This window comes from Capricornis sumatraensis, chromosome 3 (assembly GCF_032405125.1).
Source record: "Capricornis sumatraensis isolate serow.1 chromosome 3, serow.2, whole genome shotgun sequence".
Lineage (NCBI taxonomy): Eukaryota > Metazoa > Chordata > Mammalia > Artiodactyla > Bovidae > Capricornis > Capricornis sumatraensis.
Window position 1 is genome coordinate 129,732,857 of NC_091071.1, and position 72,089 is coordinate 129,804,945.

General features: G+C 39.4%; 1 protein-coding gene across 1 annotated transcript; it reads left to right on the top strand.

Moving 5' to 3' along the window:
- The first annotated feature begins 27,974 nt into the window (after positions 1-27,974).
- CCDC150 (coiled-coil domain containing 150) lies at positions 27,975-53,445 on the top strand. The gene is made up of 11 exons (XM_068969018.1): positions 27,975-28,298; positions 35,635-35,763; positions 36,796-36,965; positions 38,021-38,114; positions 41,126-41,295; positions 42,200-42,326; positions 48,022-48,090; positions 48,180-48,341; positions 49,385-49,471; positions 52,927-53,046; positions 53,332-53,445. The coding sequence occupies exons 1-11, from the start codon at positions 27,975-27,977 to the stop codon at positions 53,443-53,445; spliced, it is 1,566 nt and encodes a 521-aa protein (XP_068825119.1).
- Positions 53,446-72,089: the final 18,644 nt, after the last annotated feature.

Sequence of the window (72,089 nt, forward strand, 5' to 3'; positions counted from 1 at the left end):
TGAAAAGTACCAGTATTTCTAACATTTTAAAATACTTTCTTTTCCATAAATTGTGAGAAAGAAACTTGTATTTTTTTTTTCCCCTGACAGTTCTATCTGTTGGGAAATCAGTAGTAAGTTAGATTTCTTAAAGCTGTTTGACAAGGTCATTGCCTTACAAATAAATGAAAAAGAAAGTGAAAGTGAAGCCGCTCAGTTGTGTTTGACTCTTTGTGACCCCATGGACTGTAGCCCGCCAGGTTCCTCCATCCTTTGGACTCTCCAGGCAAGAATACTCGAGTGGGTTGCTTCTTCATTCTCCAGGGGATCTTCCCTACCCAGGGGTTGAACCCAGGTCTTTCACATTGCAGGCATACCCTTTACCATCTGAGCGACCAGGGAAGTCATTACAAATAAACATTTAAGTCTTACAACATCTCCAGGTGAAGGAGACTTAAAGAGATTGTTCTGTTAAACAGCTAGTAAGTTTTCTGTGTGATTTTGAATTCTTCAGTTCAGTCGCTCAGTCGTGTCCAATTCTTTGTGACCCCATGAATCACAGCACGCCAGGCCTCCCTGTCCATCACCAACTCCTGGAGTTCACTCAAACTCATGTGCATCGAGTCAGTGATGCCATCCAGCCATCTCATCCTCTGTCGTCCCCTTCTCCTCCTGCCCCTAGTCCCTCCCAGCATCAGGGTCTTTTCCAATGAGTCAACTCTTCACATGAGGTGGCCAAAGTATTGGAGTTTCAGCCTCAGCATCAGTCCTTCCAATGAACACCCAGGACTGGTCTCCTTTAGGATGGATTAGTTGGATCTCCTTGCAGTCCAAAGAATTACCTATTTCTTCTATAGTTTGGAATTCAGCTTTCAGAATTCCAAGGAAGATGTGAAGTCTGTCTTAATCTGAGCTAAATTCTTTCAAGCTCTGTCATAAGCTGCTCATTATTTCAACTATGAAAAATTACAAAAACTAAATCTAAATCCTGTTAGTTTTCATGCCCCTGGAGCCAGACTATTTGTGTTTCAATTTTGGCTGTGACCTTGGGTGTGATCCTTAATGCTTCTGAACCTGAGTTTCTTAATCTGTCAAAATGGGGATAATACTATTATTAGGAGGTTGTTGAGATTAAGTAAGTTAATACATGTACAGCATGTAGCACACTGCTCACATTTATTGAATTCTTAGTATCTCAACTGTCCCTGGAAAAAGCCTGTTATGTTCCTTTCGGAGCAACAGGGTGCTTTGGCTCTAAATCTTGGTACTATCTCAGGCCAGCCCTCCCTCCCTCAAAATTAAAGATTCATCCTTGTCCTTTGCTAGTTGGCCAGACCTCACCTGGAATTATCTACCCACCAGGTTTGTGTCTCTCGGTGTGCATGGTTCTTTCATGCCTGTACTGCCAGTGAGCAGACCTGTGGCCTTATCCTTTTAGTGACTTTGACAAACCTTGCATGTAACTTTGTCAATGTTGATTCTTGCCTGCTTACCACACCTCTTGATTAAGGTCTCGCAGTAATTACCCATACCTCAATTCCAGCTTACATATCTCTGCATAGAATCTTCTCTAACCAGGCCTTGTTGCAGTTGGCTGTAATGAGTCTTGAGGAAAGAGGTAGAGATTTTACAACTTTTATTTTTTTAATCTGAGCAATATCATTAAACCTATTGCCATTCATTGCTGGCAGTATATTTTTGTTTTTTAAAAATTTACACTTAATCCTCAATAAAAACTACCCTCTAGCATAACCTCTTGGAGAAGGCAATAGCAACCCACTCCAGTACTCTTGCCTGGCAAATCCTGTGGACGGAGGAGCCTGGTAGGCTGCAGTCCACGGGGTCGCTAGGAGTCGGACACAACTGAGCGACTTCACTTTCACTTTTCATTTTCATGCATTGGAGAAGGAAATGGCAACCCACTCCAGTGTTCTTGCCTGGAGAATCCCAGGGATGGCAGAGCCTGGTGGGCTGCCGTCTCTGGGGTCGCACAGAGTCGGACACGACTGAAGCAACTTAGCAGTAGCAGCATGACCTCTTATTTTTAGAGATGTGCATATGAGTTTGTGTCTTATATGCCACACCATAGATTTAAATTCAGATCCAGTTTTAACCCATGGCTTCATTTACTGTGTGACCTGGACAGATTCTTAACCTCTGTGGCCCTCAGTACCAAGGGGATCTTCCCTGTGGAACTCCCCTGAGGGTTCCCACAGCCTACTGTGCATACTCATTAAAATAGTTACTGTTACTTCATAAATTAGAAATTGACCTGTTTCATGCCTCTGCTTTCATGCTGTTATAATGTAAGAATAGTTACTTATTTCTATACTCCCTTGCCTAGCATAGTGCCCATACATAATAGGTGTGTAAGTAACCTTGGTTGGGTAGAACACAAAGAGGGTCATGTGTATCACGCCAGGCTGTGAGACTCAAATGTGATATTGTGAGTGAAGTGCCAGTCACAGGGCCAACATACAGTATCCTTGTATAAATATCACGCTCGTTTTCTTTTCTCACACTTGCTTATGTTAGGTTTATGTTTGCCATTTCAGCCTTTAGTGACAGTGTAATTTTAAAAAATTTTTATTGAAGTATAGTTGATTTATAATGTTAATTTCTGCCATACAGTAAAGTGATTCGGTTTTACATATATATATTCTTTTTCATATTCTTTTCCAAATTACAGTTTATGACAGAATATTGAATATAGTTCCCTGTGCTATATAGGAGGACCTTGTTGTTTATCCATTCTATATATAATAGTGTGTATCAGCTAACCCCAAACTCCCACTCCATCCCTCACACTCTCCCTACTCCCCTTTGGCAACCACAAGTCCGTGAATGACGGTGTAATTTAAGTCCATTACCACAGGCCATCATGAAGGGAACCACAGTGAGAAAAGATCCAAATGTGGGAAGTTTACTGTTTCTGGGTTCAAATTAAATGACTAGTTTCCCCACTTTTTGTTGATATTTTAAACATACATTTTCAGATGATAGCACCAGAAGGAAATAGAATTATTTCATATACAACTAGGATTTTAATGACTTGAAATTAAACAATGTATTAAATATATTAGTTCTTAAAACTCGGATGACATTTAGTCAGTATACACTTGTGAGGGTGACAGAATCGGTTCCATCTGCATGGGCCCATGTCATACTGGTTGTTAATAGCATAAAATTCTTACTTAACCGTCTGCTTATAAAATAGCTTTGTTGTTGTTGTTCAGTCACTAAGTCATGTCTGTTTGTGACCCCATGAACTGCAGCACACCAGGCTTCCCTGTCCTTCACTGTCTCGCAAGAGTTTGCTCAACCTCATATCCACTGAGTTGATGCCATCCAACTATCCCATCCTCTGTAACCTCCTTGCCCTCCTGCCCTCAGTCTTTCCTGGTATCAGGGTCTTTTCCAATGAGTCGGGTCTTCACATCAGGTGGCCAAAGTATTGGAGCTTCGGCTTCAGGATCAGTCCTTCCAATGAGCATTCAGGGTTGATTTCCTTTAGAATTGACTGGTTGGATTTCCTTGCAGTCCAAGGGACTCTCAAGAGTCTTCTCCAACACCACAGTTCAAAGGCATCACTTCTTTGGCATTCAGCCTTTTTTTATTGTCCAGCTCTCACATCCATACATGACTATTGGAAAAACCATAGCTTTAACTATACAAACCTTTGTCGGCCAAGTGATTTCTCTTCTTTTTAATATAGTGTCTAGGTTGGTCATAGCTTTTCTTCCAAGGAGCAAGTGTCTTTTAATTTCATGGCTGTAGTCACCATCTGCAGTGATTTTGGAGCTCAAGAAAATAAAGTCTGTCACTGTTTCCATTGTTTCCCCATCTATTTGCCATGAAGTGAGAGGACCAGATGCCATGATCTTAATTTTCTGAATGTTGAGTTTTAAGCTAACTTGTTCACTCTCCTTTCACTTTCATTAAGCAGCTCTTTAGTTCCCCTTTGTTTTCTGCCATAAGGGTGGTGTTATCTGCATATCTGAGGTTATTGGTATTTCTCCCAGCAGTCTTGATTCCAGCTTGTGCTTCATCCAGCCTGGCATTTAGCATGATGTACTCTGCATATAAGTTAAATAAGCAGGGTGACAACATGCAGCCTTAACATATTCCTTTCCCAATTTTGAACCAGTCCATTGTTCATGTCCATTTCTAACTGTTGCTTCTTGACCTGCATGTAGGTTTCTTAGGAGGCAGGTGAGGTGGTCTGCTTTTCACATCTCTTTAAGAATTTTCCACAGTTTTTTGTGATCCACACAATTAAAGGTTTTAGCATAGTCAATGAAGTAGAAAGAAGTAGATGTTTTTCTGGAATTCTCTTGCTTTTTCTGTGATCTAATGAATGTTAGCAGTTCATTCTGGTTCCTTGTATATTGCTAAGATAATTTAAACAAAGGATAGTTTGAGTTCAGCATTCCACAACTCAGAATCTGAGATATTCACTCATTTAAATGGTCTCTTTCTAATTTCTGGTGTCCCATCAATTTTCTTAAGTATAGGGCCTGTTTAAATGGTAATTTAAATGACTACCTTAACATTTACCTTAAGTTAGCAAAAAAGGAGGACATTATTTCCAAAATTTACTTAAAAAATTAAAGAATTATTTATGCCTTTGCCTAAAAAAGGAAATTTTATTGAGGAAAATATTGCCATTATTTAAAAATTTTGTATAAGAGACCCAGACTCTCCAAGTTCTTTTATTTTTATTTTTTTATGATGTTTTTATTTATTTATTTTATTTTTTAATTAATTTTTTTTTAATTTAATTTTAAAATCTTTAATTCTTACATGTGTTCCCAAACATGAACTCCCCTCCCACCTCCCTCCCCATAACATCTCTGTGGGTCATCCCCATGCACCAGCCCCAAGCATGCTGTATCCTGCGTCAGACATAGACTGGCGATTCAATTCTTACATGATAGTATACATGATAGAATGCCATTCTCCCAAATCATCCCACCCTCTCCCTCTCCCTCTGAGTCCAAAAGTCTGTTATACACAGCTGTGTCTTTTTTCCTGTCTTGCATGCAGGGTCGTCATTGCTATCTTTCTAAATTCCATATATATGTGTTAGTATACTGTATTGGTGTTTTTCTTTCTGGCTTACTTCACTCTGTATAATCGGCTCCAGTTTCATCCATCTCATCAGAACTGATTCAAATGAATTCTTTTTAACGGCTGAGTAATACTCCATTGTGTACATGTACCAAAGCTTTCTTATCCATTCATTTGCTGATGGACATCTAGGTTGTTTCCATGTCCTGGCTATTATAAACAGTGCTGCGATGAACATTGGGGTACATGTGTCTCTTTCAGTTCTGGTTTCCTCGGTGTGTATGCCCAGCAGTGGGATTGCTGGGTCATAAGGTAGTTCTATTTGCAATTTTTTAAGGAATCTCCACACTGTTCTCCATAGTGGCTGTACTAGTTTGCATTCCCACCAACAGTGTAGGAGGGTTCCCTTTTCTCCACACCCTCTCCAGCATTTATTGCTTGCAGATTTTTGGATCGCAGCCATTCTGACTGGTGTGAAGTGGTACCTCATTGTGGTTTTGATTTGCATTTCTCTGATAATGAGTGATGTTGCATTCCTATACACTAATAATGAGAAAGTAGAAAAAGAAATTAAGGAAACAATTCCATTCACCATTGCAACGAAAAGAATAAAATACTTAGGAATATATCTACCCAAAGAAACTAAAGACCTATATATAGAAAACTATAAAACACTGATGAAAGAAATCAAAGAGGACACTAATAGATGGAGAAATATACCATGTTCATGGGTCGGAAGAATCAATATAGTGAAAATGAGTATACTACCCAAAGCAATTGACAAATTCAATGCAATCCCTATCAAGCTACCAGCCATATTTTTCACAGAACTAGAACAAATAATTTCAAGATTTGTATGGAAATACAAACAACCTCGAATTGCCAAAGCAATCTTGAGAAAGAAGAATGGAACTGGAGGAATCAACTTGCCTGACTTCAGGCTGTACTACAAAGCCACAGTCATCAAAACAGTATGGTACTGGCACAAAGACAGACATATAGATCAATGGAACAAAATAGAAAGCCCAGAGATAAATCCACACACATATGGACACCTTATCTTTGACAAAGGAGGCAAGAATATACAATGGATGAAAGACAATCTCTTTAACAAGTGGTGCTGGGAAAACTGGTCAACCACTTGTAAAAGAATGAAACTAGATCACTTTCTAACACCGCACACAAAAATAAACTCAAAATGGATTAAAGATCTAAATGTAAGACCAGAAACTATAAAACTCCTAGAGGAGAACATAGGCAAAACACTCTCCGACATAAATCACAGCAGGATCCTCTATGATCCACCTCCCAGAATTCTGGAAATAAAAGCAAAAATAAACAAATGAGATCTAATTAAAATTAAAAGCTTCTGCACAACAAAGGAAAATATACGCAAGGTGAAAAGACAGCCTTCTGAATGGGAGAAAATAATAGCAAATGAAGCAACTGACAAACAACTAATCTCAAAAATATACAAGCAACGTATGCAGCTCAATTCCAGAAAAATAAACGACCCAATCAAAAAATGGGCCAAAGAACTAAATAGACATTTCTCCAAAGAAGACATACGGATGGCTAACAAGTTCTTTTAAGAAAATAAAAGTCTTCAACATTCCAAGAACACAGAGTATTTTTGAGTGTTCTTATGTGTAATAGCATATTTTTGGTTAAATCTAGCTCTTGATTTTTTATAAGCTTTATGTATAGTTTGCAATGCTTTGGGCACCTTGATTTATAGAACTTGGAACTGAATTTGAAATTTTAAATAGTTAAGCTTTTATTTCATTAGTTATATGGTGTAGCTTTGTTTTTGTAGTGTTATCAGCCATCCTTGTAATATATTTTCTGCTGAAGACTTGATTAAAACATAGCCCCAAATGTTCATTTGTGGGATGATTTTACATTTTTTACATCATAGTTTCTAAAATGTTGTGTAAAAGGAGGACTGTATGTCTTCCATAGACAAAAACATTAATGTTATGATAATATATCATTACTGGCCTCCTGTTTATTACTAGCAGTCTACATTTCTGTTAGGTTACTTTGAAACCGATACTTAATTGGTCTTAATGCTTTAAAAAAAAAATTGCCTTGGTGGGAGCAACACACAGTGATTACAAGTGAAACTTTAGAAAACTGAAAGTGTGAATCTGTATAAGTATGAAATGAATACCTGATGTGGCAAATGCCTGGGTGGCCATGCTAGTTAGTAACCCACTGACCCCTAATGTTGGGTGCACATGTTTATGTCGGATGTGCATGATTTCATAGCAGAACTAGTCACTATAATTTCTCCATCTCTTTTTTTTAAGTCTAGATGTCTAAAATGGCTTGATTCTTCTAGTTAAGGCAACTACCAAGAAGACAATGCTTCAGACTAATGTGATCTCTTGTATGCTGTCATGAAAATATTTGAACAGAGGAAAAAATGAGTTACATGTTATATAGTAATCTAGTTTGGAATGTTTTTTTACTTTTATTTGGAAAATATTCACAATATTTAAGATGAAATAAAGTGCACCACAGATTGGCTGTGTTGAAGACAGTGAGCATCTCTTGTGTAAATTAATATCCCAACATATATGTTTTTGTCTTTAAAATTTGCCGAAAGTTGAATATAAATTCTTTGGCTTTAAATGCTAAAAAGGAGCCTTGTTCTGTTATTCACAGATTAAGCAAATATAAGCCAGAAATAATGATTTTGTCAGCATAGGATATTTACCAACATCAACAAGACTTTGAACTCAAAATTAACTGCAATTGATCCATAGTGCAGCTAGTTGGCCTCTGTGATTAAGAATTTGTGTTCTTAGTCACATTTGCTTTTGTGTGTATTATCCCTACCATGAACTTATAAAGGTGATTTTGACTTAATGGCAAATATCAGTATTTTCTGTTATTAAGATACAACAGTGAAACTGATTGTGGAAGGTGAAAATTTCCGTCTTCCAATCACTAGTAGTGTTCCTCAAGTATACCAGTAAGGTCCAAAATTTAATCAAGAGAATCTATTTTATACTTATTTCTTCTGAAAAGGTGAGCAAAAAGGCATAGGAAAAAAATAACTGTCATTATTAAAGGTTGTTTTAATGCTTAAATATGTGATTTCATGAAATATACAGGCTTCAGTAATATTTGTTATAGGTAACATTGTGTTGAGTACTTTGTCAAACAATGTTTCCAACAAGCATTTCTTTTGCTTTTTCAGTTTTTCTTTCCTAACTGCCTTCTAACTATGGTAACTGAAGTGTCTCCAGTTGTCCAAGTGGTTGTGACCATTTTCTTAAAGAGCTACAGTTATCCCTCAGTATCCATGGAGGATTAGTTCCAGGACCCCCACAGATACCAAAATCTGTGGATACTGGAGTCTCTTATATAAAATGATATATTTGCATATATTCTACGCACATCCTTCCATATCCTTTAAATCATCTCTAGATTGCATATAATATCTAGCACAATGTAATGTTATTGTAAGGAGTTGTTAGTTGCCCATATGTGGCAAATTCAAGTTTTGCTGTTTGAACTAGCTGGAAATTATTTTTTTCCTGAATATTTTCCATCCACAGTTGGTTGAACTAGTGGATATGGAACCCTATGGATACTGTAATCCTCAAACTGCATATCTGTAACCACTAATAAAACCATCTACATCTGGCTTAGATTGCAACTACAAAGGGGTAATTTATGTAACAAAAATAATGTTAGGAAACAAAAACAAACTCTGTGACTCTTCAGGCACTCATACTTCATTAGAATTTTCCCTATGTGTTGCCAGGCTTCCTGGGTAGCTCAAACAGTAAAGAATCTGCCTGCAATGTGGGAGACCTGGGTTTGATCCCTGGGTCAGGAAGATCCCCTGGAGAAGGACATGGCAACCCACTCCAGTATTCTTGTCTGGAGAATTCCACAGAGGAACCTGGTGGACTACAGGCCATGGGGCTGCAAAGAGTTGAACACAACTGAGCGACTAACACACACATAAGTGTTGCATATTACGCTATGATCAGCCGTCTAAAGAAGGACAAAGATGTAGCAGTAGCAAATAAATACGAATCCTGGATTCATTACTGTAGAAGTAGTAAGGGTATTATAAATGCTTGTTTAAGAAGAAAAATAATTATTCATTCTATGTCTAGAGATACTGATACCTATGTTTGTTTTATTAGCTTGCCCAACAACAGGTGGAAAATGTCTTGGGAAAAATTACTGACAGTAAAAATAAACTGGCCTATGAAAAGGGAAAACTTCAGGTATGAACTTTCATTTTCTGATTTTTTTTTCTCATTTTCTAATGCCAATTGTGAAGCTAAATATTGCTGAACTTTGAAGAGGACCTAGCTCGGTCATTTACCAGTTCTGTAACTTTGGACAAGTTTTTAAACCTCTGTAAACTTGGTCCCTTATTCACATCCAGCTGACCTCTATTTACACACTTATAATATAATGCTGAAACCTAAAAGTGTGATCCCAAGGTTCATTCTGTGACAATATGAAACTTTATTATAATTATTTTATGCATAGTCATTTGCTGCCAATGTAGAAAGCCTATGTTCTGTCTCTTTTTATTGAAGTTTTGTTGATTTCCAATGTTATGTTAGCTTTGAGTATACAGCAGTGATTCAGTATTTTTATAGATCATATTCTAAAGTTACTATAAAATATTGGCAATATTTCCTGTGCTGAACAACAGAGTCTTATAGCTTATTTTATCCATAGTCAAGAGTTTCAGTTTCAGCTCCTGCCCCACTGCTTTTACACACACTGGTTATGGTTACCCTCACTCTGTTCAGGCACAGGGCTGGGTTTGATCCAGCTCCATCTCCCCCAGTCGCTCACTCTCCTTGACAGTGCCAGCCTTTGCCCTAGTGGGGAGCTGCTCCAGAACAAGAGGGTCTGGAGCTGGTATCTGGTGTGGGCTCGGTCACCTGTTGGGGCCCCAGCCTAATTTCCATTGGTTTCCTCTGCCTTGTTCCTAGGAGTAAGCAAGCCTGTGTGTGCTCTTTAGGAGTGGGGTCTGTTCCTTACAACTCTCTGGTATGTCCCACTGATTTTCAAACCAGGTAATGGGACTCATCTTTCCAGTGTTGGTCCCCAGAACTGCGATTCCTAATATGTGGCATGAGCCCCAAAATCCCCAGGGAGGATCTCTGAACCTATGATATCGCTTTTTTTTCTGTGTCTCTACTAGGGGCACAAATCCTGACCTGATCATGTCTCCCTACCAAACTGTGTTTGTCTTTCTTTACAGCCTTGGTTGTAGACATCTTTCTCCAGGTTCATTTGTTTTTAATGAGAGCTGCTCCACATATAGATGTATTTTTGATTTATTTGTAAGGGTAGATGAGCTCAGTGTTGTCCTACTCCACCTTCTTGTTTTCTTTTTTGTTGAATTTTTCTAACATTCCTAAAAAGAAATAATCCTGGAAATTAGGTCTCAAGGCAGTGGAATTGACTTGAATGCATAAGATGATTCTTTAATTCCGTGTTCTTTAATTTTATTGTTCTTTAATTTAATGTGGGTTTTGCCTCTGTAGTATCCACAGAGCAGGAAACTTGCCACTAATATAACTAAGTCTGCCTTAAACCGACTTTGGTAGAAACACTGAAGTCTGAATTAATGGTTCTTAGCTTCAGCTACTGGAGAAGGCAATGGCACCCCACTCTAGTACTCTTGCCTGGAAAATCCTATGGACGGCAGAGCCTGGTGTTCTGCAGTCCATGGGGTTGCTAAGAGTCAGACACGACTGAGCGACTTCCCTTTTGCTTTTCACTTTCACGCATTGGAGAAGGGAATGGCGACCCACTCCAGTGTTCTTGCCAGGAGAATCCCAGGGACTGGGGAGCCTGGTGGGCTGCCGTCTATGGGGTTGCACAGAGTTGGACACGACTGAAGCGACTTAGCAGCAGCAGCTTCAGCTACACAGTAGACTCCTCTGGGGAATTTTAAAAACACCTCATGCTGGGAAGTGTATGATGTCTGCCATTTACTTTCAAATGAATCATTTAAAAAATATTAGTTTTTTAACATACATAGAAGTGATAGATGGATATATGATAAGCAAGTATAAGAATGTAATGGTTAAATTTGGATGGCAGTGTCTGTATGTTTAACCATTTTTGAAATAAAAGGGGAAAAATCCCCATGAAAAGGCTTGCACCCCAGAGCAATTAAATCAGAATCTCAAAGAGTACGTTATATAGGCTTTAATACTTTTTAAAACTCCCCAGTGATTCCATGGTGCAGCCATTGAGCACCACTGGACTGAATGCTATGAAGCAATGTCTGGTTAGGCTTGGCAGCTATAGAGCTGATAGAATAAGTAGTCTCACTAGAGGCTTGCCATGTACCTCAGCGTTAATCTTATCTATTCAAGGGACTTAGCCATCAGGTTAGCAGACATGATCCAGGACAGAAACAGCAGGAGAGCTGTTTGACCACTATTTGCATGCTTTTAATTAATATTTTCTGGAGGCAATGATGCATTTAAGTATAATCTATACTTGTGTAATCTTGCACAAGTCTTAAGTTTCTTGAGTTTCATCTTAACCTATGAAGTGAGCTGGGGAAGCACACCTCTTTTCTCTCACTAGAAAAGACTGTGTAACAGGCTGGATATATAGATTATTACAGGCACAAAAGAACTTTCTCCTTTGTGAAACTAATGGTCTCATAGAAACTATGGCCCATAATATTGACCTTCTTTTAGCTTTCCCAGGAGAAATGAAGTATATTTTTATGTGTGTGAGAAAAATCACAAACACTCATAGGCAACTTGAAGCCAAATTTTTTCTGGGCGTGGAATACATTTTAAGGTTTGTTAGTGAGTCTGATGTTACTTTTCTAACATTTTAAACCTCAGTTACACATTTGAGATTATCCTTACAATCTTAAGGAAAATACGTGCCTTTTTTCTGCCTGTATTCCTATAATAAGGGCCAAAGTGTTTTGATAGTCTTTGAAAGCTGAAACATTTTTGAAACTATTGATTCACTGGTGTTTTTATGTCAAGCTTTGTGTTGAAACACTGCAAAGATACTGATCTCGTCAGCCCAAGGGAAAGTGCTCTTATATAGCATATTGGTGGTGGTGGTGGTGTGGCTGTCATTACCCCTGAGCCACCAGGGAAGCCCATATAGCACATTACTCTTTTTAATTGAAATATAGTTAATTTACAATCTTGTGTTAGTTTCTGGTGTGCAGCAAAGTGATTCAGTTATATATTCTTTTTCATATTATTTTCCATTATACTTTATTACAAGATACTGAATATAGTTCCCTGTTCTGTACAGTGGGAGCTTGTTGTTTATCTGTTTTATACACAATAGCTTGAATTCTCCAATCCCAAACTCCTAATTTAGCTGCCTCCTTCACTGTCCCTTTTGGTAACCAGAAGTTTTTTTTTTTTTTTTATGTTTTCATGCCTGTGAGTCTTGTTTCTGTTTTGTAAATAAGCTCAGACAGTAGAGAATCTGCCTGCAATGTGGGATACCTGGGTTCGATCCCTGAGTTGGGAAGATCTCCTGGAGAAGGGGAAGGCTACCTACTCCAGTATTCTTGCATGGATCATTCCATGGACAAAGGAGTCTGGCAGGCTATAGTCCATGGGTTCTCAAAGAGTCGAACACAACTGAGTGACTTTCACTTTCATATCATATTTCAGATTCCACATATAAATATCTGCTATTTTTCTTTTTCTGTCTGACGTCATGTAGTTTGATAATCTCTAGGGTGATCCATGTTGCTACAAATGGTATTATTTTGCTCTTTTTATGACTGAGTAATATTCCTTTGTGTGTGTTTGTGTGTGTGTGTGTGTGTGTGTATGCATGCACCATATTCTTTATTCATCTGCTGATGGACATTTTGGTTGCTTTCATGTCTTGGCTATTGTAAATGATACATTATTCTTGCCAGGTAATCTAAAGAAAGAGCTGCACACTAAGCATAATCAAAATAGTCTGTTTTCTCTCAATTGGATTATAATTAATTAAAATATTATGTATCAACCATATTAGAAAAGAGATTGCATTTTTTAAACTAATAATGTAAATACTGGGTTTCAGGTGTTAATGTAGACTGTCAGAAACTGCTGCCTCACATTCAAACTTGATTTTGATTTGATATTTGGTGCTGTATACTATTACATTATCTAAATATGTCCAAATGTATTTATCCTTTATGTTGATGGATATTTAGGCAGTTTTCAATTGCTTACAAACAATGCTTGTATGATAAATTCTTATACATGTCTTTGTACACACATCCAAAGAGTCTCTAACTATAATTCTTAGGAGGATTGTAGCTTGCCAATGCAGGAGACATAAGAGACACCAGTTCAATCCCTGGGTCAGGAAGATCCCCTGGAGAAGGAAATGGCAATGCCCTCCAGTATTCTTGCCTGGAGAATCCGATGGACAGAGGAGCCTGGTGGGCTACAGTCCATAGGGTCACAAAGAGCCTGACACAACTGAAGTGACTTACCATGCATTCAGGGTGTGCATAAATTGAATTTTACTAGACTCTCTCAAATTTCTCCTGAAAGTTTAGAAAGCAGTCTGTATAAGAGAATGTAGAGACTGAGGAGCATAAAGATGGCGGAGGAATAGGACGGGAAGACCACTCTCTCCCTCACTAATTCCTCAAAAGAACATTTCAACGCTGAGCAAACTCCACAAAATAACCTCTGTAGGCTGGCAGAGGACAGCAGGCAACCAGAAAAGCAGACCATTGTCTTCAAAAACAGGTAGGGAAAAATATAAACGACGAAAAAGGAGACAAAGGAGGTGGGGAGGGAACTCCGTCCCGGGAAGGGAAGCCCGTCCCGGGAAGGGAAGCCCGTCCCGGGAAGGGAAGCCCGTCCCGGGAAGGGAATTTTAAGAAGAGAGGTTTCCAAACACCAGGAAACACTCTCCCTGCCGAGTCTGTGGCGAGTCTTGGAAACCCAGAGGGCAACGTAACAGGAAGGAAAAATAAAGAAATAATTAAAACCAAGAGATTACAAGCCCAACAGTAACTCCCCCAGCGGAAAAGCAGCACAGACGCCTGCATCCGCCATTGGGAAGTGGGGGCAGGGCAGGGACGCGCGGGAGGCGCGGGCTGCAGTGCTTTGTAAGAATCGGGCAGGAACGCCCCACGCGCAACCAGAACGATCTAACTTGCGCTAGCAAACCAGACTGTGGGATAGCTACAGCACGAAAAGCTCGAACATAAGACGCCGCCAGGACCGAGCACAGAACAAAGGACGGAACGGAAAAAGCCGGCTGCAGACCATCCCCCGCCGGGGACAGGCAGCCAGAGCCGTAAGGACTGGAAAGGGGCAATTGCAGACCCGGAGAGACTTTACTTACCTAACTGCAAGCGGGCTTCTTTGCTAAGACTTCTGGGGGTGCTGGACAGTCACAATCTGCCTCACGGGGGACGCCAGCGGTCCACCCAGAAAGTTGAGCAGCAGCGACAGAAAAGGTGACAAGCCGCGGCGATCACGCTCGCCAAACTCCTGAGCTACTCGGACCTGGGAAGGGCACAAAGCGCAGTCCCAGTCGAATCTGTGCCTCTGAGGGCTGCCTGAGCGCCGAACCTGAGCGGCTTGGACCGGGAAGTGCACGCAGCCTAGGGCCAGCCCCAGACGGTTCCCGGCTGTGCATCGTAGAGCCGGAGCGGTTTGTGCGCCGCGAGAAGGGACAGGTCAAGCGGGGCTGTGACACTGAGAGCACACGACAGCGCTATTAGTTTGCGGCATTCCCCCTCCCCACAGCGCGACTGAACTAGTGAGCCTGAAAAACCAGCAAACGGAAGAAGTTAAACAGAGGGAACCACCTTGGAAGTGATCCCACACGGCCCAAAACATCAGAGAAGAGCCAGATATATTTTTACTATTTTAAAAATCATTCCTTTTTTTTTTTTTTTCTTTCTTTTTTTTTTTTCTCTTTTTTTTTCCTAACCTTTTTTTTTTAATTGTTAAATCTTCTATTTCTACTCTAATTTTTATTACTATAACCTATTATTACTATTTTAAAAAAAAAAAAAAGACTTTTTTTTTTTTTTTAAGGCAAACACCATATATAGCCTTTGGATGGTTGTTGGTGGGGTTTTTGTTTGTTTGTTTGTTTTGTTTTTTTTGTTTGCTTGTTTTTTTTTTAATAATTCTTGGTTTTTTTTTCTTTCTTTCTTTCCTGCTTTTTCCTTCTGCTTCTTTTCTTTAATATTGTATTTTTGAAAATCCAACCTCTACTCTAGATTTTTAACCTTTGCTCTTAGGTTTTTGTTGTCAATTATGTTCATTTAAAAATCCAAACTTCACGACCCAAGTTTACCTGAGAGCGAGATTACTGGCTTGACCACTCTCTTCTCCTATAGACTCTCCTTTTTCTCCACCAGGTGGCCTCTGTCTCTTTTCTCCCCCATCTCTTCTCTATCCAACTCTGTGAATCTCTGTGTGTTCCAGACAGTGGAGAACACCTAAGGAACTGGTTACTGGCAGGATTTGTCTCTCTCCTTCTCATTCCTCTCTCTTATCCTCCTGGTCACCTCTGTCTACTTCCTCCCTCTCCTCTTCCCCGTATAACTCCGTAAATACCTGAGCGGGCCAGACTATAGAGCGCACATAAGGAAGTGACTACTGCCTAGCTTGCTCTCTCCTCTTTTGATCTCACCGCATCTCATTCCAGTTACCTCTAACTACCCCCTCCATCTTCTCTTCTCCTTGTAACTCAGTGAACCTCTCTGAGTGTCCCTCAATGTGGAGAAACTTTTCATCTTTAACCTAGATGTTTTATCATCGGTGCTGTATAGATGGAGAAGTCTAGAGGCTACTGTAAAAACTGAAGACCAGAAGCAGGAGGCTTAAATACAAAACCTGAAAACATTAGAGAACTCTTGAATTCAGGGAACATTAAGCAATAGGAGCTCATCAAATGCCTTCATACTTACACTGAAACCAAGCTCCACCCAAGGGCCAACAAGTTCCAAAACAAGACATATCACTCAAATTCTCCAGCAACACAGGAACACTCCCCTGAGCTTGAATATACAGGCAGCTCAAAATTATTCCAAAACCTTTGATGTCTCATAACCCATCACTGGTCACTCCACTGCACTCCAGAGAGAAGAAACCCAGCTCCACCCACCGGAACTCCAAGATAAGCCTCCCTAACCAGGAAACCTTGACAAGCCACTGATAGAACCCCACCCACAGTGAGGAAGCTCCATAATAAAGAGAACTCCACAAATCACCAGAATATAAAAAGACCACCCCAAACGCAGCAATATAACCAAGATGAAGAGACAGAGGAATACTCAGCAGGTAAAGGAACAGGAGAGTTGCCCACCAAACCAAACAAAAGAGGAAGAAGTAGGGAATCTACCTGAGAAGGAATTCCGAATATTGATAGTGAAAATGATCCAAAATCTTGAAATCAAAATGGAATCACAGATAAATAGCCTAGAGACAAGGATTGAGAAGATGCAAGAAAGGTTTAACAAGGACCTAGAAGAAATAAAAAAGAGTCAAAATATAATGAATAATGCAATAAATGAGATCAGAAACACTCTGGAGGCAACAAATAGTAGAATAACGGAGGCAGAAGATAGGATTAGTGAAATAGAAGATAGAATGGTAGAAATAAATGAATCAGAGAGGAAACAAGAAATACGAATTAAAAGAAACGAGGACAATCTCAGAGACCTCCAGGACAATATGAAACGCTCCAACATTCGAATTATAGGAGTCCCAGAAGAAGAAGACAGAAAGAAAGATCATGAGAAAATCCTTGAGGAGATAATAGTTGAAAACTTCCCTAAAATGGGGAAGGAAATAGTCACCCAAGTCCAAGAAACACAGAGAGTTCCAAATAGGATAAACCCAAGGCGAAACACCCCAAGACACATATTAATTAAATTAACAAAGGTCAAACACAAAGAACAAATATTAAAAGCAGCAAGGGAAAAACAACAAATAACACACAAGGGGATTCCCATAAGGATAACAGCTGATCTTTCAATAGAAACTCTTCAGGCCAGGAGGGAATGGCAAGACATACTTAAAGTGATGAAAGACAATAACCTACAGCCCAGATTACTGTACCCAGCAAGGATCTCATTCAAATACGAAGGAGAAATCAAAAGCTTTACAGACAAGCAAAAGCTGAGAGAATTCAGCACCACCAAACCAGCTCTCCAACAAATTCTAAAGGATATTCTCTAGACAGGAAACCGAAAAGGGTGTATAAACCCGAACCCAAAACAATAAAGTAAATGGTAACGGGATCATACTTATCAATAATTACCTTAAACGTAAATGGGTTGAACGCCCCAACCAAAAGGCAAAGACTGGCCGAATGGATACAAAAACAAGACCCCTCTATATGTTGCTTACAAGAGACCCACCTCAAAACAAGGGACACATATAGACTGAAAGTGAAGGGCTGGAATAAGATATACCACGCAAATAGAGACCAAAAGAAAGCAGGAGTGGCAATACTCATATCTGATAAAATAGACTTTAAAACAAAGGCTGTGAAAAGAGACAAAGAAGGCCACTACATAATGATCAAAGGATCAATCCAAGAAGAAGATATAACAATTATAAATATATATGCACCCAATATAGGAGCACCGCAATATGTAAGACAAATGCTAACAAGTATGAAAGGGGAAATCAACAATAACACAATAATAGTGGGAGACTTTAATACCCCACTCACACCTATGGACAGATCAACTAAACAGAAAATTAACAAAGAAACGCAAACTTTAAATGATACATTAGATCAATTAGACCTAATTGATATCTATAGGACATTTCACCCCAAAACAATGAATTACACCTTTTTTTCAAGTGCTCATGGAACCTTCTCCAGGATAGATCACATCCTGGGCCATAAATCTAAACTTGATAAATTCAAAAAAATCGAAATCATTCCAAGCATCTTTTCTGACCATAATGCATTAAGATTAGATCTCAATTACAGGAGAAAAACTACTAAAAATTCCAACATATGGAGGTTGAACAACACACTTCTGAATAACCAACAAATCACAGAAGAAATCAAAAAAGAAATCAAAATATGCATAGAAACTAATGAAAATGAAAACACAACAACCCAAAACCTGTGGGACACTATAAAAGCAGTGCTAAGAGGAAAGTTCATAGCAATACAGGCATACCTCAAGAAACAAGAAAAAAGTCAAATAAATAACCTAACTCTACAACTAAAGCAACTAGAAAAGGAAGAATTGGAGAACCCCAGAGTTAGTAGAAGGAAAGAAATCTTAAAAATTAGGGCAGAAATAAATGCTAAAGAAACAAAAGAGACCATAGCAAAAATCAACAAGGCCAAAAGCTGGTTCTTTGAAAGGATAAATAAAATTGACAAACCACTAGCCAGACTCATCAAGAAGCAAAGAGAGAAAAATCAAATCAATAAAATTAGAAATGAAAATGGAGAGATCACAACAGACGACACAGAAATACAAAAGATCATAAGAGACTACTATCAGCAGTTGTATGCCAATAAAATGGACAATGTGGAAGAAATGGACAAATTCTTAGAAAAGTACAATTTTCCAAAACTGAACCAGGAAGAAATAGAAAATCTTAACAGACCCATCACCAGCACGGAAATTGAAACTGTAATCAGAAATCTTCCAGCAAACAAAAGCCCAGGTCCAGACGGCTTCACAGCTGAATTCTACCAAAAATTTCGAGAAGAGCTAACACCTATCCTACTCAAACTCTTCCAGAAAATTGCAGAGGAAGGTAAACTTCCAAACTCATTCTATGAGGCCACCATCACCCTAATACCAAAACCTGACAAAGATGTCACAAAAAAAGAAAACTACAGGCCAATATCACTGATGAACATAGATGCAAAAATCCTCAACAAAATTCTAGCAATCAGAATCCAACAACATATTAAAAAGATCATACACCATGACCAAGTGGGCTTTATCCCAGGGATGCAAGGATTCTTCAATATCCGCAAATCAATCAATGTAATTCACCACATTAACAAATTGAAAAATAAAAACCATATGATTATCTCAATAGATGCAGAGAAGGCCTTTGACAAAATTCAACATCCATTTATGATAAAAACTCTCCAGAAAGCAGGAATAGAAGGAACATACCTCAACATAATAAAAGCTATATATGACAAACCCACAGCAAACATTATCCTTAATGGTGAAAAATTGAAAGCATTTCCCCTAAAGTCAGGAACAAGACAAGGGTGTCCACTTTCACCGCTACTATTCAACATAGTTCTGGAAGTTTTGGCCACAGCAATCAGAGCAGAAAAAGAAATAAAAGGAATCCAAATTGGAAAAGAAGAAGTAAAACTCTCACTGTTTGCAGATGACATGATCCTCTACATGGAAAACCCTAAAGACTCCACCAGAAAATTACTAGAGCTCATCAATGAATATAGTAAAGTTGCAGGATATAAAATCAACACACAGAAATCCCTTGCATTCCTATACACTAATAATGAGAAAGTAGAAAAAGAAATTAAGGAAACAATTCCATTCACCATTGCAACGAAAAGAATAAAATACTTAGGAATATATCTACCCAAAGAAACTAAAGACCTATATATAGAAAACTATAAAACACTGATGAAAGAAATCAAAGAGGACACTAATAGATGGAGAAATATACCATGTTCATGGATTGGAAGAATCAATATAGTGAAAATGAGTATACTACCCAAAGCAATTTACAAATTCAACGCAATCCCTATCAAGCTACCAGCCATATTTTTCACAGAACTAGAACAAATAATTTCAAGATTTGTATGGAAATACAAAAAACCTCGAATAGCCAAAGCAATCTTGAGAAAGAAGAATGGAACTGGAGGAATCAACTTGCCTGACTTCAGGCTGTACTACAAAGCCACAGTCATCAAAACAGTATGGTACTGGCACAAAGACAGACATATAGATCAATGGAACAAAATAGAAAGCCCAGAGATAAATCCACACACATATGGACACCTTATCTTTGACAAAGGAGGCAAGAATATACAATGGAGTAAAGACAATCTCTTTAACAAGTGGTGCTGGGAAAACTGGTCAACCACTTGTAAAAGAATGAAACTAGATCACTTTCTAACACCGCACACAAAAATAAACTCAAAATGGATTAAAGATCTAAATGTAAGACCAGAAACTATAAAACTCCTAGAGGAGAACATAGGCAAAACACTCTCAGACATAAATCACAGCAGGATCCTCTATGACCCACCTCCCAGAATTCTGGAAATAAAAGCAAAAATAAACAAATGGGATCTAATTAAAATTAAAAGCTTCTGCACAACAAAGGAAACTATAAGCAAGGTGAAAAGACAGCCTTCTGAATGGGAGAAAATAATAGCAAATGAAGCAACTGACAAACAACTAATCTCAAAAATATACAAGCAACGTATGCAGCTCAATTCCAGAAAAATAAACGACCCAATCAAAAAATGGGCCAAAGAACTAAATAGACATTTCTCCAAAGAAGACATACGGATGGCTAACAAACACATGAAAAGATGCTCAACATCACTCATTATCAGAGAAATGCAAATCAAAACCACAATGAGGTACCACTTCACACCAGTCAGAATGGCTGCGATCCAAAAATCTGCAAGCAACAAATGCTGGAGAGGGTGTGGAGAAAAGGGAACCCTCCTACACTGTTGGTGGGAATGCAAACTAGTACAGCCACTATGGAGAACAGTGTGGAGATTCCTTAAAAAATTGCAAATAGAACTACCTTATGACCCAGCAATCCCACTGCTGGGTATACACACCGAGGAAACCAGAATTGAAAGAGACACATGTACCCCAATGTTCATCGCAGCACTGTTTATAATAGCCAGGACATGGAAACAACCTAGATGTCCATCAGCAGATGAATGGATAAGGAAGCTTTGGTACATGTACACGATGGAGTATTACTCAGCCATTAAAAAGAATTCATTTGAATCAGTTCTGATGAGATGGATGAAACTGGAGCCGATTATACAGAGTGAAGTAAGCCAGAAAGAAAAACACCAATACAGTATACTAACACATATATATGGAATTTAGAAAGATGGCAATGACGACCCTGTATGCAAGACAGGAAAAAAGACACAGCTGTGTATAACGGACTTTTGGACTCAGAGAGAGAGGGAGAGGGCGGGATGATTTGGGAGAATGGCATTCTATCATGTATACTATCATGTAAGAATTGAATCGCCAGTCTATGTCTGACGCAGGATACAGCATGATTGGGGCTGGTGCATGGGGATCACCCACAGAGATGTTATGGGGAGGGAGGTGGGAGGGGGTTTCATGTTTGGGTACACATGTAAGAATTAAAGATTTTAAAATTTAATAAAAAAAAAAAAATTAAAAAAAAAAAAAAGAGAATGTAGAATGACAGTGTTACGAATCTTATAAAGTAGATGAATCTCATAAAATAATACTACATGATGTTTTTAAAAGTCAAAGTGTTAGTCACTCAGTTATGTCTGACTCTTTGTGACCCCAGGCTGTAGACTGTAGCCCGCCAGGCTCCTCTGTCCATGGCTGTTCAGGGATATGACATTTATAGTAACATTATTTAAAAGGAATAGGAATGATAAGTACCAAATTCAGGAGAGTAGTAAACTCTAGAATGGGAGGAAGATATTTGTTGGATTAGGCTACACAGAGGTATATTTGTATGTTTTATTCTTTCTAAGTTGAGTGATGGATAGATGGGCTGTTACTATATAGGTCTGAAAGAGTTCTATCACTTTTTTCCTTGTCTTTAAACGTATGTCAGTTAGTGCTTTATGCTCACTCTAATCTACCATCAATCCCATCATTCTTATACCAGCTGGATTCAAATATTATCTTAGCTACTTGGCCCCTTATTATAGGCAGCTGCTTTTATGATCTTAGTTTAAAGATTATTTAAGAGTTTTGTTTCAGTAAATCTTATTAAGCTATAACATACAGAAAAGTACACAAGGTACAGCTCATGAATTTTCACAAAGTAAAAGTATCCATGTGACCAGCACTCAGAATAAGAAACAGAATGTTCCCAGAACTCATTTCATAACCTTTTTCAGTCACTGTCTCCCATGATGTTACTATCCATCATCTTGACTTCTATAGCCAGATTAGTTTTACCTGTTTTGAACTTTATATAATTGTAACAGAATATATTTTTTGTGTCTTGTTTCTTTCACCCAGCATTATAATTGAGAGATTCATCCATGTTGTTCGTTGTATTAATGCTTCTTTGGCTTGAATTGCTGCATGAAATTATATGAATGTTATTAAGAGTGCTGTGCTGAAGTTATCACAGTTTTATGACTATATTATCATATTTCAAGTGAAAATACATAACTTCGGCAGTTCAGGTTGTTTCAGTTATGAAACTCAATCTAAACTATGAAGGCGCTAACATTATAGGCTTGTCCTACTTAATTTCTAATTTATCATACGTACTGAAAAAAAAAAACCTAGGAAATTCTTAATAGCATTCATTTAGAATGCTTGCACTAGGAAACACATAAAAATAAAAATAAGGTTTTCTTTTCATCGGTATCTTAGGTGTCTCATAGTTTCTTTTTTGTTTTGATCTGTCCTGTGCAGCATGTGGGTATAGTTCCCCAGCCAGGGATCGAACCTGCGCTCCGTGCACTGGAAGCATGGAGTCCTAACTGCTGTTATATTTTTTTAGTTTTATATTTCAAAATATATATAACAGGCAGTAGTGGGGTAAGGAATTAAGTGGCACAGACTACTGTGCATAAAATAAGCTACAAAGATATATCGTATATCACATGAAATGTAGCCGATATTTCATAATATTGAAATGGAGTATAGTCTTCAAAAATTGTGAATCACTGTGTTGCACACTTGAAACTTACATAATACTGTAAATCAGCTGTACCTCAATTTTTAAAAATACATATCTCTATATTTAAATCATTTGAAATAATAGGAGGAAATGACCTTGACCTAAATACTGCTTTTTTTGAGACTGCCTAATAAGCTGCCTATGGAAGCTATTTTTCATGGATTTAATGACATAGAAACATCAGATCTCTGAGGGTAGCAGGATTTATTTGCTTCTATGTTCTTCCCCATTTGAATGTCCTAAATTAAAAATCGTTTTGAAAAAGTGACCCACTGCAAAAACTAAACTGGCTTATAGATGCGAATATGCCATCTAACAAGTTTCAGAGCATTTTATTGAGTACCTTGAGGCTGAGGGTAGGGTAATTACCTGAGAAAAATTACCCACTGGGTGTTTATCAGTACTTTTCCACTGAGTTCTAAGATTAACAGCGGTTTGCTTTTATTTAAAATGAGAATAATTGTTGCATCGAAACACACCTTTAGAGGCAGCCATTCTAATTCTGAACCTTAAGTGAAAACCACTTAATGGGGAGCCACGCAACATGTTTTATACTGTGTTGTTCAGTCACCAAGTTGTGTTCTACTCTTCATGACCTCATGGCCTGCAGCATACCAGGCTTCCCTGTGCCCCACCATTTCCCAGAGTTTGCCCAACTTCATCCAACCATCTCATCCTGTCACCCTTTTCTCCTGCCTTCAGTCTTTCCCAGCATCAGGGTATTTTCCAATTAGTCAGCAGTTCGCATCAGGTGGCCCAAAGTATTGAGCTTCAGCTTCAGCATTAGTCCTTCCAATGAATATTCAGGGTTAATGTCTTTTAGGATCAACTGGTTTGATCTCCTTGCTGTCCAAGGGCTGTCAAGAGTCTCCTCCATCATGGAAGTTTGAAAACATGAATTTTTTGGCATTCAGCATTCTTTATGGTCCAACTCTCACATCTGCACATGTCTTACTGGAAAAACCCAAGCTTTGACTGTATGGACCTTTGTCAGCAAAGTGATATCTCTGCTTTTGAATATACACTGTCTAGGTTTGTCATAGCTTTTCTTCCAAGGACCAGGCTTCTTTAATTTCATGGCTGTGGTCACTGTCTGCAGTGATTTTGGAGCCCAAGAAGAGAAAATCTGTCACTGCTTCCACTTTTTCCCTTTCTAATTGCCATGAAGTGATGGGACCAGAAGCCATGATCTTACGTTTTTTTTATATTTTAAACTGACTTTTTCACTCTCATCCTTCACCCTCATCAAGAGACTCTGTAGTTCCTATTTGCTTTCTGCCATTAGGGTGGTATCATCTGCATATCTGAGGTTGTTGACATTTCTCTCGACAATCTTATTTCCAGTTGTAACTCATCCAACCCAGCATTTCTCATAATGTGCTCTGGTATAAGTTAAATAAACAGGGTGACAGTAAACAGCCTTGTCATCCTCCTTTCTCAATCCTGAACCAGTCAGTTGTTCCATACAAGGTTTTAACTTTTGCTTCTTGACCAGCATATAGGTTTCTCAGGAGACAGGTAAGATGATCTGGCATTCCCATTTCTTTAAGAGTTTTCCACAGTTTGTTATGATCCACACAGTCAAAGGCTTTAGCATTGTCAATGAAACAGAGGTAGATGTTTTTCTGGAATTCCCTTGCTTTTTCTATGATCCAGCAAATGTTGGCAATTTGATCTCTGGTTCCTCTGCCTTTTCTGTATCCAGCTTGGACATCTGGAAATTCTCAGTTCACACAATGCTGAATCCTAGCATGTAGGATTTTGAGCCATAACCTTACTAGCATGAGAAGATGAGGGCAGTTGTCCGGTGTTTTGAACATTCTTCAGTACTGCCCTTCTTGGGAATTGGGATGAGGATTGACCTTTTCCAGTCCTGTGGCCACTGCTGGGTTTTCCAAACTTGCTAACATGTTGAGTGCAGCACTTTGATAGCATCATCTTAAAGCTCTGCTGGAATTTGATCACCTCCACTAGATTTATAGCTTTTTTTCTGGGTTTGGGTGACTGACCACACCATTGTGGTTATCTGGGTCATTAAGATCTTTTTTTGTACAGTTCTCTGTATTCTTTCCATCTCTTCTTGATCCTTTCTGCTTTTATTAGGTCTTCACCATTTCTGTCCTTTATTGCGCCCATTTTTGGATGAAATATTTCTTTGATATATCCAATTTTCTTGAAGAAATCTCTAGTTTTTCCCCTTCTGTTGTTTTCCTCTTTTTCTTTGCATTGTTCATTGAAGAAGGGTTTCTGTCTCTGCTATTCTGTGTAACTCTGCATTCAGTTGGGTGTACCTTTCTCTTTCCCCCTTGCTTTTCATTTCTCTTCTTTCTTCAGCTATTTGTAAATCCTTCTCAGACAACCACTTTGCCTTCTTGCTTTTCTTTTTCTTTAGGATGGTTTTGTTCGATGCCTCTGTACAATATTATGGACCTCTGTCCATAGTTCTTCAGGCACTCTGTTTACTAGATCTAGCCCCTTGAATCTATTTGTCACCACCACTGTGTATTCATAGGGGATTTGGCTTAAGTCATACCTGGGCTGGCCTAGTGTTTTTTCCCACTTTTAGTTTAGGCCTGAATTTTGCTATGAGACACTAATGATCTGAGCCACAGTCAGCTCCAGGTCTTGTTTATGGTGACTGTCGACAGCTTCTCCATCTTTGGCTACAAAGAATGTAATCACTCTGATTTTGGTTATTGACCATTTGGTGATGTCCGTGTGTAAAGTTGTTTTATACTGTACACTGTGGAAGAGAGAAACAGAAACAGGCAAAGATGAGAGAAAGGATTCTGCTGATGAAACAAGAGAGATTTCCTGAGATAAAATGTGTTCCATGTAGCCTTTCCCAAAAAAGTTAATATTAGCACTCAAATTTTAACAGTTGCTAAAAATTATCAGTAGCTACAGCCAAGAGGAGTATGACCTTCACATGTGGGAAATAAAAGATTCTAAGAGAGAAAGAAGTTTATTTAAAATTTTGGATGAAACTTTTTCTGATTCAGAGATAGGCTCAGTAATGTTATTTGCATGAAAGGATTGGAAATAAGAGGAAGAAAATATAGAGAAATACACAATTTGGAGATTTGTACGTAAATAATGATGATTCATTTCCCCAAATGGGGCTTCCCAGGTGGCACTTAGTGGTTAAAGAACCTGCCTGCCAATGCAGGAGAAGTAAGAGACTAGCATTCAGTCTTTGGGTTGGAAAGATCCCCTTGGAGGAGAAAATGGCAACCCACTCCAGTATTCTTATGGAGAATCCCATGGATAGAGGAGCCTGGTGGAGGTCCATAAGATCCCAAAGAGTTGGACAATACTGGAACAACTTAGCATGCACATTCCCCCAAATAATCATCATCTTTAAAGATATGAATAGTCAGCTTCATGAGTTCATTTTCAAATATAATTCAGCCTATAAGAATTCTGTTAATTCAGCTTTTGTAATTCTCTGTTGGTAAAACACAAAATTCTGTCTCCTTCTTACATAGTGACAATTCTAATTATTTGTACTCAGAAAGGTTTCAGAGTGCTAGATACCACAATTCCTTTAAAATAGATACGAAAATACATTGCCCACAAACTCTCACTGTCATGTTCATGAACTGTGTTAATTTGGAGTTTCCATAAGTGCCATAAACCAAATGAGTTATCTCAGTACTTGTATATGGCTACAGCCTACTTTTATTTGTTGAAGTAACTATTTTAGTTGACATAGAATCATTGAAAAATGTAGGCTTGCTTTCTTAAGAATTTGCTGTGATTTTTTTTTTCCAAAAAATTCTTGGCTTTTTTTTTTTAACTTTTTAAAGTGTATATATCTATCTATTTCATCAGCAAGGCTTATTTTATTGCTCTTCTGTTTTTTTCCTCTAGACAAAAGTTAAGCAGCTAGAAGAACAACTGCATTCTCTTACTGAAACAAGTTCACAGAATGATCATCTACGCAAGTTGAATAAGGCACTAGAAGGCAAATATGCTCAGGTGTGATTAATAGCTACAAAACAGATTGCTTTTATGTTTTCATTAGCTTTTAAGAAACAGGCCTTTCTCCCCACCTTACCATACAATCCCAGGAGGATGAATATTCTCTCACTGTACTCCATTTAACAAACATTTTTTAAGACACCCTCTATGTACAAAGTTCCACTTAATCCTAGAGGATTTCAGAAAGATGCCAGAATCAGGATTGGGACATTCAGCTTGCTTATGCTCTAACTGGAGGATTAGGAATGTACTCAGTAGATTTTATTATAGAAGATTACGGCTTTTGGAAACAAAATATATTGTAATGGGAGCATCCTTAGGGAGCGTTGTTATGATGAAAGCATCATGAATCATGTTTTTCATAGAAGAAGTGGGTTTTTTTGATGTGAGCCTTAAAACTTTTGGCAGATGCGAGGAACAAGTATCTGATTTTTTTAGTTATAGGCAAAGACAGAACTTGGTGCCAGCACGACCCACAACAGCGCACTTGAAAGAGGTATTAGTAGTGGAGGTGCTTACTTGTCAACATGGTGGCTCTTGAGACTGAAAACCTTTCATAAGTCACATAATACTTTAACAGATGAAGAGAAAATTAGACAAATAAGGTATATAAAACATTAAGTGAAGAAAACAATCCAGGAATATGTGTTAGTAAAAAAAAAGTGATTCATTTCATTGATTTACAATTTACCACATTATCTGTTTATTTTTAATTCTTAACACTCAGTGTTAGCTTGTGTAATGTTTGTGTCTATAACACTTGTGTATGTTATACCTCTGGTAACCAAGGAACTAGAATGTATCTTCAGATGGAATGCTGCTAGCGTTCTAACCATCTGACTACACCGGAAAAGGGGGCTTCATTAGATTCGCTTTCTTTCTTCACTAGGACATACTTCATTCTGGTTATTTTTTTTCATTCTGAAAGCAAAGGAACACATTTTTAAGTATATTTTCCATCACAGCTTTGTTTAGAACATTGTGTTGTTTCTCATAGTAAACGGGGCACTTATTGAAAAATAATCCTAGGTTTAGTTGATTTGTTTTTCTCAATTGGTGATGCCTCCAAGAAGAAGGAAATCTCCAGAGAGGCCTGCTTCTTCTAAATTCCTTGAAAGCTATAGGCCTCCTGTAAACAGCGTAAAGGAACGAATTTCCTCAGGTTTGCCCAGTGTTGTGCCAAACCCCACGCGCCATGTGACCTTTGCACCTACCCTGACTTCTGTGAGGTCTTCTCAGGAGATTGGAGACTCTAGGATCTCTCTAAAGACTCTCTTGAATGCCATTAAAACCATGGAGGGAAGACTAGAAGGTAAAATAGACATTCTTGCCTCAAGACCATTAATAAATGATGAGTCACCAAATTTTCTTAATCGAGATTCGGTAAGTGAAGACCAGAAATCATAAAGAAATTTCAGATTTATACAACAATGAAGAAAAGTAGTAACATCTAGAGAGATAAAGTTTAGAGATGTGCATACTAACAAGGAAACAAGCTTCTTCACAAACAGGATAGACTAATGTAGATTGAAACCATCATTCTAGCTATCTCATACTTTTGGACACAGAAATGTCCAATTTGGCTTAACACTAACCATTGAGATTTTTTAAATCTAATTTTCTATTTCTTAAAAATTAGTATGTTAATAATCTTAACATTTACAGTAAAATGTGTGGATAAAGGTTGATTTTAAATAGTAGAAGTACATAAATAGGAGCCCTAATATCTTGGATGCTGGCATATATTTCGCCCAAAAAACTTACTAGAGCACCTATCTTTGTTTCCTATTTAAAAACAGAAAGTACTATAACTTGTCTTAGAGTTAACTGATGTTTAGATACTTTTATTAAGTACTTTGGCTAGCGGCCTTTTCAAATTTATATAAACACTGGTAAAACTGTAAACACTATGTTCTTCTAATGTACTTTTCCCATTCAATAGATTTTCAGAACGTCTAAGTTAGCATTTCTGTACTATGCTTGGATCCCTACAGAAAAAGTATTTTAAATGTTACAAGTTAAAAGTTATAGGGAAGTATAATATTGAGGGAGATATGGGGAAAAGGCATTCTTTGTTGATGTTTGGAGTGCCCTCCTCCCACAAAGGACAATTTGGCTTTGTTTACGTTTATTTCTTGGGCTTCCCTGGTGGCTCAGATGGTAAAGAATCTGCCTACAATGCAGGAGACCTAGATTCAATCCCTGATTCTGATCCCTGGGTTGGGAAGTTCCCCTGGAGAAGGGAATGGCTATACCCAGTCCAGTATTCTTGCCTGGAGAATCCCATGGACAGAGGAGCCTGGCAGGCACAATCCATGGGGTTGCAACACAAAAAAACCAGAATTGAGTGACTAACACTTTCACTTTTTCACAGAGGAGCCTGGTGGCCTAGTCAATGGGGTCGCAAAGAGTTGGACATGACTGAAGGGACTTAGCACACACAAACACAATATATAAGATGTATTAAGATATATAAATATATATTTTATATATATATCTTCAGATACATAAGATATATAAATATCTTTAAATATTTAAATATACAATATATAAATATCTTAATCATAACATAGGTTAAAACAAGGTTCAGAAGAGTGTACAAAATATTTCACTATTTGTGTGCAAAAGGGTTGGGAGGATGAAGAATATATAAATATGTGTTCACCTTTGCAAAGAGTATCTCTAAAATGAATTATAATAAATTGGCAATGTTATTTTCAAGAAAGGAGACTGGGTGGCTGGGAGATTTTTCACTGTATCAAAAGGATACAGTGAAAAATCTCCCAGCCAAAGCAAAAGTGGACAAAGGATGGTCTTTTCAGCAAGCGGTGCTTAAGCAATTGTATATCACATGCAAAAACAAAACCCAAAATACCTTTGATCTGTACCTCTTACCGTATATAAAAATTATCTCAAAATGGATGAGAGCCCTAAAGGTAAAACCTAAAACTATAAAACTTCCAGAAGAAAACATTGGAAGAAAGCTTTATAATCTGGAATTACACAAAGATTTCTTAGATTTGACATCAAAAGCATGATCCATAAAGAAAAAAGAGAGAGAAATGACGGCTTATGCTCTTCAAAGACATTGTTAAGAAAATGAGATAAATTACAGGCTGGGAGAAGAAACAACTGCAAATCACATATGTGATGAAAGTTTTGTCTCCAGAATTTATTAAAATCACAAAACTCAGAAGGAAACAATTTGGAAAAAGAAGAGGCAAAGTATTTGAACATATATTTCACTAAAAAGATACATGGATATAAGTAAGAATTTGAAAAGATGTTAAACATCAGGCATTAGGGAAATGCAAATTAACACGCAGTGAGATACTGCCTCACACTGTTGTGTGTTTGTGTTCAGTCATGTCCGACTGATTATGACCCCATGAACTATAGCGCTCCAGGCTTCTCTGCCCATGGAATTTTCCAGGCAAGAATACTGGAATGGGTTACCAGACAGTAAAGAATCTGCCTGTAACGTGAGAGACCCAGGTTTGATCCCTGGATTGAGAAGATCCCCTGAAGAAGGAAATGGCGGTCCACTCCAGTACTCTTGCCTGGAGAATTCTATGGACAGAAGAGCCTGGTGCGGGCTACAGTCTATGGACTCACAGAGAGTCAGACACAACTGAGCGACTAACACTTTCACCTCCGGGGGATCTTCTGGACCCAGGGATCAATCCACATCTCTTGCGTCTCCTGCCTTAGCAGGCGGATTCTTTACCACTAGTGCCACCTGGGAAGCCCACCACATACTATTAGAATGTTTAAAATTGAAAAACTGATTGTACCGAGTGTTAGTGGAGATATGGAGGAGCTCTCATACATTGTTGAAGGGAGTGTAAAATCAACCATTTTGGAAAATAGTTTGGTGGTTTCTTTAAAAGTGAAACAGGGGACTTCACTGGTGGTCCAATGACTAAGATTCTGCAATTCCAATGCAGGGGTGCTGGGTTCCATCCCTGGTTGGGGAACTAGATCCCACATGCCACAACTAAGACCTGGTGCAGCCAATTTTTTTTCAAATGAAACAAATTACTACCATATGACCTATCTCTTCCACCCCTATGTATTTACCAAAGATAAATGAAAGTTTATATCTACACAAAGATTTGTATACAACTACTCAAAGCAGTTCTGTTTGTAATAGCTTAAAACTATCACTTCATGGCAAATAGATGGGGAAACAGTGAAAGACTTTATTTTCTTGGTCTCCCGAATCACTACGGATGGTGACTGCAGCCATGAAATTAAAAGATGCTTTCTCCTTGGAAGAAAAGCTATGACAAACCTAGACAGCATATTAAAAAGCAGAGACATTACTTTGCTGACAAAGGTCCATACAGCCAAAGTTATGTTTTTTCCAGTAGTCATGTACAGATGTGAAAGCTGGACAATAAGAAAGGCTGAATGCCAAAGAATTGATGCCTTCGAACTGTGACTCTTGAGAGTCCCTTGGGCAGCAAGGAGATCAAACCAGTCAATCCTAAAGGTTATCAACCCTGAATGTTCATTAGAAGGACTGATGTTGAAGCTTCAATACTTTGGCCACCTGAGTGAAGAGCCGACTCGTTGGAAAAGACCCTGATTTTGGGAAAGATTGAAGGTAGGAGAAGGGAATGACAGAGGATGAGATGGTTGGATGGCATCACTGACTTAATGGACATAAGTTTGAGCAAGCTCCAGGAGATGGTGAAGGACAGGGAAGCCTGGCATACTGCAGTCCGTAGGGCTGCAAAGAGTTGGACACGAGTGAGTGACTGAACAGAACAGAAAACTGGAACAACTCCAGTGTCTAGCAGAATACTGTTCAGCAACAGGGAGGAAGAACTGTTGATACATGCAGAAGATTGAGTGAATCTTAACCGTGCTGAATAAAACAAGCCATTCAAAAATGAGTACAGTACATCCTCTACATATGAACCTTCAAGTTGTGAACTTTCAAACTTGCATTCACGTGTCCAGTCATGAAGGTTAGTTCTATTTGAGGTGGCACAGGATTCGAATGTAGACTGGTACTGGAAGTCTGCATCAGCTGTTCAGAATACAGTCCAGTTCAGTTCAGTTGCTCAGTCATGTCCAACTCTTTGCGACCCCATGGACTACAGCATGCCAGGCCTCCTGTCCGTCACCAACTCCTGGAGTTTACACAAACTCATGTCCATTGAGTCGGTGATGTCATCCAACCATTTCATCCTCTGTCATCCCCTTCTCCTCCTGTCTTTGGTCTTTCCCAGCATCAGGGTCTTTTCCAATGAGTCAACTCTTCTCATGAGGTGGCCAAAGTATTGGAGTAGCAGCTTCGGCATCAGTCCTTCCAATGAATATTCAGAACTGATTTCCTTTAGGAAGGACTGGTTGGATCTCCTTGCAGTCCAAGGGACTCTCAAGAGTCTCCTCCAACACCACAGTTCAAAAGCATCAATTCTTCGGCGCTCAGCTTTCTTCACAGTCCATCTCTCACATCCATACATGACCACTGGAAAAACCATAACTTTGACTAGAAGGACCTTTGTTGGCAAAGTAATGTCCTTGCTTTTTAATATGCTATCTAAGTTGGTCATAACTTTCCTTCCAAGGAGTAAGCATCTTTTAATTTCATGGCTGTGCTACCAAAGAGTCCAGTGCTGCCGAAGAGCTATACGACCCTGTAGCTCAGACAGTAAAGAATCTGCCTACAATGCAGGAGACCTTGGTTCAATCCCTGGGTCAGTAAGATCCTCAGGAGAAGGGAGTGGCAGCCCACTCCAGTATTCTTGCCTGAAGAATCCCATGAAAAGAGGAGCCTGCCGGGCTACAGTCCATGGGATCACAAAAAGTTAGAAACGACTGAGGGACTAACACTACCCAGATGTCACTGGGTCATTTTTTCAAGAGGGTAGCTGGAAATGAATCTAGCAAGTAACCAGAACTTGTGCCATCAGTGTCTGGCATGAGCGAAATTGCAGTGTGCCCTCAGTCTCCTCTTGCTGATGATCCTTCAACTCTTAACCATCTCCCACCTCCATTCCCTCTTCCAATCAGTTCTCACCTGTTCACTTGATGCCAGTCAGCCCCTGTATGCCAGCTGTTGTACTGCTGTACTTTTCAAGGTACTATACTGTAAGGTTAATAGTGTTTTTTGTTTGCTTGTTTTTTATGTATTGTCTGAAAAGTGTTATAAACCTATTAAAGTACAGTACTACATAGCTGGTTGTGTTAGTTGGGTACCAAGACTAACAGACTTAAGAACAAATTGAACTTATGAGCACGTTCTTAGAACAGAACTCATTTGTATGTAGGGGACTTACTGTACATAAAATACCTCATTTATATAAAATTCTAGGAAATAAAAATGAATTTATTGTGACAGAAAATAGGTCAGTGGAGGCCTTGCGTGGACATGTAGGAACAGGGAGAAAAAACGGTTTGATTACTAAAAAGGCATAGGGGAAGTTCCGGGTAATGGAAATTGTTCATTATTGTCATGATTTTAAGAGTTTATATATATTTCAGAGACATTACTTTGCCGACTAAGGTCCATCTAGTCAAGGCTATGGTTTTTCCAGTGGTCATGTATGGATGTGAGAGTTGGACTGTGAAGAAGGCTGAGCGCCGAAGAATTGATGCTTTTGAACTGTGGTGTTGGAGAAGACTCTTGAGGGTCCCTTGGACTGCAAGGAGATCCAACCAGTCCATTCTAAAGGAGATCAATGCTGGGATTTCTTTGGAAGGAATGATGCTAAAGTTGAAACTCCAGTACTTTGGCCACCTCATGAAAAGAGTTGACTCGTTGGAAAAGACTCTGATGCTGGGAGGGATTGGGGGCAGGAGGAGAAGGGGACAACCGAGGATGAAATGGCTGGATGGCATCACCGACTCAATGGACGTGAGTCTGAGTGAACTCCGGGAGTTGGTGATGGACAGGGAGGCCTGGTGTGCTGCGATTCATGGGGCTGCAAAGAGTCAGACACGACTGAGCGACTGAACTGAACTGAACTGATACATATTTCAAAATTGTACATGTTAAATGTACACAGCTTACTGTATGTCAGCTATATCCCAGTATGGCTGTTTTTAACATGTATACTATCATGTAAGAATCGAATCGCCAGTCTATGTCCGATGCAGGATACAGCATGCTTGGGGCTGGTGCACAGGGATGACCCAGAGGGATGTTATGGGGAGGGAGGTGGGAGGGGGGTTCATGTTTGGGAACGCATGTATACACCCGTGGTGGATTCATGTCAATGTACGACAAAACCAATACAGTATTGTAAAGTAAAATAAAGTAAAAATAAAAATTAAAAAAAACAGAAATAAATAAATAAATAATAAAATATAAAAAATAAAAATAAAAATGTTAATTTTTGTATAAGTAATTATTTTGAAGTATTTAAAATGACATTCTTGAAATGACAAAAACAATAAAGATAGATAACAAGTTAGTGGTTGCCAAGGAACATGGAATGGATTTGGGGAGGACATGAACACAAAGAAATAATACAAGTGAGTTCTTTGTGGCAGTGGAGCAGTTCTGTATCTTGACTGTGGTGGTGGTCACCAGAATATGTGCATGGGATCAGATTACATAGTTATATGTATGTGTGCATACACAGGTGAATGCAGGTTAAAAAAATGGTGAAAACTAACTTTTGTAGTCCAGTTAATCTGATTAACAATCATGTAAGATTGTGAAGACGTAAAGATGTCATTATTAGAAACAGGGTGAAGAGTGCGTGGGACTGTCACTAATTTTGTGACATCCTGTGAGTCAATTATTTTAAGATAAAATCTTTTTTTTTTTAAGAGTAGTATTTAAGATAGTATGATAATCTGAAATGATTGTATAGATACACCGAAAGTGTTTCAGGGGTGTAAAATTGTAATACTTTTAATTAGGATTAGAACACTATTTAGAACACTTTTATAACTTTTCTTGATACTATTTGATACTTACCTGCTTTTATTATGTACTTTGTTAATTTACATCATATTTTCAAATTCTGTGATAACCAATTTCTCCCCCAGTTTTCATCTTACCATCAGAGGGTTTTTTGTGTTTTGGTTTTTTTTTAGTATTTTTAAGTTTTTATTGGTATATAGTTTATTTACAGTATAATGTTAGTTTCTGGTGTAAGCAAAGTGAGTCAGTTATACATATATCCACTCTTTTCCCATATAGGTCATTACAGAGTATTGAGAAGAGTTCCTTGTGCCGTATAATAGCCATCATAATCATAGTCTTATCTCCCATATCCCTCATTCCAGGCCTTTCATATTGACATATATATTAGAGATTTGCACGTATATATTAACAGATTTATTTTCCTTTGTAGTTTTAAGGGGAAAAACAGCTACTAGAGCTAGTTTTTTTTTTTTTTTGCAGTTATAGATAAGCATATTTAATTAAACATTTTAAATTTGGCTTCTAAATTGCTATGTCTTATTCTAACCAGAGCTTCCCTTATGGCTCAGATGGTAAAGAATCCACTTGCAATACAGTAGGTCTGAGTTTAATCCCTGGGTTGGGAAGATCCCCTAGAGAAGGAAGTAGCTACCCACTCTAGTATTCTAGCCTGGAGAATCCCCATGGACAGAGTAGCCTGGCAGGCTAACAGTCGATGGGATCGTAAAGAGTCAGACAAGATTGAGCAACTAAGCACAGGACATTCTAACTGCTGATTGATTGTGCTTTAAGAAAGTCATTTATTATCGTTTCTTTCTTTCTGCTAAGGTGAAATCTCTTCTTGAAAAGAATGAAGCGGAGCTTTCACAAGCAGTGAAGGGTCGTGATGCAGCCCTGAAAGAGAGTCAGAAGTTGAAAGGGGACCTTAAAACTCTGGAGGACAGGGAGAACAAGAAGGCAAGACATCACCCCTTTGTGAACTCTTTAACTGACATGAAGCTCTTCTGAAATTTTCATGAGCCACATTCTTTCATTTCTTGTTACCTTTAGTTTAAAAAAAAAAGAAGATTGATCAGATGAGAATTTTCTTTTCTAAAGGAAAGATAACTTTAGAAAAACTTTAAAATACTTCCCTTAAAAATAGATTTAACTCACAATGTGTTTTTTTTCTTTCTTAGTCAAAAGTACTTTTTTTGTTGAAACACATCTGACCTTGGTAATAATAACCACCTACTTATGTCTTATTAATGTGATAAAACATTGTTATGATTCTGTGTTAAATCACCAAATGCTTTCTGCTTAATAGTGTGTGTTCTCTGTAGGAGGAGAGGTCTCATCCCAGACTCCTTCCCCTCTGAAGAGGGCTATGACTTACACCATTCTTCAGCGGCTCCCACTCTCCCTTATGTTCTTTTTTCCCTCAGATAATTCTGATGGGCTTCGGAGGTGTTATCTTCTTCTGAGCCCATGATAAGATTAGCTGAGCAGGGCCTGTATGGGCCACCCTGGGACTACCTCGAGATCCAAGAAGTTGTCGGTCTTTATGTCTGGTTAATACTGATGTGTGTGCTGGGATATGACAATAGTCAGGAAGCACTGCAGAGTTTTTCACTGGAGCCATAGGATCTGGGTCTAGTTTTCTTTTTCTCAAAGTCAGAATAACTTAATAAACAAAATAAAAATAAAATATACTTTAAAGCAATTATCCTCTAACTAAAAATAAAACATAGTAGAAGCATACCTCACACCTATCTACGGAAAATCTCTGTGGAATTGTAAATGAATTTAAGAAGAATTTTATATTCTCTTGTTTATTTAAAACTGCTTTGGTTAAAAAAGAAAAAATATATATTTATATATACACACACACTTAATCCTCTTAGCATTGTACCAGACCTGGTTTCGATACTCTTCTAGCAGTCACAGGACTCAGCAGCAGCAGAATAACCAGACTGGATCAAAACACTGTCTTATTTCGTCTTCTGTTAGGTGGGAAACTTTCAGCGACAACTGGCAGAAGCCAAAGAAGACAACTGCAAAGTGACAATCATGTTGGAGAATGTGTTGGCTTCTCACAGTAAGATGCAAGGTGCTCTGGAAAAAGTGCAGATAGAGCTTGGCCGGAGGGATTCAGAGATTGCAGGCCTCAAGAAAGAAAGGTACCAGAGATTGTTTTTGTCTTTGTACTTGTATTTTTCTGCTGTATTGTAGTAAGGAACAGTGTGTGATCAAGAAACAGTCACTTTATGTTACTTCCTTTGTGAAAAAAGTAGTAAAATGGTATTTAAAGAATTAGCAAATTTGGGAGAATCTGGAATTATAAAAATGATATCCAAAAATTCACATATTTTGTAGTGGTATAAATGAATATGTATTCCAGCAATTCATGTGATAAATGCTGTCTTGTCCTTGCTGTTTTTTACACCATTTAAACCTGCCCTTGGGTCTACAGAATAGTAATGGTCAAGATTATTAAAGCCAGGCATCTACTTTATTTTGAATTAATTATCCATTTATTAGTATACTATTTAATAAATTATTTTAGAGGAATCATTCTGAGAACTGCTTTCAGCTATAAGAAAACTCCTTTGAATGTTTCAAAAATTACATGCACATTTCCTGTTTAGGTTAATGAACAAATGGTTTGAGTTTAATAAGGCCTCTAAGTATAATATATTACTGGTACATATTGCCTCTGTGTTAAGGGAGAATTAGTGACTTTCATATTCTTCATCATGCTAATTTTTTTTTTTTACGTTAGGAATCAGTGTTACCTCTGAACTTAAATCAAGGGGATGGTATTAAAAAACAGTTTACTGTTCACAGTAAAATTCTAGGTAAAAAGCAGAAGTCTCAAGAGTAAGCCAGTCCATCTAGAGGTGATACATTTTTGTGCCAGTGATATACATATAGAGAGAGTATAAAATTGCCAGCTTTTAACTTAGTCAGTAACATGTACTGATAGTTTAATATACCAAGCAAAATTGAATCATAGAGATGGGACAAATTTTTAATCCCCAGGAGAATTAGTCTCTTACTCTGACGCTGAGGCTGCAGATTTATCACCTGCCAGCTCTCAGATATTCTGTAGCCCATGACCTAATGCCATTTCGGCTTCCTGGAAGAGTGCCCTGTACATCCCAGTGGTATCATTGCTAGATGGTTCTTTCCATTTCTAGAAAGAGGTCACTTTCTCTGTGCTCTCCATCTTTAGGGCTCTAAATCAACAGCGGGTACAGAAGCTGGAAGCAGAAGTGGACCAGTGGCAGGCCAGAATGCTTGTCGTGGATGCCCAGCACAACAGTGAGGTAGAAGCCAGGTGTTTATAGATGATAATGTTAGTGGTTTTTTTTTTTCTTTTTTTTATTGGGATATCACTGTTTTGGAAAAATGGAGGAAAATAATCACGTAAATTTCCTTCCCATTCAAGTCTGAGTTTTGAACAATACGTATTCCCAAATGGGAAACTGGTTTATAATCTTCCAGAGAGTCGTTTAGCAAACCAGGACCATAATTATGCCTAATTCTTTTTGTCTTATATGGTCTACATTCTTTTCATATGTTAATGCATAAGGGATTGCAAATGTTAAAGTTCAGTTCAGTTCAGTTCAGTCGCTCAGTCGTGTCCAACTCTTTGCGACCCCATGAATCGCAGCACGCCAGGCCTCCCTGTCCATCACCATTTCCCGGAGTTCACTCAGACTCATGTCCATTGAGTCCGTGATGCCATCCAGCTGTCTCATTCTGGGTTGTCCCCTTCTCCTCCTGCCCCCAACCCCTCCCAGCATCAGAGTCTTCTCCAATGAGTCAACTCTTCGCATGAGGTGGCCAAAGTACCGGAGTTTCAACCTTAGCATCATTCCTTCCAAAGAACACCCAGGGTTGATCTCCCTCAGAATGGACTGGTTGGATCTCCTTGCAGTCCAAGGGACACTCAAGAGTCTTCTCCAACACCACAGTTCAAACGCATCAATTCTTCGGCTCTCAGCCTTCTTCACAGTCCAACTCTCACATCCATACATACACCATAGGAAAAACCATAGCCTTGACTAGGCGGACCTTAGTCGGCAAAGTAATGTCTCTGCTTTTGAATATACTATCTAGGTTGGTCATAAGTTTTCTTCCAAGGAGTAAGCGTCTTTTAATTTCATGGCTGCAATCACCATCTGCAGTGATTTTGGAGCCCAAAAAAATAAAGTCTGACACTGTTTCTACTGTTTCTCCATCTATCTCCCATGAAGTGATGGGACCAGATGCCGTGATCTTCGTTTTCTGAATGTTGAGCTTTAAGCCAACTTTTTCACTCTTGACTTTCACTTTCATCAAGAGGCTTTTTTAGCTCCTCTTCACTTTCTGCTATAAGGGTGGTGTCATCTGCATATCTGAGGTTATTGATATTTCTCCCAGCTATCTTGATTCCAGCTTGTGTTTCTTCCAGTCCAGCGTTTCTCAGATGTACTCTGCATATAAATTAAATAAGCAGGGTGACAATATACAGCCTTGACATACTCCTTTTCCTATTTGGAATCAGTCTGTTGTTCCATGTCCAGTTCTAACTGTTGCTTCCTGACCTGCATACAGGTTTCTCAAGAGGCAGGTTAGGTGGTCTGATATTCCCATCTCTTTCAGAATTTTCCACAGTTTATTGTGATCTACACAGTCAAAGGCTTTGGCATAGTCAGTAAAGCAGAAATAGATGTTTTTCTGGAACTCTCTTGCTTTTTCCATGATCCAGCGGATGTTCGCAATTTGATTTCTGGTTCCTCTGCCGTTTCTAAAACCAGCTTGAAATCAGGGAGTCCACGGTTCACGTATTGCTGAAGTCTGGCTTGGAGAATTTTGAGCATTACTTTACTAGCATGTGAGATGAATGCAATTGTGCGGTAGTTTGAGCATTCTTTGGCATTGCCTTTCTTTGGAATTGGAATGAAAACTGACCTTTTCCAGTCCTGTGGCCACTGCTGAGTTTTCCCAATTTGCTGGCATATTGAATGCAGCACTTTCACAGCATCATCTTTCAGGATTTGAAACAGCTCAACTGGAATTCCATCACCTCCACTAGCTTTGTTCATAGTGATGCTTTCTAAGGCCCGCTTGACTTCACATTCCAAGATGTCTGGCTCTAGATTAGTGATCACATCATCATGATTATCTGGGTCATGAAGATCTTTTTTGTACAGTTCTTCTGTGTATTCTTGCCACCTCTTCTTAATATCTTCTGCTTCTGTTAGGTCCAGACCATTTCTGTCCTTTATCGAGCCCATCTTTGCATGAAATGTTCCCTTGGTATCTCTACTTTTCTTGAAGAGATCTCTAGTGTTTCCCATTCTGTTGTTTTCCTCTATTTCTTTGCATTGATCGCCGAAGAAGGCTTTCTTATCTCTTCTTGCTATTCTTTGGAACTCTGCATTCAGATGCTTATATCTTTCCTTTTCTCGTTTGCTTTTCACCTCTCTTCTTTTCACAGCTATTTGTAAGGCCTCCCCAGACAGCCATTTTGCTTTTTTGCATTTGTTTTCCATGGGGATGGTCTTGATTTGCATAAGGGATTGCAAATGTTAAAGGGGTTAGAAAATAACATAACTTCAGTTAGAAGTAGGGTAGTCCTACTAAATAAGGAAACAGATGCGTTATAGGTATGTGAATGTGAACTCGCTCAGTCGTATTTGACCCTTTGCGACCCTGTGGACTGTAGCCAACCAGGCTTCTCCATCCATGGGATTCTCCAAGCAAGAATACTGGAGTGGGTTGCCATTTCCTTCTCCAGGGGATCTTCCTGACCCAGGGATCGAACCTGGGTCTCCCACATTGGAGGCAGACGCTTTAACCTCTGAGCCACCAGGGAAGCCATAGGTATATACATATATATGTAAGTTCATAGGTATATACATATATAAATATGTATCTACACATATGCACACTTGTTAAATACATAGGGATATTTCATTATGAATAAGCTTTTTCTAGAGAAATATACAAGGAGCAGTTGCCAGTTCTTATCTCTGTAGGCAGTGAGGTTAAAGAATCAAAAAGGGGAATTTAACTAATTTAAAATTTTAGAAATTAGGATAAATAAGTTGGTTCTGTTTTCAAAAACACTCTGGTGACCAGCGGAGCATACCCTTCCCATCACCTTCTAAGAGTCTGCTAAGCACTGTCTGTAATAAGTTCTCACATACATATCCCAGGCATCTGGAGTCTTTGTTTCTGGTTCCAAATAATTATTGTTTCAAAGTTTAAAGAGGGAATATACAGTGTTATGTACTTCTAGTATCTTTTACAGTAGAACAACAAGATTAAAATCAATCTTCTCTTTCAGATGGAACCTCTGCAGAAAGCTCTAGATGTAGCTAGAGAAGACAACAGGAAACTGGCTATGAGCCTGGAGCAAGCTCTCCAGACAAATAACCACCTACAAACAAAGCTTGACCATGTTCAAGAGAAATTGGAAAGCAAAGAACTTGAGCGACAGAATTTGGAAACCTTTAAGTAAGAGCAGTATAGTCACGGTGAAATTAGGGAAGAGCCTCTGGGAGAGTAAGTCTGGCTCATTCACATAAACCAGTTAAAGGTTTTTCCCTACTTTGACCTGGTCCTCCTGCAGAACCACGTGAAGGAGACAGGCGTAGCTAAACAGCAGAGGATGCTGGCTGGGATACGCTCCTCTTCAGCTCTTCCCTCATCTGCTGTTAATCTTCTGTATATGAAGGTTAAACCAATTCGGGAGGGACACATACACATTTTTGCCAAACCTTTTCTATCAGAAGCTTATGTATCCTTCCAAGGCATGATTTGGAAAAGGAACAACAGAAGCCTGGATGGAAATAACCCCTCCAGGAGTGGGATAATTCCATTTAAGCAGATGCTCGACCATTAATTGTTTTCCATCTTGCCCTGAGATTAGTTAGCTCAAATCCTTCTAATTCAAGTCAAGCCACTAGAGTTTTTTTCTTAAACTGTATCTAGGCAGATATGATTTAGATATTAACAACATCCCATGAAAGTTTATACCCAAGGGAAATATATTATGCCCATAGATCTTTATTGCTTTCAGGTAGTGAACATATTGATATAGCAGAGCATGTTTATATAAGCTAAAGCTAAGAGGGTATTTTTCATGTTTGTAATCTGTACAAATTGTATATTCTGGTGAAATGCTGCTGGCTCTGGACTATTCAGTATTGGTTAAAAGAATATGTGTTTTCACTCTTAAGGGTGGATCTCTTTATATTAATGACTTTGTTTTTTAAGGCTGTAGGTAAATGCTTATTTTTCTTTCTGTTAATGAGTTCCAGATCAGTGATTTTACATGGTGACTGATCTGCTCAGTTGTAAATCATACTGCCTAAGATGCTTTCTAAAGGTGCTTTAACATCTCTCTTTTTCAAAACAGAGAACGGATGAGTGAAGAATCCAAAATAGAAGCAGAATTGCATGCTGAACGCATAGATGCTCTAAGAAAGCAGTTTCAAATTGAGAGAGAAACTGCCAAGAAGGCAGCACAGCGGGAGGTGACTGAGGTATGGAGGCACACGACAAAAGACACATGACATCCTTCCTCTAGGTGGTTGCCAGCTGGAGGATTCCTGAGAATGGCTGCAGTTGTTCTTCAGCGCTTCTAATTCTCCTTTCACCAGCAAGTGGGATGCAGCTGTAAGCTGTTTGATATACAGTTATCTGCCCAGTGAAGGAATACCTTGATGATAGTCTTCCCCTTGGAGAATAGTAACTTGAGTGGTAAGGAGAAGGGAGGAGACTGCCATCTGCTAGACAGATAGCAAGTCACCTGTCTCCTCAGTCCACTTCACTAGCATCCATCATGCACCTACCTTCTCCTGAAAGGCCTATCTAAAAACAGTAGAAGACGTGGTCTATACTAAATGACCCCTTATTTGTCACCTCCACTGTTACATGAGACAAGTAGGGAAGACGTCAGAAGACTCTCTGATATTTAGAAGCTATGTACAATTTTAAATGAATGCAGAGTAAGGGAAAGTTTGTTTTAGGCTGGCTGGGTGATAGGAGGAGGAGGGAAGCTTGACCAAAGTACAGTACTGAGACTGGCAGAGCTTGCAGGGATAGGACACGCTATGTAAGAGGATAACCAAATGAAAAACAAACAGCGTATGTGAGCAAAGCAAAAGCATTTACCTGTCTTGATTAAAGCAGAGACTAGGAAATTTCTGAGAAAGAAGGGCTGCTGCTGCTGCTGCTGCTGCTGCTAAGTCACTTCAGTTGTGTCCAACTCTGTGCGACCACATAGAAGGCAGCCCACCAGGCTCCCCCGTCTCTAGGATTCTCCAGGCAAGAATACTGGAGTGGGTTGCCATCTCCTTCTCCAATGCATAAAGTGAAAAGTCAAAGTGAAGTCGCTCAGTCGTGTCCAACTCTTAGCGACCCCATGGACTGCAGCCTACCAGGCTCCTCTGTCCATGGGATTTTCCAGGCAAGAGTACTGGAGTGGGGTGCCATTGCCTTCTCTGGAAAGAAGGGCTAGCCTAGAGGAAACCAGCTGGTAGACGGTCTTAACTACCAGAATATTGGCTGGAAACTGTTAGGTAAAAGTAAAGCACTGTAGGTTTCTGAGAAGGATGTAAGCACAGTTTTAAGTAGGTTAGTCTGTTGGCAGTGGAAAGTAAGTAATAATGAAGATAAACCAGAAACATGGAGGCTCATGGGAACTAGAGCAGTTACTTCAAGCTTTGGATGATTAGGGCCAAGAAAAGCGGTTCTGTTGAAAGTAGAGAATAATTAAATAAAAAAGCCATTTTTAATAGAAAAACATACACAAAATGTATCATAAGCAAAGGGGAGGGAGTAATAAAAATAATTCCAAGACTTAGTGGAGTGGCTGGTCTGTATTTTGCCAGATTGAGTGCATTGCTTTGCAGTTTACAAGGAGCAGTCACAAAAATCAGATTCAACTTTTTATATGGTACTTTGTAAGTTGCAAAAGCACTGTGTAAATATTATAATAAAAATAATTTCTGTGAGAAACAAAAATGGACACTGAAATTAAATATACCTTTAATCAGAGATAGTTGTTCAGAATACTTAGTTTAAACCCTTTTAACAGGAATCAGTGAAGATCGTGAACTTGTGCAGGAGACCAAAGAACAGTAGTATGAGTGTGCTGTCTTGAGCAGTTAGCCACAGAGGTGGCATCAGGGTGTGCTGTTTAAGTGCCTCGGCTCTGCCTCTTGAAAGCAATGTGGTAATTTACTATCTGTGCAGATGACTGAACTTTTGAGTCTGTTTCCTTGATCATAAAATGGAACTTCTGAATGTTTCCTTGATCATAAAATGGAAATCATCACAACTACTTTCCAAGGTGGTTTAGAGGATTAAATTGGAAAATATATGAAAAGTAATTACTAAGATCATGGCATCTGCTCCAATCACTTCATGGGAAATAGATGGGGAAACAGTGGAAACAGTGTCAGATTTTATTTTGGGGGGCTCCAAAATCACTGCAGATGGTGACTGCAGCCATGAAATTAAAAGACGCTTACTCCTTGGAAGAAAAGTTATGACCAACCTAGACTGCATATTCAAAAGCAGAGACATTACTTTGCCAACAAAGGTCCATCTAGTCAAGGCTATGGTTTTTCCAGTGGTCATGTATGGATGCGAGAGTTGGACTGTGAAGAAAGCTGAGCGCCGAAGAATTAATGCTTTTGAACTGTGGTGTTGGAGAAGACTCTTGAGAGTCCCTTGGACTGCAAGGAGATCCAACCAGTCCATTCTGAAGGAGATCAGCCCTGGGTGTTCTTTGGAGGGAATGATGCTGAAGCTTAAACTCCAATATTTTGGCCACCTCATGCGAAGAGTTGACTCACTGGAAAAGACTCTGACACTGGGAGGGGTCAGGGGCAGGAGGAGAAGGGGACGACAGAGGATGAGATGGCTGGATGGCATCACCAATTCGATGGACATGAGTTTGGGTGAACTCTGGGAGTAGGTAGACAGGGAGGCCTGGTTTGCTGCGATTCATGGGGTCGCAAAGAGTCGGACACAACTGAGCGACTGAACTGAACTGAACATAAGCACAAAGTAAGTGATAGTTTTTAAGGCTTACTCAGTTTTGACAAAGTTATGATTGAGGTAATGGTGGAATGTCTAACAGAAATTTGGTTGAGCGATAAAAGACTAACACTATAGTGTGAATTCAGGAGCTGAAGGAATGAGCTAGTATAAAGAGAAAAGGTAACTTTATTTTGGTTCTTTCTTTGACATGTTAAACACTTACCAGCGGTAGAAAATACCACCTTCCTATCTTCTCCCTTCTCAGCCGCCTCCTCTTCCTAAAAATCAAGTGGTAACTTTTTAGGTACTTCTTCCTAAAAATTCAAGGATCCAAGAGGAGGAGAGGAACTCTGTCAAATGATTTAAGTAATGTTAAAAGATAAATTGAGGCATAATAAAATTAAGAGTTTATTTGAACAAAAATCTGTTTGAATTGGACATTATGCCATTGATTGCAGTAGAAGGCACTCCGAGGAGTTGTACAAAATGGAAGACTCTTATAGGCAGAAGGGAGCAGGGACAAGATAGTTAAACTAGGCAAAAAAGTAGATGGGTTACAGCAAACTTACTTCCTTTAGTGGATGGCAGGTGTCTACCAGGCAGATTACCCAACTAATGCTGATCAGATGATTCCTGATTGACTGGTTTGAGAGTCCATTTCTGGGAGAGCCAAAACTAATTAAGTTTGGTGACAATAGGGCTTAGCATAGGTCATTTTGTTTGGGGCCTGTTGCACATTGTTTTTTTATTAATAATCACGGTTATTTTACCATAAGACAAGTTTCCTAAAATTTCTAAAAGCAGTAAGTACAAATTATTATGTAAAATAAATAAGCTATAAGGGTATATTACACAGCACATGGAATATAGCTAGAGTATAGTCTAAAAAAATTATAACTGGAGTATAATTATATTTTAATCACTCATATACCTAAAAATATTATAAATCAACTAAACCTCAACAGAAAGGTAATAATAAATATATATATATTCTAATTAAAAATGAATGCATGTAATACTCAGTAGCTGATACGTATTTACATGTGTGCTTAGTCACTCAGTCATGTCCTGCTCTTTGCTGCCCCAGGGACTGCAGCCCACCAGGCTCCTCTGTCCATGGGGATTCTCCAGGCAAGAATGCTGGGGTGGGTTGCCATGCCCTCCTCCAGGGGATCTTCCCAACCCAGGGATCAAATCCAGGTCTCCCACATTGCAGGCAGATTCTTTACCAGCTGAGCTACCAAGGAAGCTCATTACAGAAGCTACGATATAATTTATTTCACTTCTCCAAACATGACATCACAAGTGACAGAGATGAGCTTAATCTTAAAAAAAAAAAAAAAAAGCTTTAAAGCATGGTAATGATCACAGCAATTAATGTGTGTCAGGCTCTATATTCTTTTTCTGCCTTGTTTTACTGTTACATGACTCCTATGAGGTAGCCTATTCACACAGTTCTCCAGCGATGAACCCAAGGTTTACGGATATTATCTGAAATTACTTGACTAGTGACTGGTGAAGTTGAGATTCAAAGTGTCTGATACAAAAGCCAAGCTCTTAATATATGATGAACATATATTTATATTGCTTATGTGTTCTAAGAAAGATTGTGTTTTTTAGTGTTAAATCACTGAGAGTGTTTCTCCACAAATCTCTTCAGTTCAGTTCAGTCGCTCAGTCATGTCCGACTCTTTGCGACCCCGTGAATCGCAGCACACCAGTTCTCCCTGTCCTTCACCAACTTCCAGAGTTCACTCAGACTCACATCTATCAAGTCAGTGATGCCATCCAGCCATCTCATCCTCTATCGTCCCCTTCTCCTCCTGCCCCCAATCCCTCCCAGCATCAGACTCTTTTCCAATAGTCAACTCTTCACATGAGGTGGCCAAAGTACTGGAGTTTCAGCTTTAGCATCATTCCTTCCAAAGAAATTCCAGGGCTGATCTCCTTCAGAATGGACTGGTTGGATCTCCTTGCAATCCAAGGGACTCTCAAGAGTCTTCTCCAACACCACAGTTCAAAGCATCAATTCTTCGGTGCTCAGCCTTCTTCACAGTCCAACTCTCACATCCATACATGACCACAGGAAAAACCATAGCCTTGACTAGATGGACCTTAGTCGGCAAAGTAATGTCTCTGCTTTTGAATATGCAGTCTAGGTTGGTCATAACTTTTCTTCCAATGAGGAAGCGTCTTTTAATTTCATCTGCAGTGATTTTGGAGCCCCCCAAAATAAAATCTGACACTATTTCCACTATTTCCCCATCTATTTCCCATGAAGTGATGGGACCAGATGCCATGATCTTCGTTTTCTGAATGTTGAGCTTTAAGCCAGCTTTTTCACTCTCCACTTTTACTTTCATCAAGAGGCTTTTTAGCTCCTCTTCACTTTCTGCCATAAGGGTGGTGTCATCTGCATATCTGAGGTACTGCCTTACCTAAACCTACTTTTTAAAAGGATAGTCCAAGGAGAAAAAAATATAGGGACACAGCTAAACATAACCTCCTCTTACTGAATGGAAGGTTAAAATGTTCTCATTTTCCCTTTGTGTCCCACAGATGAAGAAAGCCCTTGATGAAGCCAACTTCAGATCAGTGGAAGTGTCCCGGACTAACCGAGAGCTGCGGCAGAAAGTTACAGAGCTGGAAAAGCTACTGAACAGCAGCAAGGAGAAAATAAAGAATCAAAGGGCCCAAATTAAGCTCCACTTGTCCGCCAAGGCGAATAATACTCAGAACGTAGAGAGGATGAAGGTTGTCTGAGAAACCCTGTTTCCCCTCACCTCCTAGTATCGATGAGGACCCAGGCAGGCAGTGGTGTTGGAGGAAGATGGTCTCAGAGCTCTAACACCGCCCTGTCATCTCTGGGATTATAGCTACACCTGGGACGTGGGCAGACTGCCTTGAAGGGGATGGGTACTCTCCTTTTTTCTGGCAAAGATACTGCTGTGTGAATGTTTGGCTGCTCATTAGCTGCCAGTGTCCCATCCTGGCTCCTAGCTGTCTCTCCCGCAGTGATTGTATAGGACTTGGCTCTCTTGGGGTCAGTGGGCTGGATGGAAGAAGACCCAGCAAGAACTGATAAAACTGGGTTGCATGTGGGATTCTTTCTGTCATCCTATAGGCAAAAAAAGCAAGCCCTTTTTTCCACTGATTATCTTTCTATGTTATTTCCACATTTACTTTCAGCAAATAGAAACAGAATTGAGGCAAATGGAGCTAATTAAGGATCAGTATCAGAAAAAAAACTACGAACAGGTAGATGATGTCCACACACTGTTTACCATTCATATAAAATCCCAAACTTGGGCAGGTTCGCCAACCATCTCCCTCTTTGTGCCCTACAGTCACTAAGTATCCAGAAATTTGTATCTGAAATGACTAACCTGCAGAAGGAGATGCAGCTCTTGGCCAGGAGCCAGTATGATACCTCAGCACGGAATAAACAGCAAGAGCTGCGCCTTGAGGCCGAGCGGAAGCTGAGGCAGGAGCTGGAGAATCGGTGCCAGGTGAAAAGGCTTCCTAGGATTCCTCTCAGAGATGACCAGCAAGTGCCATGTGCTGAACCCAGCATTAGGGCATATTGCTTTTCTAGGCTCTAGAGAAGAAAACAAATTTCCAAGTTGTTCATCTTAGCTAAGACCTCAGAATCATATCTAGGAAGAAGCCTGTAGCTTTGAATATGGCACCTCATTGTCATTTTCAATGTAAAAAACTCATTTTTAAAGAAAAGCTAAGTTCATGGGGTTCTCAAGGCGAGAATACTGAAGTGGTTTGCCATTCCCTTCTCCAGTGGAACACATTCTGTCAGACCTCTCCACCATGACTCGCCCGTCTTGGGTTGCCCCTCGGGCATGGGTTAGTTTCATTGAGGGAGGGATTGGGGGCAGGAAGAGAAGGGGACGACAGAGGATGAGATGGCTGGATGGCATCACTGACTCGATGGACGTGAGTCTGAGTGAACTCTGGGAGTTGGTGATGGACAGGGAGGCCTGGCGTGCTGCGATTCATGGGGTCGCAAAGAGTCAGGACACGACTGAGCGACTGAACTGAACTGAAGTGAAGGCTCACGTATGCAAAGTACTAGTTACTGAGTAGGACTTCGAATTTCATAGTCTTTCAGAAACTTTAGACTCCTTGGTTCTTCCCATAGCTCAGATCTCTCTGTCTGTTGCCATTACAGGACTTTTGCCTATCCCCAACCAAATGAAAAGCATATTTTATTCCTGAAAAGGGACTTCAGGAGGGCATCAAGCTCTTGCCTTCCAACAGAGATTGTCTGCTACGAATATTATTCCCTCAGTTCTAGAAAGAAGTGTTAATCACCTTTCCTCAGGAGAATCAGTAAATCAATATCTTTCATCATGTACAAATGTGTATACAGTCAATTAAACTGAAAACAAGTTTTTAGCTTGCAGTCTGGTAGCACCTGGTATTAGAAAGTATCCCATCATACTTTCATAATTTGGTTTGTCTTATTACAATACTGAAGGTTTTTCTCCCATATATGGCACATTGGGAGTTTGTAAAAATCTTTGTATCACATTTTCAGGAATTGGAAGAAACTATCAGACACCTAAAGAAATGTAAAGAGGCGACAGAGAATAAGCTGAAAGAAGCCAGTGTGGAATCAGAGCAGGTGAGCCAGACACACGAATGACCCTGAAACACAAAAGTCTCTGTAAAATCCTCCATTAATACAGTTGTCAGAAGTGCAAAAGGCAAGAACCAATACATTATTGACTATTGCCTCTGACATGTTGTAAAGAGCAAATAGTTTTAGATTAAGATTCTGTGTCTTGATGAGTGATCATAGAATACTGAAATACTGATATTAACTTGATAGTCCAAGTCCCTACCACTAGATATAAGGGAAAACCAGCATGTGTTTGGATTTTAGTGATTATTGTTTGACACAAAAGCAGAGACATTACTTTGCCAACAAAGGTCCGTCTAGTCAAGGCTATGGTTTTTCCAGTGGTCATGTATGGATGTGAGAGTTGGACTGTGAAGAAAGCTGAGCGATGATGCTTTTGAACTGTGGTGTTGGAGAAGACTCTTGAGAGTCCCTTGGACTGCAAGGAGAGCCAACCAGTCCATCCTAAAGGAGACCAGTCCTGGGTGTTCATTGGAAGGACTGATGCTGAGGCTGAAACTCCAGTACTTTGGCCACCTCATGCGAAGAGTTGACTCACTGGAAAAGACTCTGATGCTGGGAGGGATTGGGGGCAGGAGGAGAAGGGGACAACAGAGGATGAGATGGCTGGATGGCGTCACCAACTCGATGCACATGAGTTTGGGTGAACTCCAGGAGTTGGTGATGGACAGAGAGGCCTGGCGTGCTGCGATTCATGGGGTCGCAAAGAGTCGGACACGACTGAGCGACTGAACTGAACTGAACTGAATAAAAGTAGAAACACTTTACCACCAATAACTAGAAATATAAAGTAGACCTTATTAATTTGTGAATTTGATTTCTCTTAAATAGGCCTTTTTGAAGGTACTTAAAATCATAATTTAAAAAAATTTTATTAAAATACAGCTGATTTATAACTGTGTTCATTTCTGCTATGTAGCAGAGTGCTTCTGTTATACATATATTCTTTTTCATTGTGATTTATCACAGAATATTGACTTTAGTTTTCTGTACTATACAGTAGGGCCCTGTTGTTTATCCATCCTGTGTATACTAGTTTGTATCTGCTAATTCCAAACTCTGAATCTTTCCCTCCCTGACTTTCTTCCCCCGTGGTAACCACAAATTTGTTCTCTATGTCTGTGAGTCTGTTTCATAGATATGTTCATTTCTGTCATATTTTGGATTTCATATATAAGTGCTATCATATGGTGTTTTTTTCTTTCAGACTTACTTCGCTTGGTATGATAATCTCTAGGTCCATCTGTGTTGCTGCCAATGGCATTATTTAATTCTTTCTTATGGATGAGTAATGCTCCACTGTGTATGTGGACCGTATCTTCTGTATCTGTTTGGCTACCGATGGACATTTAGGTTGTTTCCACGTCTTGGCTCCTGTGCGTAGTGCTGCTATGACCATAGGGGTGCATGTGTCATTTGGGATTATAGTTTTGTCCAGGTGTATGCCCAGGAGAAGGATTGCTGGATCATGTGGTAACTCTGATTTTTTCAGGATCCTGCATACTGTTCCCGTAGTGGCTGCACCAGTGTGCGTTCCCACGAACAGTGTAAGTGGGTTCCCTTTTCTCCACACCCTCACCAGGATTTGTTATTTATCGACTTTTTAATGATGGCCATTCTGACCAATGTGACGTAGTATCTTCTTGTAGTTTTGATTTGCATTTCTCTAATAATTAGCAATATTGTGCATCTTTTCATGTGCCTACTGGCCATCTGTATGTCTTCTTTGTAGAAATGTCTACAAAACAAAAACCCACTTTTCAGTTGGGTTTTTTGTTGTTGATTTATAGGAGCTATTTGTAAAATCCTACATTTTTTAGAACTGGAAAAGATCTCCGAAATTATTAGTCTACCACGACTACCCCTCATTATCCAGATAAGGGAAGAGATTCTTTGGCTAAAGGTAGCACAGTGACATTGCTGCTAGCTTGTCCCTTTTATAGCCATTAAATTACATGACAGTATGACTTTCAGAATGGTTTATTAAACGGATTATGGACTCCTGTTGTGAGTTTGCCAGCTGTGACACTTACTATGCCTAAGTTACATTTACATTGTTTAACTCATCAGTTACCACATCTGTAGCAGGAAGTTGTTACCTACCATTGTTACTCTGATAGATGGCTCGGAGTAAGTTTGAATGTACGTTAGCTCCCTTCTCATTCACCATACAAGAGGAAATATAATGTATGATGCCATTACAAGTATCATTCCCTCCACTTCTGATAGAGTGCCGGAGAAAAGTGGGGTTTCGTTTGGGTGGGAGAGGTGTCTACCATCAGGATGCACAGACTGGAGAACGCTTAGCTTTGTGGCTTTCTAAGAATTAAAGACAAGGGGAGCTCTGTTCTCTTATCTCACACTTGTACCCACACTGTGCCCTAGTTAATATGAGACAGGTACATTACAGCACAGATTTGAGGACCTGTTACATGGCTGTGCTAGGTGCTGGAGATTAGAGGGTGAACAAGCCAGATGAAGCCTCTGCTCTCAAATTTGCCTTCTCAAGCAAGAGAGAAATATACTACTCTCTGAGAACTGAGTCAAAACATGAAAATGCTGTCTATGAAACATAAATAATCAAGAGAGGGAAGTTAGTCATTTTACTTTTTATTCTAGAGGGTATGTTGTAGAGCCATTTTGAAGCAGCCTTTATGTAAAAGCCTGTTGGCTCCATGTTCAAAATATTAGAATATCCCAAATACTTAGTGGAGTGCCAGGCACATATAGGCAATCAGATATTTGTCAAGTAAGTGAAACTGATTCCAGATCATCTTCAAAGGCAGACTAGTAGAGGGACTGTTTTCAAGACTAACAAAGATAATTTGGAAGTTTGTGCTTAGGGACTAAAGTATAAGATATTTTGATAAAGGAAATAAAGAGTACAATTTACACTAAGCTACTCCAGTGTTCTTGCTAATCTATTCTATTACTTTCATAAAACACAGCAGAAAAAATCTAATCTTTATAGTTTAGGGACTCTGGAGAAGTATTTAGTCTTAGAGAACAGAACTCAAATTCTGAATGTGGTTCACACCACCACGTTAATTTTCAGTGCCATCTGACACTTTCACGCCTGCCTTAACTTGAGTCCTCTCTCACCTCACTTCACATCCAGGAAATATTAACAATATTTTATTAATGCAGGGCTGCATGTATTCTTTAACTTCACATTCTAAAATAATTCTCTCATCTATAGGAGGATGTGTACATGCAAATAGGTGGCAAAGACCATGCAGTCAGAATGTGAGTCTTTAATAGCTAGGTAAAAAGTCTCTCAAACTGGCTATAGTAAGAAAACTTTCACACTAATGTGAAACCCACTTGGGGGGAAATAAAGTTTTTACATTATACAGTGTAAAAAGAGTCAAAGTAGCACACAAAAAAACTTACAATTGTTTCTTTATTGTAATTTTTAATAACATTTGTGCATTCAGATAACAGCTAACCTAGAAGAAGCTCACCGCTGGTTTAAGTGCAGATTTGACGGTCTACAACTTGAGCTGACCAAAAACCGGTTGCAGAGGCTTCCCCGGGAAGACAAGTGGCAGGAAGAGGTAGGATATTTGTCTTAAGCAATTCTGGATTTGTTTCTTCTCAGATTTCTAATTACACAAGTTATCTCTTCATCCAGTTACTTGCTCCACTAAATTGTAGATTTCTTTACAGTACTGCTTAGAAAACCAATGAACTGAATTTCTTTCTTAAAAGTTCTACTTCTCCCATGCTGTCTAGATTAGAACCACCTATATTTATGAAAAAAAAAATCTTCATAAAGACAATATAGGTCCTCAGCTCTGCAGTTGTTTTGAACAGTTTGGGGTGTGTGTTCTTTCCAACAGGACCAAGATAAAAGGCACAACAGCATGTCAAACCAGTCTGCTCTGCATCGATGGGAGAATAAACGAAATAGACTTGTGCCCAAGAAGTGCCACTCTGAACAAGAGAGAAAGTGATGTCCTTGACAGAGCAGCTTCTTCAACTTAGAACAGCTTCATCATCCTGATTGCCTGAGTCCAGCAACTAGGGCTTGCCTGTTTCCACAGTCATCAGAACATGAAGTCTTTGATGTGGGCTGAGGATTTTGGACCTAAGTTTGTCCTTTTATGAATTATTCAATATCAATTCAGAACCATCCCATCTTTTTTGTCCCTTTCCCTATTTTCCACCCAATAAATTTATATTCATGTGTTTTATGATAGGAGATGTTTTTGCATGATATTTGGCTGTTTTTCCTAAGTAAATTTCATCAAAAAGCATTTAATGAGGTATGGATGATAGACTTTCAGTGAAATGTTCTAGTCTAACATCTAGTAGATAATCCCTGAAAATACAGTAACCTGTAAAATGGTAAAAACTTTCCCACTGTCTAGTAAGCATATATTTTTCTATGTGAGGTAATTACTAGCACACCTTTAATAAAACCGTGTCTCTTTTTATATAAGATATCTCAGAGATGGTATTTGCAGCTTCCTTTAACATTTACAGAGTTACTGAATTCTGCTCCATGAGAAGCTCTCTCTTACCATACAGTAAGCAATAAATTCAGCTTTACCTTTTCATTTCAGATAGAGTAGTGGATTAGTTAATCCAGACCTAAAATATGTAACTAGCTGGCATAATGCCTCGCTTAATTGATGTTAAGTAATGATAGTTGCTGGTAATAAATAAGAAATCATAATAAATCAAGTGACCAATTATGAAACTGGAGAGAATATCAAATATAAAACTCAGAGGTTGATGAGCCTACCACTCCATAGCTGATATAAAAAATTAAAAAAAAAAAAAACGCAGCTGAGTTTACTGCTGGATTTGTTTTGCTATGGTAGGGAAGAGCTATGTTGGTCAAACAGAGTCCTCCCTGATCAGAGCCAGCCTATGATCTTATATAGGATTTTAAGGGAGCATGGAGTTAAAGCACTGGAAGACTTTCAGAAGCTTAAATGGGTTCACATTGTCTGTAGAAGTGTAGTTACTTGGGTAAGACCATTGTTGATTAACTGACATTCAGAGGCAAGCTTATTGGAGTGTGTCCATTTCTGTATCTGACCCTAAAGTTGTCTAACTCCTCCAGTGTTTATCTATTTGGATTCTGTAAGTATGGGGCTTCCCTGGTGGCTCAGATGGTAAAGAATCTGCCTGCAATGCAGGAGACCAGGGTTCAATCCCTGGGAGATCCCCTGGAGAAGGGAATGGCTACCCACTCCAGTATTCTTGCCTGAAGAATTCCATGGAAAAAGGAACCTGGCAGGCTACAAGTCCATGGGATCACAAAGAGTTGAACACTAGTCAATTTGACAGTACTGGGGAGTCAGAATCTTAAAACAGCCTAGGAGCCCCACAGAACAATTAACCTTGGTCCTGGGATGACACTGAAAACCATGGTCCTGAATTCTGCATAGGAATAAGGTCCCAATTACTGCACAAGAATGATCACCCTTAATGGGCTGTAAATAAATACATTGTCCCTGAGTGTTACGATTACTTGCCAAGAATACTAACATCCTCATCCAGAACAAGAGAGAAGAATTAGATTGGTGATCATTTCTAGTCAGGTTTATAGTTAAAACTGCCTATTTAGTGTGATGATTTTGTTAAAGTATTTCTGTGCTATTTTTAAAGTGTTTCTGTAGTACTTGACGAGTGTCTATCATACATACTACCTTCTATTATGACCCTCTACTTTCATGTGAAATAACCAAAAACCAGACAAAAATATGACACTGATTTTTAAGACACTGAACGTCATGCAACAAAGCTCTGTGATACTTTGAGAGAAAAGAAACAAGTGAAGTGAGCTCTTCTGTTGCCTCAGCTTACAGCCTAGAAGGTGAAATCAGGGCGGGTCCCTGAGTTAAAGAATGAGAACAGAGTCCAGGGAAGACACTGGCTGCTAGGGTTCCAGGACAGAGTATGAGATAGGAGAGGGCTGCACAGAGGCGAATCTCAGAGATGTCCTAAAGGCCCCCACTGAGTATTCAACTGACTACTGGTCAGCAGATGCCTGAGAGAGACTGTCTAAGGCTGGAGACAGGGCCACCCAAAAGGGCTATAAGTGATAATGCCCAGCACACACACACACAGTACTGGTTCCCACCAGCCAGAATCAGACACCTTATGGTTTACAAGCTTTGGGTAGCATCTACAACAGGGTCTCGCCTCAGTAGTAGAGACTAGTGAACCCTAGAGTCAACAGTGCTGTGCTCCTAACTTAACACCATGACCCCAAATGACCCACATCCAAGTAGCTGCATTTCAAAACAGAGCTTAAGAATATTTAGAATACAGAAATATGCACATCAAGCTAAAATCATGATTTCTGGCATCCAAAATTATCAGACATGCGAAGAAGCAGGAAAATAGGACCCATAATGTAAAAATCTAATTGACCCCAAACTAATACAAACCACTTCAGCATTCTTGCCTTGAGAACCCCATGAGCAGTATGAAAAGGTCAGAAGAGATCCAATATGCTACTGGAGAAGAGTGGAGAAATTGCTCCAGAAGGAATGAAGAGGCTGAGCCAAAGTGGAAACGCCCAGTGTTGAAGATGTGTCTGGTGGTGAAAGTCTGATGCAGTAAAGAACAATATTGCATAGGAACCTGGAATGTTAGGTCCATGGACGGTCAGTTGGAAGTGGTCAAACAGGAGATGGCAAGAGGGAACATCACTATTTTAGGAATCAGTAGACTGAGACGAACTGTAATTGTTCTGAAGCAAGGAGACTAAGCTATGGCTACTGCTGATTTAGAGACAGGCAATGCCATGTTGTTAACACCCCAAGAGCCCAGCCTAACCTTTCCATGTTATTATGAAAAGAGAACTATGAAAATCCAGTAAAAGTTCATCTGAACTCTGTAGTGAACTTTAGCCTATGAAGTCTTTTACCCTTGGGTATTCTGTGACCATAGCCTAAAGAAACTTGGCAATTTTTTGGTTAGCTTTATTGACCTGAGTTCAGTCCCTGGGTTGGGAAGATCCCCTGGAGCAGGGAATGGCTATCCACACCAATATTCTTGCCTGAGGAATTCCACGGACTGAGGAGCTTGGCAAGCTACAGTCCATAGGGTTACAGAGTTGGACACTACTGAGCGACTTTCATTGAGGTAAAACTGACAAGTTGTAAGAAATTTAAAGTATGCATTGTAATAACTTGATAAACACTGATTGTTCTCATCTAATTGACACATCCATCACCTCACACCTTTAAAAAATATCTGGTGACAGCATTTAATTTCTACTCCATTAATAAATTTTAGTTATATAATATCCTATTATCAACCACAATCATCATGGTATACATTATTCATCTTATAACTGAAAGTTTGTACCCTTTTCCCAACTGTACCCTATTTTCCCCTACCTCCCAAAACCTGGAAATCACTTTTTCTAAACCCTGTTTCTGTGAGTTTGACCTTTTGGATTCCACATGTAAGTATCTTTGGTAATTTCTTGAGTCATTTCTTTAGTGCAGATATTCTAATGTTACATCAACTATGATCATACTGCAGTATATTTTCTCTGAAAATAGATCCTGCCTGTTAAATCTGTAGGTGTCACAAAGAATAAAATAATATTTCTCCAAGAGTGATCCCAAAATATCAGATGTGAGTGGAGACTTAGAATTGTTATAAATTCCCATTTTCAAGAGTGGCTCCAGTAGACCAAATTAAGTTTATTTCTTCTCAAGCTTCTGTAATAACATTTTCAAATTCATCATCTTTTTATGTCAGTCATTTTTACATTAAGACAAAATTCCTCTCTCACTCTCACTGCAAGTTAATTTGCTGTTCTTTTTGCTTTTTACACAACTTCAACACTTAGGTCTGAAGATCTGATGTTCCAAAGTGATGGGATTGTGAATTGAAAGTATTAGTCACTTAGTTGTGTCCAACTCTTTTTGACCCCATGGACTATAGCCCCCAAGGCTCCTCTGTCCATAGAATTCTCCAGACAGGAAAACTGGAGTGGTGGGTGGCCATTCTCTTCTCCAGGAGATCTTCCCGATCCTAGGATTGAAGCTGGGTCTCCTGTACTGCAGGCAGATCATCTTTACCATCTTTACCATCTGAGTCACCATTAAGTGTAGATAACACTAATACCTAAGAACGTTATATTATTCCACTTGGGAATTTAGAGGAAGGATGAGGAACTGTTGTGGAGATTCATGTCTCCCTCAGAGCAGCCATGATTAGACAGATTTTGGGTTGTCTTTCAGGTTCTTAGCTAGTATTGGACAATTGTTATTTCAGTGCCCCTTTTGCTTGCACTATCTGTCTCCTGGTTTCTTTAGGTACAGGCTTCCAATTCTTAACAAAAATTTTTGTTTAGTTTTTACTCAGGGGTCAATTTTATCTAGAGACCTTGTTTACTTTACCTTGTTTACCTTGTTTACTTTCTAATGCTCTCTAAAAACATCTGATCACATATTTTCTAAAAATAGTTTCACATTAATTTTTTTCTCACTATAACAAATTCCCTAGTTTATATTTGAGCCTATATTTCAGCCTATTAAAAAAGGGAAGACAAAACCTCCTTTACTTCTGCCATGGGGCCTACCCCAAAATACTTCTGAAAATTCTCAACTGCACACAGAACCTTCTCAAGGATAGATCACATCCTGGGCCGTAAATCTAGCCTTGGTAAATTCAAAAAAATTGAAATCATTCCAAGCATCTTTCCTGACCACAATGCAGTAAGATTAGATGCCAATTACAGAAGAAAAAAAAAACTATTAAAAATTCCAACACATGGAGGCTAAATAACACACTTCTGAATGACCAACAAATCAAAATATGCATAAGAATGAATGAAAATGAAAACACAACAACCCAAAACCTATGGGACACTGTAAAAGCAGTGCTAAGGCAAATGTTCATAGCAATACAGGCTTACCTCAAGAAACAAGAAAAAAGTCAAATAACCTAACTCTACACCTAAAGCAACTAGAAAAGGAAGAAATGAAGAACCCCAGGGTTAATAGGAGGAAAGAAATCTTAAAAATTAAGGCAGAAATAAATGCAAAAGAAACAAAAGAGACCATAGCAAAAATCAACAAAGCTAAAAGCTGGCTCTTTGAGAAGATAAAATTGACAAACCATTAGCCAGATTCATCAAGAAACAAAGGGAGAAGAATCAAATCCACAAAATTAGAAATGAAAATGGAGAAATTACAACAGACAATACAGAAATACAAAGGATCATAAGAGACTACTATCAGCAACTATATGCCAATAAAATGGACAACTTGGAAGAAATGGATAAATTCTTAGAAAAGTGTAACTTTCCAAAACTGAACCAGGAAGAAATAAAAAATCTTAACAAACCCATCACAAGCATGGAAATTGAAACTGTAATCAGAAATCTTCCAGCAAACAAAAGCCCAGGACCAGACGGCTTCAAGCTGAATTCTACCAAAAATTTAGAGCTGAGCTAACAGGTGTTAGCTCCTGCTCAAACTCTTCCAGAAAGTTGCAGAGGAAGGTAAACTTCCAAACTCATTCTATGAGGCCAGCATCACCCTAATACCAAAACCAAACAAAGTTGCCACAAAAATAGAAAACAGGCCAATATCACTGATGAACATAGATGCAAAAATCCTTAACAAATTTCTAGCAAACAGAATCCAACAACATATTAAAAAGATCATACATCATGGCCAAGTGGGCTTTATCCCAGGGATGCAAGGACTCTTTAATATCTGCAAATCAATCAGTATAATACGCCACATTAACAAATTGAAAGATAAAAACCATATGATTATCTCAATAGATGCAGAGAAAGCCTTTGACAAAATTCAACATCCATTTATGATAAAAACCCTCCAGAAAGCATGAAGAGAAGGAACATACCTCAGCATAAAAAAAGCTATATATGACAAACCCACAGCAAACATTATCCTCAATGGTGAAAAGTTGAAAGCATTTCCCCTAAAGTCAGGAACAAGACAAGGGTGCCCACTTTCACCACTACTATTCAACATAGTTTTGGAAGTTTTAGCCACAGCAATCAGAGGAGAAAAAGAAATAAAAGGAATCCAGACTGGAAAAGAAGAAGTAAAACTCTCACTGTTTCAGATGACATGATCCTCTACATAGAAAACCCTAAAGACTCCACCAGAAAATTACTAGAGCTAATCAATGAATAAATAAAGTTGCAGGATATAAAATCAACACACAGAAATCCCTTGCATTCCTAGACACTAACAATGAGAAAACAGAAATTAAGGAAACAATTCCATTCGCCATTGCAATGAAAAGAATAAAATACTTAGGAATATATCTACCTAAAGAAACAAAAGACTTATATATAGGAAACTATAAAACACTGATGAAAGAAATCAAAGAGGACACAAATAGATGGAGAAATATACCATGTTCATGGATTGGAAGAATCAATATAGTGAAAATGAGTATACTTCCCAAAGCAATCTATAAATTCAATGCAGTCCCTATCAAGCTACCAACGGTATTTTTCACAGAGCTAGAACAAATAATTTCACAATTTGTATGGAAATACAAAAAAAGCTTGAATAGCCAAAGCAATCTTGAGAAAGAAGAATGGAACTGGAGGAATCAACCTGCCTGACTTCAGGCTATACTACAAAACTACAGTCATCAAGACAGTATGGTACTGGCACAAAGACAGACATATAGATCAATGGAACAAAATAGAAAGCCAAGAGATAAATCCACATACCTATGGACACCTTATCTTTGACAAAGGAAGCAAGAATATACAATGGAGAAAGACAATCTCTTTAACAAGTGGTGGTAGGAAAACTGGTCAACCACTTGTAAAAGAATGAAACTAGAATACTTTTTAACACCACACACAAAAATAAACTCAAAATGGATTAAAGATCTAAACGTAAGACCAGAAACTATGAAACTCCTAGAGGAAAATGTAGGCAAAACACTTGCTGATATAAATCACAGCAGGATCTTCTATGACCCACCTCCCAGAATAATGGAAACAAAAGCAAAAATAAGCAAATGGGACCTAATTAAATTAAAAGCTTTTGCACAACAAAGGAAACTATAAGCAAGATGAAAAGACAGCCTTCAGAATGGGAGAAAATAATAGCAAATGAAGTAACTGACAAAGAATTAATCTCAATAATATACAAGCAACTCCTGCAGCTCAATTCCAGAAAAATAAATGACCCAATTAAAAAACGGGCCAAAGAACTAAACAGACATTTCTCCAAAGAAGAGATACGGATGGCTAACAAACACATGAAAAGATGCTCAACATCACTCATTATCAGAGAAATGCAAATCAAAACCACAGTGAGGTACCATCTCACACTGGTCAGAATGGCTGCGATCCAAAAGTCTACAAGCAATAAATGCTGGAGAGGGTGTGGAGAAAAGGGAATCCTCTTACACTGTTGGTGGGAATGCAAATTAGTACAGCCACTATGGAGAACAGTGTGGAGATTCCTTTAAAAACTGTAAATAGAACTGCCATATGACCCAGCAGTCCCACTGCTAGGCATACACACCAAGGAAACCAGAGTTGAAAGAGACACGTGTACCCCAATGTTCATCACAGCACTGTTTATAATAGCCAGGACATGGAAGCAACCTAGATGTCCATCAGCAGACGAATGGATAAGAAAGCTGTGGTACATATACACAATGGAATATTACTCAGCCATTAAAAAGAATACATTTGAATCAGTTCTAATGAGGTGGATGAAACTGGAGCCTATTATACAGAGTGAAGTAAGCCAGAAAGAAAAACACCAATACAGTATACTAATGCATATATATGGAATTTAGAAAGATGGTAACAATAACCGTATATGTGAAACAGCAAAAGAGACACAGATGTATAGAATAGTCTCTTGGACTCTGTGGGAGAGGGAGAAGGTGGGATGATTTGAGAGAATAGCATTGAAACATGTATAATATCATATGTGAAACAGATTGCCCGTCGAGGTGTGATGCATGAGACAGGGTGCTCAGGGCTGGTGCACTGTCCCAACCCAGAGGGATGGGGTGAGGAGGGAGGTGGGAGGGGGGTGCAGGATGGGGAACGCATGTAAACCCATGGCTGATTCATGTCAGTGTATGGCAAAAACCACTACAATATTGTAATTAGCCTCCAATTAAATAATCTTTTTTAAAAAGTTGACAATATTTGACTATGAAAAAAAGAAAAAGGAACAGATTTAAGAAACTTGACTATTTGGTAATATTTGGCATCTCAAGAGCATTTATTCCAGGCTCTTATCTCTGGTGATCTCTCACCTCATTTACTAAGATGGCTCTTATTTTAGCACGCACTATATTATAGTATCTTCTCCAACATGGATTTCTATAGGTACTAGAGATTCTAGAAACCATTTGCTAATGTAATCCATTTTAAACAGACCGTGGAATACTTCCTGTGGAATATTTTCTGGGGAATACCAACCCTAGAAAGAGCTGTTGATTAGAAAGTGTGCTTTTCTTTTCTTATATAGTTCAAATAGGAGATCCAGGGTTGAATCTCTTTGGAAGGACTAATCCCATCCCCACACTCCACCCATCACTGTGACTTGAAAGATGAATTTATATAATGACTGGTTAGGTCTCTGTGTGAGATGTGTCCATCTCTGAAACTGAAGGTGGTTCTCCAAAGGAAATCTAAGTGATATTCTCAGAAGAAAGGGGTAATGGAAGTGGACCAAATCAAAAGTTTGTAATACACCAAGGTCGCTGGTGAACTTCATGCATACTGCAGCCAGAGTCTGAGCAGGGAATCAGTCAGTTCAGTCACTCAGTCATATCTGACTCTTTGTGACCCCATGGATCGCAGCACACCAGGCCTCCCTGTCCATCACCAACTCCTGGAGTTTATCAAAACTCATGTCCATTGAGTCAGTGATGCCATCCAGCCATCTCATCCTCTGTCGTCCCCTTCTCCTCCTGCCCCCAATCTCTCCCAGCATCAGGGTCTTTTCCAGTGAGTCAATTCTTTGCATGAGGTGGCCAAAGTATTAGAGCAGGGAATAGGGTCCTCATACTGACACTCCTTTTCCTCCAGAGCATTGATATAAGACAGCCACAAGCAAGCTGTCAAGAGCTTCCTGATGGTTTTAAAACTGATTCATCAGTTACCTATGCAAAATAAGGGCTTTTGGGTAACTGAAGACATGCAGCTGCTTAGCTATCTGCCTCCTATTATTTCCTTCACAAGCAATATGAAACAAGAAAAGTCACTTCTACACAAAACTATACTATATAACTCAAAGGCAGATAATGTCAAATCTTCAAAATAAGTAAAGATGAGGAAAAAAAAATCACCAAATTCCCATGCATGCTCTCTCACACTTCTCCACACCTCCCTCATTAAAACACTCCGTGGCAGACAAAGGAAGACCAAAATAACTGCAGTGAAGACAGAAAAAGGAAACTAGAAAAGGAGTCTAAGGCTGATGTGGAACTGCCACCACAAAGACTAAATGCATCCTAAATCTGGAAATACTAAAAAGTGTCCAGGCAAATGAGAGCATGAGCTATAGGAAAGGAACTTCAAAGTATACATGATTTAAAAGGGACAGGCATGATTCAAGGGGGCACTCATCAAAATGGATAGATTCTAGGGGAGTTTAAAAAAAAAAAAAAGGCAAAAGGAATCGTTAAGGAGAAAAGAGAAGAAAAAAAAAAAAGGAAAATTTGGTGCCAGTAAGAAAAATGAGAAGTATAAACAACCATAAATGTGAACAAGAGGAAAATTAAGTCCATACAGAGCTACTGTAGAAGGTCAGGAAGTGAAACTCCCTGCATCGCAAATGAGGAAAATTTCCCTCAATAAACATTCATGAAGACATGAAAAGTGAATTTTCCAAGCAAATAGAAAAACTTTCGAGGATACAAACCACTGTGAAACTAATTCAAAATCTAAAGTCAGAAATGGACAAAAATCAGAAGTGAAAGGAGAGTTATTTAAACTCAGGAAATAAATGAAAGAAAAAGGCAAAAATATCTCAGAAATGAGGAACAAGTTACAGGATACCCAAGAGAGCAGATTCAGATGAAAATAAGTCATTGATGAAAGGCAGGAAAACAACCAAGAATATGAAAGTGGCATAAAGTAAAAAAAGTCAGAGAAAAATTAAACAGAATGGAAGATATGCAAAGAAGGAATAATATTCATGTTATTGGAGGCCCTGAGGAAGAAAAAACAGTAAAATAGAATATTTTAAACTACAGCCCAAGCACACTTACCAAAAATAGAAAAAAAAAATGTATATCTGAATCTACGTTGTAAGGACTCTGAAGGTACCTGGGGAAAACTGACCAATTTTGATATACTAATAAAACTATCAGATATCAAAAACAAAATTGAAGTCTATAGGCAAAAAGATCAAATAAACAGCAATAGAAACTGGCAACAGACATTTAAAAACTAACACACCAAGCAAGGTAACAGTTGAGCATCAGGATAAGCAGTATTCTAAGGCCATGAGATTTCCTGCCCTCTGATACACACACCCACACCATTGCTGGGACTGTGAAAATGGTGACTTTACTCATGATTAGATAATATATTACAACTGACTAAGAAAAGAAGATTATCCTGGTCTAATCACATGAATCTTTTAAAAACTGGTTTCCCCACATGGTTATGAGGCAGGAGGTCCATGTCCCATCCTGCCACCCCCAAGATAAAGTGATTGGAGATTTGTCCCCTGTGGACCAATATCCCAAGATGAGAATGGCAGGACAGTTGAGAGAAGAGTCTGGGCCCTGACCAGATAGAAAGTAAGAGACCACATATTTCTCATTCTCAGAGTCAGGCAACCTCCCCCACTATACATGCACAGAAAGCTCCTTGGAGGTCTACAGGGGAGTGAGGCTAACTGATGCCAAGCTACCCATAGGCCTTTTTGGTGGAATCCATCTTGGCTAAGGAGATGTGTGCATACACATGGAAAGATTCTGGGATATACCAAATATGGACTCTGAACCAGGTAAATAAAACTGACTGGCCAAAGGAAACCCAGAAGAAATTCAAACTACCATGAGGGTGTGACTCAGTGACTCTCTCTCTCCTCCTAATAAATATTTGCTTCACTACTTTCCATCTTTGTGTGAATTCTTTTTCTGAAAAGCTGAAGGGCCAGGGCCTGGTGACTGACCACTGAAAGGTCTAGTGGCTATGATTTAGTGCTCTCACTGCACAACCTGACCACAATCTCTGGCTAGAATTCAAAGTCTAGCTTCAAGCTACTGTAGGCTGAGGCCACCCGAGATGAGATCAGTTACAGAAGGGAAAGTCAGAGATTTGAAGCACAAGATTTCATATGCCCTTGTTGGCTTGAAGATGGAGTAGGCACATGGCAAAATATACTTGTGGCTTCTAAGAGCTGAGAGCAGTCCCCGGCTGAAAGCCAGAGAGGAAACATTGACCTCAGTCCTAAAAGTGCAAAAAAAAGTAAAACAAACAAACAAGCCAAAACGCTGGATTCTGCCAACAACCAGGTTGAGCTTCAAAGAAAATTCTTCCCCAGACCTCCATAGAGGAACACAGACCTGCTGACACCTTGATTTCAGCCTGTGAAACCCAGAGTGAGACTCTAGCCTCAGAGAAACTATGAGATAACAAGTGTCTGTATTATTTTAATGGTTTATCATAGCAGCAATAAAAGTACAAGTAGCATTTTTTTAAAAAAAACTCTGAGAATGTATATAAGAAAAAATAAAACTTAAAGAATATATGTGAACCAAGGATTTTATACCCAGCTACATTGTTCTTTAAATATCAAGACTAAGAAAATTAATTATAAAAATATAAAAATGTAGAGAATTTTGTGCCTGTACCCAGCAGCCCTTCTTAAGGAATTTGCAAGAGCAGAGGTCAGCAAACTTTTCTATAAAAGGCCTGATAGTAAATATGATTTTTAAGAGTCATCTATGGTTTCTGTCACACCTTATTTTTTTTCTGTGTGTGTGTACATGTTTTTAAAAATATAGAGTAGAATTCTTAGCTCATAAGCCATACAAAAATGGGTTGTGGGTCAGATTTGGCCTGTGGGCTTTATCTGAACAATCTCTGTATTAAACGATTAGCCTCATCCAACCAAGTGATAACTGGGAAATTTTCAGGCAAAAGGCTGATTGGGGTGAGCATTTAAAAACATAAATATATATAGCAAAATATGAAGCAAAAGACAGAATAAGAATGAAAAACTGACATACAAATGTTACATATTATGACAAAGCAGAAATGCAACTACAAAAATGGTAAAAGGAAGAAGGAAATATAAAAAAAGACTAGTACTATTGCTATGTAGGCCATAGTGAAATGAAAATGAAAGTGAAGTCACTCAGTCGTGTCCAACTCTTTGCCACCCATGGACTATAGCCCACAAAACTCCTCCGTCCATGGGGTTTTCCAGGCAAGAATACTGGAGTGGGTTGCCATTTCCTTCTCCAGGGGATCTTCCTGACCCAGGGATTGAACCCAGGTCTCCCACATTGCAGGCAGATGCTTTAACCTCTGCACCACCAAGGAAGCCCTTAAATACAAGAATACCTCAGGATTTCTCTCAGAAAACCTCCTATAGAGACACAGAACTTCAGATCCAAGTACTAACATCAAAGATTCCAAGGGAGGAAAAGAAGCCAGGTTGAAAGAAGAAGGGGGAGGAGCCAGGAGAGGGGGGCTGAAAGGGGTGGCCTTACAGATATCTCCTGCCACCTATAGATACTCAGGTGCCGGGAGCCAGCATGGGAGATCCCACCCATGACAAGATCATGCGGAGGAGACCTGACAGGCAAGGCGGATCAGGACTCGAGGGACTCCCTGGACCTGCTCGAGCATCTACCCCAAACCAAAATCTGTCTACTGTATACTATATTATGTCTTTCACCAACTCTTCTGACATTAACAGGGGGCTATCCCCTACCACCTTTCTCTGGAGAAAATCAACCTGGGGCTCTAGTTGATAAGTCTCCTGGGCATGAAAGGAGCATTTCAATTCAACCCCCACTGTTAGCATTCTAGCTTGCTTGGCAGGTGTATCCAGACTGTTGCAACTACGCATATGATTGTTCACAAACCATGACAAGGGAAGCCTAAGCATTGTAAAAATATAGAGCCCTTTGAGGGGTGAAAAAGTTTTATTAAAATAATACTGGTGAAGGGTTTCATTGCAATGCTTGCTGCCAAGTTCCCATATCCCTTATCCATTGTGTGCCTGGGAGTGCATTAGTTAATATAGTTGGAATGTAAGAAAAACAAGTAGTAGCCTTGGTATTAACCACATCAGACCTTTGAGCTAATAAGTTCTTTTTTGTAACCCACTGCACTTTTGCGCCATGAGAATGTAACTCTGTTTAGTACTTTCTGAGGCTGACACAGATTAGAGGTATAAAGAAAAAACACTTCAAGGGAAAACAAGTTTTCTGGTTGATCAACCTTTATCAAAAAAGGGTCATAAAATGTCAACAAGCCTCCAAGTCCAGAAGATAATGTACACAACATAAGACCCTTGTTTATGGGAAAGGTATGCAGAAAAAATCCTGGTTTCGATAAGGGCAAAACTGATGGAATGTTGAGCTGACTCTGCATGACTCTGCATCTTTCACTTTGCTCTATGTACAACTCAGGGTATAAAAGCCCCCTTTGAAAATAAAGTTACGGGCCTGGCTCACCGAAGCTTGGTCTCCCTGTGTCATTCTTTTGTTCACCAATGCTGTTCATCCTGAGGGTAGCCCCTGGATCCTGCTGAGGCTAGACCCCAGCACCCAGGCATTATGGAACTTTTCCCTGGACCTCCAGAGAAGGGAGGACTGGAACTCAGCCCTACCAGAAATCAGACCAGACCAGAACCAGAATTCGAGTTCTCTGCCAAGAGGAGGTGATCAGTCTCCAATCCTCAGCTCAGGCTGAAGGCCCTTCGACCAGATTCCTGCGTCCAGGACTGGGGGACTAGAAAAAGAGGGGAGGATAGGAAAGGTTAAGGAGAGGAAAGAGAGAGGGAAGGGGAGAGAGGTCAATAAAGTCTCTTGTTCCTTACCAATCGGGGCACTCTGGCCAGTTGTCCGCATCAGAAGGAGACCAGGGACAAAAGGGTCCCAGTTGCAGCCACTGGATCTGGTCCATTGGCAGGCAAGCTGGCCCCTGAGTACCCCAAGTGGTCAGGATGTCAGTCTCAGTGAAGAAGAATCCCACCGGAGTAGCCATTTGTTGCAGGAAGGCAGACCCCTCTCCAGGTGCCGAAACTGGGCTCTTGTCTAATGCTCAGAAATGAATTGTCAAAGGAGACACATGTGCTGACAAAGCAAGAGACTTTATTGGGAAAGGGCACCCGGGTGGAGTACTCCAAGGCACTGTCAAAAGATGGAGGAGTGGATGGTTCCCCAATGGCTGGGATGATCCTCTCACTCATTAGCATATGAATTCACCCCACTTGCAAAACCTAGCCAGGTCTTCAGTTCAGTTCAGTCGCTCAGTCGTGTCCGACTCTTTGCGACCCCATGAATCACAGCACGCCAGGCCTTAGGAGGGCATTAAAGGAAAAACAAAAGCATGATAAACCAGATAGCCAAAGGTTAAATAAAGAAACCAGAGTAAGAGCTTTTTAAAAAGTATAAATAAGGGAAGCAGTTTAAGACAATGATGTAGGAACATTCTGAACTCACCTCTTCCCACAGACCCTCAGAACATATAGCTAAATATGGGATCAGTCAGTCAGTTCAGTTGCTCAGTCATGTCCGACTCTTTGCAACCCAAATGAATCGCAGTACGCCAGGACTCCCTGTCCATCACCATCTCCCAGAGTTCACTCAAACTCACGTTCATCAAGTTGGTGATGCCATCCAGCCATCTCATCCTCTGTCGTCCCCTTCTCCTCCTGCCCCCAATCCCTCCCAGCATCAAAGTCTTTTCCAATGAGTCAACTCTTCACATGAGGTGGCCAAAGTACTGGAGTTTCAGCTTTAGCATCATTCCTTCCAAAGAACACCCAGGGCTGATATCCTTTAGAATGGACTGGTTGGATCTCCTTGCAGTCCAAGGGACTCCCAAGAGTCTTCTCCAACACCACAGTTCAAAAGCATCAATTCTTCGGTGCTCAGCTTTCTTCACAGTCCAACTCTCGCATCCATACATGACCACAGGAAAAACCATAGCCTTGACTAGATGGACCTTTGTTGGCAAAGTAATGTCTCTGCTTTTCAATATGCTATCTAGGTTGGTCATAACTTTTCATCCAAGGAGTAAGCGTCTTTTAATTTCATGGCTGCAATCACCATCTGCAGTGATTTTGGAACCCCAAAAATAAAGTCTGACACTGTTTCCACTGTTTCCCCATCTATTTCCCATGAAGTGATGGGACCAGATGCCATGATCTTCATTTTCTGAATGTTGAGCTTTAAGCCAACTTTTTCACTCTCCTCTTTCACTTTCATCAAGAGGCTTTTTAGTTCGTCTTTACTTTCTGTTATAAGGGTGGTGTCATCTGCATATCTGAGGTTATTGATATTTCTCCCAGCAATCTTGATTCCAGCTTGTGCTTCTTCCAGCCCAGTGTTTCTCATGATGTACTCTGAATATAAGTTAAATAAGCAGGGTGACAATATACAGCCTTGACATACTCCTTTTCCTATTTGGAATCAGTCTGTTGTTCTATGTCCAGTTCTAACTGTTGCTTCCTGACCTGCATATAGGTTTCTCAAGAGGCAGGTCAGGTGGTCTGGTATTCCCATCTCTTTCAGAATTTTCCACAGTTTATTGTGACCCACACAGTGAAAGGCTTTGGCATAGTCAATAAAGCAGAAATAGATGTTTTTCTGGAACTCTCTTGCTTTTTCCATGATCCGGCGGATGTTGTCAATTTGATCTCTGGTTCCTCTGCCCTTTTAAAACCAGCTTGAACAACTGGAATTTCACGGTTCACGTATTGCTGAAGCCTGGCTTGGAGAATTTTGAGCATTACTTTACTAGTGTGTGAGATGAGTGCAATTGTGCGGTAGTTTGAGCATTCTTTGGCATTGCCTTTCTTTGGAATTGGAATGAAAACTGACCTTTTCCAGTCCTGTGGCCACTGCTGAGTTTTCCAAATTTGCTGGCATATTGAGTGCAGCACTTTCACAGCATCATCTTCCAAGATTTGAAATAGATCAACTGGAATTCCATCACTTCCACTAGTTTTTTTCGTAGTGATTCTTTCTAAGGCCCACTTGACTTCACACTCCAGGATTTCTGGCTCTAGGTGAGTGTTCATACCATCGTGATTATCTTGGTCATTAAGATCTTTTTTGTACAGTTCTCCTGTGTATTCTTGCCACCTCTTCTTAATATCTTCTGCTCCTGTTAGGTCCATACCATTTCTGTCCTTTATCGAGCCCATTTGTGATGAAATATTTCCTTGGTATCTCTACTTTTCTTGAAGAGATCTCTAGTGTTTCCCATTCTGTTGTTTTCCTCTATTTCTTTGTATTGATCGCTGAGGAAGGCTTTCTTATCTCTTCTTCCTATTCTTTGGGACTCTGCATTCAGATGCTTATATCTTTCCTTTTCACCTTTGCTTTTCACTTCTCTTCTTTTCACAGCTATCTGTAAGGCCTCTCCAGACAGCCATTTTGACAGCTGACAGAATGTGGTCCACTGGAAAAGGGAATGGCAAAGCACTTCAGTATTCTTGCCTTGAGAAGCCCATGAACAGTATGAAAAGGCAAAATGATAGGATACTGAAAGAGGAACTCCCCAGGTCAGTAGGTGCCCAATACACTACTGGAGGTCAGTGGAGAAATAACTCCAGAAAGAATGAAGGGATGGAGCCAAAGCAAAAACAATACCCAGTTGTGGATGTGCCTGGTGATAGAAGCAAGGTCCAATGCTGTAAAGAGCAATACTGCATAGGAACCTGGAATGTCAGGTCCATGAATCAAGGCAAATTGGAAGTGGTCAAACAGCAGATGGCAAAAGTGAACATCAACATTCTAGGAATCAGTGAACTAAAATGGACCGGAATGGGTGAATTTAACTCAGATGACCATTATATCTACTACTGTGGGCAGGAATCCCTCAGAAGAAAAGGAGTAGCCATCATGGTCAACAAAAGAATGCGAAATGCAGTATTTGGATGCAATCTCAAAAACGACAAAATGATCTCTGTTCGTTTCCAAGGCAAACCATCACAGTAATCCAAGTCTATGCCCCAACCAGTAACGCTGAAGAAACTGAAGTTGAATGGTTCTATGAAGAATTACAAGACCTTTCAGAACTAACAGCCCCAAAAGATGTCTTTTTCATTATAGGGGACTGGAATGCAAAAGTAGGAAGTCAAGAAACACCTGGAGTAACAGGCAAATTTCGCCTTGGAATATGGAATAAAGCAGGACAAAGGCTAGTAGAATTTTGCCAAGAGAACACACTCATCATAGCAAAGACCCTCTTCCAACAACACAAGAGAAGACTCTACACATGGACATCACCAGATGGTCAACACCGAAATCAGATTGATTATATTCTTTGCAGCCAAAGATGGAGAAGCTCTATACAGTCAGCAAAAACAAGACCGGGAGCTGACTGTGGCTCGGATCATGAGATCCTTATTGCCAAATTCAGTCTTAAATTGAAGAAACCAGGGAAAACCACTAGACCATTCAGGTATGACCTAAATCAAATCCCTTATGATTATACAGTGGAAGTGAGAAATAGATTTAAGGGACTAGATCTGATAGATAGAGTGCCTGATAAACTTTGGACTGAAGTTCATGACATTGTACAGGAGACAGGGATCAAGACAATCCCCATGGAAAAGAAATGCAAATATGGGATAATTTCCTCTGAAAAAGATCTTGAAAACTAGCTGAGAATCTCCTTCATATGCAGAAAATGAGGAAAGGGCCACAGCAAAGCAGTAAGAGAGTCTGAGACCCAATTTCACCATAAACCCCATCCCTGCTTCCTGATACTTTGGCCACCTGATGTGAAGAACTGACTCATTTGAAAAGACCCTGATTCTGGGAAAAATTGAAGGCCAGAGGAGAAGGGGATGACAGAGGAAGAATTGGTTGGATGGCATCACCAACTCGATGACATGAGTTTGAGTAAGCTCCAGGAGTTGGTGATGGACAGGAAAGCCTGGCATGGGGCAGTCCATGGGGTCACAAAGAGTCGGACATGACTGAGCAACTGAACTGAACTGAACTGCTTCCTGAGGAGCAAAGGGTTTGTAGCCCAAAAAGGCATCCCAACTTTTAAGACTTGCACATGAAAGATGAGCCTCCAAGACTCCTGACTTTGAAATCCAACAGGGCTCATGTCCATGAGACCTGAAGAGCTGCAGCAATCTGAGAAATGGCCCAGAACTCATTTGTCATGGGGCCCAGCCCTGAAACAGCCATTTGAAAAGCACCCAGACTTCATGGGAAAGAAATCCCATTGCTAATCTTAGAGCATTCACCAGAGAGATGGGACATGCTGAAATACTCTCCAGGGATGGAGGGTGGTGGGAGCCCTTTTCACCTTCCTCTTCTGCCTTGCTAAACCCAGTGAGTGCCTTTTTTCTCACCCCTCAGCAAGTATCATCGCTACCCTCCAACAACTTTGCTAAACCTAGTGGTGTCATCTTTTTTCTCTATCCTGGATCCT

What these genes read in the sequence shown, in the direction of transcription:
- CCDC150 (XM_068969018.1), top strand. Translation starts at nt 27,975, where the DNA reads ATGCCTCCAAGAAGAAGGAAATCTCCAGAGAGGCCTGCTTCTTCTAAA. An exon ending in GCAGGCCTCAAGAAAGAAAG is followed by an intron (nt 36,966 to 38,020) that starts GTACCAGAGATT and finishes CTCCATCTTTAG; the next exon opens with GGCTCTAAATCAACAGCGGG. An exon ending in AGCTGGAGAATCGGTGCCAG is followed by an intron (nt 48,342 to 49,384) that starts GTGAAAAGGCTT and finishes TCACATTTTCAG; the next exon opens with GAATTGGAAGAAACTATCAG.